Below are 72,089 nucleotides of genomic sequence, written 5' to 3' on the forward strand. Positions count from 1 at the left end.
TGTGTGCCCAGAATGTATGCTTGTAGGCATCTTATGCCTGATGTGTAGCTTATCCTATAAGCATACAACAATTTGACTGTATGATGCTCGCATCGAGAGGTAACACCAGTCACATCTTGACCATCTATTGTGTATGGGTCGTGACTGTATGGGAATGACTTGAATAGGGCCCCTTGCCAGTGAATCTAGTCAAAATTTTAGATTCGTTGTAGTGTTGGTGTGTGTTGATAGCAACCAACCATCATTTTAAACAATCCAACCTTAGTCTGTCCTTAGCAGAGTGTCTTGTGTGATAGCGGAAGCATAATCTCTGATTGCCCTATTTTTCCAATTTGTTTAAGTATAGTGTAAACAGGAACAAACAGGAAAACTTAAACCTGGCTAACCTGGTTGGTGTTTCTACAACCAGTTGTCATGAAAGTTGGGAGAAAACTCATTCCAAAATAGTTGATAGCCATATTTGCGCAAACGTCCTCGTATGTTCTATACACCCATCTGGTACATAAAGCCATAACCTGCAAAATTGAATCCACCTACAAACACTTTTTCTATTCCTTCCCCCTTGTGTATGCTCATAGCATATGCCAAACGTGGCCAACTTCAATGAAAGATGTAGAAATTGAAGCCTTGCTTCATAGAACTCTGTCTGGCCTCGTTGCCGACAAATGCTATTAACGACAGATGTCATAGCAAAGAGAGGCGACCTTGTCGTTCATGCACAAAAAATCGACCGTGTCAAATTGTAAATGTAAGTGAAAATTAGTAGAACACGCACAAGTTATGCATCTTAGACCTGCTTGGTTCTATGAATGATAGCCGTGATCATACATTCCATTGCATATGAGATTTTATCAAGCACATTCTCAATACCTACTCTAGTTCATGCTATCAAGGGCCTTGCCAAAAGACATGATATTGAGAATCGTAACGTTGCTTGATGTTGATCTACCGCTGAGCTATCAAATGTCAGCTATTATGAAATACTGCTTGATCAAAGCAACAAGTTAGCATACCTATTGGACGGATCATGCCCCCGATACATATAGAGATAGTGGCGGACAAGGCCGTGCTCGTTGGATAAAACATGATTGATGTATTCCTATTAGAATCGACCTTGTTGACATGGCTTAGTTTACTTGTAGTCTTAGGCAACCTTTCCTTGTTGGAGCCCATAACATTCCTGGTATGGGGTAGTGTTGTTAGAGACCTGCTCTGTAGTCCGAATTGTGGTAGCGACCAACTAAATCGGACGGAATGAACTTACCATGGTAGTCACTTAGGCACCATGGCCAAGATAATTAGAGGCTCCCGCAATACCATCATATACACAAAGCTATGAAAAGACAAGAAGGTAAAACTCGAACCTCGTAATCCATCTGTATGCGGATGCACCGTGAAGTATCTCCCAAATACAAACATCCTTCGACATGTACCGATTTCCGGCCAAAATTCCTTGAAGCCACGAACTTAATTCCCACGTCTTTTATCCGCCATGGAAACCCATGGATGAGCAGCAATTGTGCTCCCGCAACTTGGTTTCGAGCCCACCATGGAAAAACTTTGCACCTCGGATGGCTTGCAGAGCCTGTGACGGTGGCCATTTGTGACATGCAACAAGAGGTGCATGCATCCCTTAGCAAGAGTGGGTGCCCAAAATAGGGCAAATTAAAAAAAACAAAACATGAACTTTCTGGCTATGGAGGATTCGATTGCGCACAGGAGATAACGCCATGCCCGCGGCCTACGTTTCTCGACACAGCGCGCTCATGAAGCAAGCTTTGCTCCCCAGCCCGGCGCGCTCCCGTCAGGCCAAACAGAACGCGATTCCAAGCAGGTCGATGGCTTCCCAAATTTGATGCAAGGTCGGCTTCCCATGTGGACTCCTCGGCTCTGGAGGGACTGCATCCCATAGCCATGCTTGTTGTCAAGCCTTGACGGCTTTTCCGCCATGCAACTTGATGCACGACCTTACCCTCCTTTGCATGGCTTTTCATGAGACCTGAACTTCACCAGGGCTGCGAGAGAGAGAGAGAGAGAGAGAGAGAGAGAGAGAGAGAGAGAGAGAGAGAGAGAGAGAGAGAGAGAGAGAGAGAGAGAGAGAGAGAGAGAGAGAGAGAGAGAGAGAGAGAGAGAGAGAGAGAGAGAGAGAGAGAGAGAGAGAGAGAGAGAGAGAGAGAGAGAGAGAGAGAGAGAGAGAGAGAGAGAGAGAGAGAGAGAGAGAGAGAGAGAGAGATGAATCCGTGCAAGGCTTCCTCCTCCTCCATAGCTCCTCCCTTCCCCCTGAGCTCTGATACCAATATAAGACCTAGGGTAACTGAACATAGGATCCTCCTCCCTACCGCCCCTTATATAGGCCTAGCTCCTAGCACTTACCCTAAGTAGATCCCCAGTCCGCACTGGTCCACTCCAGGCCCTTGGCCTAGTTCCCTGACCCCCTAGGTTGGGCCTTGCCCCGTAGGACCCTTGTCCTGACAGAGGGGGGAGAGAGAGAGAGAGAGAGAGAGAGAGAGAGAGAGAGAGAGAGAGAGAGAGAGAGAGAGAGAGAGAGAGAGAGAGAGAGAGAGAGAGAGATAGAGAGAGAGAGAGAGAGAGAAGGAAAGAGAGAGTCATGAACATTGGCAATGAATAACTAATGTACAATACAATGGGGGCTAAGGGTTGTTTATATAGGAACCTTAGTAAAGTTCCCTACCCAGACTTTGACAAATAAGTAAAATAAATACCTAAAAGCCAAAATAAATAATGAGATCACATTAGGTAGTTCACTTGAGATGCCATAACTCTAACACCCTCTCTGCACCTCATAAGGGACATAAATAGTGAGACCAAGTTGATGAAGAGGTTAGCATGGACACCCCAATAGAGGATCATTTTCATTGGATCACCCCAATTATGCTACCCTTAACACTAGTCCTGCAAAAAATTAGCCACTTTTGTGGCTTTTTGAGACCTTTGTCAAAAAATCTCCAACACTATGTTAGTTATATAAATAGAAAATGGTTTCATGGAATTATGACCAACACTCAATATGAGTTGATAAAAAATAGTATAGAGCTAAATGAAGGTATAAAGGTGTCTTTCCACAGCCATCTTCTATGAGTAATTTGTGCAAATGGATAATTTTTTTCTATTTTCTTTTGAAAGTAAATCAAATCATTGTTAAGCATGCCCAAAATTCTTTGAAAAATCCCCCATCCCTCAATAGGTATGTGACAGATGTACCAAGCTTTTTTAACCCATTTACAAAAACTGCCAACATTTCTACTCCTCCAAGTTTAGTGAAGTGCGGTTTTATGTACAATTAGCTAAATTTTTTATTTTTTATCTTTTAGTGTAATTTCTGTATGTAGAAACTTTTTTCATATCTTGAACCCATAATTAAGAAGTTTCATGTAATTTTGATATCATATACAAAAGTCATATTTCATTTACTAGAATCCTAATGTGAGCCATTTTTGTGGATCATTACAAGTCTAGAGTTAACTTTGTGCCTTAGAATAATGCCATCTTGAGCATCGATTTCCTTTTAGAAAAAATGAACTATATACCACACTACATTAGAGAATCCTGATTTGTAAACCTCAACACATCACGTCAAAAACTAATACTCCAAGATAATGAATTGTGGAACACATCATGTCCATGGTCTGACCAACAACAATAGATTGATGCACTCATCCACAAAGCTTTAAATACATTTGATTGATTCCTTGTCAGATGCTTGTGCATTTAACTTTGACCCATGGTGAAGAGGGGGAATAGAGAACACACCAAGCACACACAGAAAACTCCTCTCTATAGATCAAGGCATTCACTATGCCCCTATCCTATTGGAAAACACCTCCAAGAGTCACAACACACATTGGTACAAGAAAAGTTTGTCCGAGCTAGAAGTGGTTCCAAGTTAGGCTATGGGTGCATGTAGATGTGGGACCAAGTGTTAAAACTGGTATGTAGGGCATGGGTAGAAAAAGGCTATTAGAAATGCATGAAAAATGTGTTTTTTTGGGCCAAGAAATCTCCAAGAAAGTCTGATTGAGAATGTAGGTCCAAGTGTCCAAATTGTTGTTCTAGTGCCCAAGAATGTAATGTTCAAAGTTCCTGAAAAGCTGGTGTAAAAGTCTCCTCAAACTGAGCCACGATGTGAAAGATATTAAAGTTCATAGTTGGAAGGCTTTGTAGATCCTTGAATTAGCAAGGCATATGTGGACATATGGACAAAGCTCATGACAAAAAATAGAATTAAAGAGCTTGAGTTGTGGAGCATGCTGGTCTTCTTGGATTATCAATCAGAGCTCTAATGAGCAAGTTATGGCTAGTTGAATGTTTGTTGGGGGCTAGTTATGGGCCAAATTAATCTCGCTTGAAAGTGTGCCAACTGGGAGATTTTGGGTCTTGACCAAGTTCTCAAATGCCATGTGCTCTATATGGGAGTAGCCATAACTAACGGTTTGTCAAAAGGAATCATGAGGGCCGAGATATTGCAATCGAAAGTTTGTGCCAAGAGATGATGGGGAGATACTAGGTGTTTTTTGCCAATTTTTGTGGCCTTGGTTGGGGGTCATGCGAATATCAAAATGTGGTGAGGATGGTGTGGATGGTAGTTAGGGAGTGAATCTACCAGTAATGCTTAGCAACTCAACGACTTGATCATTATGTAGCAAGTGGACTGGTTGGGAACAAGGACCAAAATAAAGAATTTTTGGATATTCTTGTGATGGTTCATAGTGGAGTTTTGAGGGCTAAGAGATAAGGCAGTGCCACAGGGAACACCCATAATCCCACATGTCTATGAAGCAAATGATGACATGGTAGTCAAGCAATGCAGGGTTCCTATGGGCCCAACGGGCACCCATTCTTCTATTGAGGAATGCTTGTACCCAAGAAGGCTTGTGACGGCACCTTGACAACCAAAATGGGCTCAAATAAGGAACTCTCAAATGAGTGTGAGAAAGAGAAGTACTGACGTGTCAACAACCCGTCAAATGTGCTAAAAGGGTGTATCCCCAAGTGGATCAGATGAGCCTCTATTATAAAAAAAGGACCCCTTGAGTTAATTAGGGAAGAACAACCCACCTTTTTTTTGTTTTTTGTAAATGAAGCCTCCCTATAAGAGGGTTTTTGAAAGCTTTTAAAGGGCCCTTTTTTGACAAGAGAGTTTGGGATCAAGTGAGAGGAGCTTTGCTTTGTGTAATCCATTGAACCTTTGTCAACTCTTGGAAGGAGAAGTGTGCCTTTTCCCCCTTTCTTGGTGTTGATTCCTTGCTCCACCTCCCTTCTTCTACTTGTATGCTTTGCTTGTGTTTTTGGTTGCAGAGTGGTTGAGTGTAAACCGGAACCGAGGTCTGTGTTTGAAGAGAGAGAGAGAGAGAGAGAGTGTGTGTGTGTGTGTGTGTGTGTGAGTGTGTGTGTGTGTGTGTGAGAGAGAGAGAGAGAGAGAGGTTTGTGTGAGTTTGTAGTGTGGAACAGAGGTTGTGTAGGTGTGGAAAAGTGTTTGTGTGAGTTTATACACCAAGACAAGTGTGTGCAGGTGAGCTTGTGTGGATTTTGAAGGTTAATCCTATTGGTTTAGGTTGTATTTACCCTGGGCTATAGAGATGTGCACATAGTGTGTTCTCGGTGAGTACTCCCTTCCCCCTTTCCATCTTCTGGTCCCCCCACTAAGGAGCATGCTAATTGCTCCTTATTTGGTGAAGAAAAATAGGTTTTCTTTCATTTGTAAAGATGGAATCTCAAATTTATGGTTCAATTTTCACAAGTGAAGAGAGTCTAGATGAATGGCTTGTGGATTTTGAGTTGTATATGTTGTCATTGTGTATATTAAATGAGCATAGCAAGATGCAAATGTCTCCATTGGTGAAGTATGGTAAAGAAAAACTGTGGTATGAAGCATTAGAAGGTGAGTCAAGTCTTGCTTGTCCATCTCTACGGGCACGTTTCCTACAGACTTTTGTAAAGAAGCATCATCAATCGAGATGGATGCCAAACTAAAGGCACTAAACAGGATGTAAGCGAATAATTTAGTTTCGTTTTTTATTGTTCAAATCTTGTTGGGAAGAATTAGCGACAACCATACAATTGGATAATGGAGACTACCTCAAGCTAGAAAAATTCATAGTGTTCCTACATCCTAAAGTGAGGGAAAAGGTAGACTTTGAAATCTTGGAGAACTATAATGGTGCAGTGACAATTGTGAAGTAAAAGAGCAGGAAAATCAAAATGAAAATTGAGGAAGGAGTGTTGGGCTATAAAGTGGTGGTTCCTAGTCAACCATAGGGTCCAAGGGATGCTATTCACGAGGAGAACCAGGGTCATCGAGGTGTGTTAGTTGTGTTGTAGTACTGGGTGAAAACTGTACAAGATTTTTTGATCAAATTCAAGAATTGCGGTTGGGTGTGATGGATAGAGGAAAACTAAGAGGAGCAAGGGGCAGGGCAAGGTCGTTGCCTGGAAGGTTCTATAAATGTGGATAAGAAGGGAACTATGCACTAGATTGCCCTCAACTGCCAAAGAAAGAGGTGGTATCTACCCGTTGTTTGGTAGAGGGAGAGGTCAAGTACAATTTAAAGGCTACTAGAAAGAGTAGATAGTCAAGAATCCAATTCATACACCTCCTCCAAATGGCAGTGAAGTCCCTAGGGTGAACATATTCGGAGTGGATAAGCAGAGTTTCAAAGTTTTGGTCAATAATAGGGCAAGAGCTGAAAGGGAAACAGAAATCAAGCGAGAGGCTAGATCCTGTAAAGGCAAAGAGAAAGTGTACAAGGGTAGAGAGTAGAAAAAAACTAGCAAGAAGATAAGTCACCATAAGATCAAGCAAGAAAAGTTTTAGATACGGTGTGGCTATCCCAAATATGATATGGTTAGTAATGTGCAAAGCCAAAAGGATAACATAACTTTTGGTCAGTTGTTGTCTTTGAGCACTAAATTTAGGAGACAATGGTCTAGAAGCATAAGTCTGAGGCTATCAAAAGCTAAGGGCAATGTGCATGTAGTGCAAAACATGGAGTTAAGGATGGGTACCCCAATTGTTGTTTTCTCCTTTGGTGGATGTTGTCATTGAGAAGAGGATGCAAGTTCAAGCCTATATAGATGGTGCAACCCAAGTTTATGTTATGATAGAAATGTGATGAGAAAATAGGTGTTAAAGTAGTGGCCAAGTCAAATGTGTGTATGAGGATGGCTAGCCATACTATAGTTAGGTGTTTGGGAATAGCTCAATATGTAAGAGTAAAGGTGATGGGCATTGAGTACCTAATCCATTTCTATCCTAATTTTCTCACTGTGGATGCATAATGTCATGACAATGTGAGTATGAGGATGTATAACCATGATAAATGTAGGTGTTTGGACATAGCTCAAGATGTAAGAGTAAAGATGATGGGCATTGAGTGCCTAACCAATTTCTTTGTGATAAAAGACAGCTCAGTTAATATCCACAAAAGCCATATCACATTGTTTTGGGTCAAGGGACAGACTTGTCAATCTTATAGGTTCTTGGGTGATCTCCAATGAGAGGTGCACCACATATCTCATTTGATAGTATTTTTTCTTTAATTGGCTAGAGTGGATGCCTAGTTTTTAATGGGCCAAACTCATATAGAAGGGCCATTGTAACCTAAATCCCTGATTCTGAAGGGTGCATGCTAAAGAAGACGTCTCTTGCCTTATCTCCTTCTCCTTCTACATTGTATCCTCACGAGTGTGTGTGTGTGTGTGTGTGTGTGCTTGAGAGAGAGAGAGAGAGAGAGAGAGAGAGAAATTAAGCATTACAGAGGCATCAACAATGGCAAGTCAGTTGATCATGGTGGCAACGGCTCCCTCTTCCTGGTTGCGAGGAATCCTTCACGAGGGGCGAGTGTAGAGCGGTGAGTGACACACCCTTGCTCTCTTTGAGCTTGCTAGGTTAGCTTGGTTGAGTGCTTGCAGCCATTTGTGACTTGTACATGGTTCTCAGCAAGTCCCTAGCTCTAACATATGTGCCAGACGCACACATTTTTGGCACCATTGATGGGGAATTTCCTTGCACCAAGCTCAAGAAGCATTGTGTGCTACCTCGTGAAGTCATTCAGTGTTTGTAGGAAAGGTAGAGAAAGGTTTGTGTGTGTATTTTTGGTGTAGGTTTATCGGGAATGGTAGGAAAGTTCTGTTTTCTCCTGTTCAATCAAGCTCTATTGTAGTTTTGCTAGTTTTTTGCAATGTGTTAGTTATGTCTTACACATTTTACTCTGGTTCTAAAAGGTCCATGCACCTTTCTCTGTGTGTCCGTCTATAGTCACACACAGCTCGCACCAGTGCGGCCCTTATCTTTAGATTTATAAAAAATTTATTAAGAAAAAAGGAAAAAAAGGCAAGCGCATAGCACATATTAAAAGAAGGACCAGGATTGGGATCATTCCCCAAGCCCAAGCCCAAGCCCAAGCCCAAGCCTCCATCCTCATACCTATCATATAGTATAGACCCAAGACTATATATATAGTCTACCCCCACAAGATGGAGTGAGGGCATGTGGGACAAGTCCTCCACCCTCACCTTCGCACTAGCACCCTTCCCCTTCACACGAGCACCCTCGGACTTTTGATTTCAAGCCTAGTTTCTAGCTAGGAATAGACCGTCTTGAGTATTTTGAGGGCGTAAAGTAACCAAATATGGGGTTGTAAAGAACACCGTGACCCTCTGATTGAGACGCTATTTTTGAGCTATCACACGCTATATTCCATAGCTTGGTCATAAGAAAAGACCAAAGAAATAAAAAATCTGAGAGTAAAACTAGGTGAGCGTTCATCACGGGCACTCACCAACACTTATAGGGTGTCAAGGTCACATGCACCTACACTCTGGTCGTGTGCTAGATCACAAGCATATAGAATTTCTACCTAGTGGTGTGGTACCTACCACTGAGCCTCAACTATATGTGCCTATAGCCACCTATACACACGTGGTTCCTACCCTTCCGATTTTACCAATAATGTATGCTCCACGAGTGCCACTCTTGAGCCCTTATTGGAGTGGGCCTATTCCTGGTCATATTACATAACCTACATTGGTTACATATATGCCAGGGCCAGTAACCACCCCTGTCCCACATATGATTCCAGCAAGAGTGCCTCCACCGACCATACCTCCTCATATAGGTGATTTGGAAGCATTTTCTAAAATGATAGGTCAATCTATTGGGGAGAATATGTTCCATGTGCTTGAAAGAGAACCTAGGAGTAAAGCGATATAGATTGTGAAGCTTATACAAAAATTGAATGGGGACGAAGATGCTCAAAGGCACGGCAAAATATTTGAACAAGTATGCAATTCCTTGGGAGAACACAATGACCTAGATAAGTGCAATGCTTTAAGCCTTACTTTGAGTGTGAAGGCGGGGGATTGGTATAGGACCTTAAGGATAGAGGAGAAAATAATTTACCCTACTCTTTGGAGATTGTTTCAAAATGAGTATATATGAGAAGGTATGATTTGGGGTGTAGCATCTTAGCTACAAAAGGCCAAACATGAGGAAGGCAAGTCAGTGAGAGACTTTATCAACATCCAAAGCACTTAAACTTTTGTTTTCCTATAAATGAGCATTTCAACAATGACCAACTGCTTGATAGATTCCTTTGAGGATTGCAACATGAAAATTTTGATAATGACCTAGTCATTAGAGGTATTACCACCTGGGAGACAGTCACTACCAATGCAATTCAATTGGAAGACAATTTAATGATTGCACGTGAAAGAGTGTCCTTTGTGCCAAAGTCTAGTAGCTTGCAAGTATTAGGGCATGAACCAATGACCATAAAACCTATTGCTAAAGAGAAAGATATTTGAGATGACTTTGGTAGATCTCACCAAGGCCATTCAATAAATTCTTAGAGACAATTATGCTTCCCAAAATAGTCATATGTATCCAAGAATGGAACAACAATGGTGCTAAATGTGCTTTGGTCCACATAGCACTAGTGAATGCCCTACAATTAGAGTAAAATTCAACGGGAATTGCAATGCATGTGGTAGGTACGATCACCAAGCTAAGGATTGTATAATGTTCAAGAGTGTGATGGTGGAAAATACAACACCTTTGGCCTGGGCGGATTCACCTCAAGTATCTACATTGATGCTTTCCCCACTTGGTAAACAGCTATCACAACACATGGTTCATAGAGTCCGGAATGTTGTTCAAGCTACACTGCTACCACCTCTAGTACTAGGAATGCAACTCCCACATCCAAGAGTCACCCCTGTGAATCATATGGGTTGCAAGACATCTAGTGCTTGTTTGGATGGCCGTGAGGACGAAATAGACACTAGTATCACCTATGGGGAGGATGCTCTTGAAGTGTGTCCTATACACTACATGTATGGAAAGATTGTTGGCAAACATGTTTATCAAGTAGTTCCTCTTATAGCAAGAGACCAGAATATCAATCTCACTACAAAGAGACCACCTCTTCAATGCTACCAGTGTGGGGGTCCACATCATGTATCTCAGTATCCTATTAGACTACAAAAAAATGCCACACTAGTGCATATTAATCAAGGGAGCACATCTACAATGCAAATACTCATATGTAGTCAACGTGGCATAGGTCATTTTATTGCCCAATGTTTGAATAGTTTGTATGCACCAAGGATCATGCCATTAAGCCTAATTGAGATTATTGAGGCACCATCACAAAGTACACCAATGATACCAGTACATGTATTCACATGATTAATGCTCCAAAACCAAAATTATATTCTTGAATAAAGAGATGTGGCATCAATTTCCCAATCCAAGATAAAGAAGAAAACACAATGGAAGAGATCACAAAAGGTAGAGAAGTCAGACCCTAGTTCAGAGGCTAACACAGGGACTGGTGACAAACCTGTGTATATGAAGGACACTGAAAATGGAAGCATATGAGGCTAGATTGAAACCTAGCCAAACCCTAGAGCAATGAGGGATGAAATATCCTCATGCTGAGGTAGAGACTGAGAGGTTGAAAATGTGTAAGGAATTGGTAAAAACTGCAGAGGCAATGATGGAGCCTGAAGCACCAATTCCACCTCCAGAAACAAAACCAAAGAGTGTTGGATTTGAAATTCCTAAGGCAAAGGTTGTTGAAACATTAACTCAAAGAAACATTGAGCTAGAATCACAAAAGGATGTGCAAGCAAAGACTGCAACACAAGAAACCAACAACCTAGAAATTCGACTAGATGATCAAGTAGTGGCCAACACCGCTAATGATGCAAGGTCAAGATCACAATTTATGGCACCTGTCCCAAAGATAGATGAGCCATGGCCAAATGAATTGTGGGAAGCAATTAGAAGTGCAAAAGATGGACGTGTGAATTTCCAATTTGCACCCATAATTGAGGTCAATATAGGGCATGAAGTCTATTAGGGAGACATTCAATCTCTAAATGGATATGCAGGGATGGAAGTTTCAATTGAATGAAAACCAAAGTCCTTGAAGACCTTACCCTCATACATAGGAGAACATGAGGCAGACTCAGAGACTAGAGTGGTGCCAGCTCAGAGGAAAGCCATATCCAAGATGATGGATACAAAGAGTATGCAAGAGTTGATGTCAGCTCCAATACAATGCACCATGTATGGATGAAGTAGGCAACAATTTGGGGAAGATGGGATTAAAGATACCTCTTCAAGATCTACCCTCAAATGAATAATCAAACAAAACTCAACAAGAAAGTGCAAACGCTGAACCTGTGCCAATAAACAAGGTGGGAGAATATTGCGAAGCTGGATAAGAATGAAACACCACCTTACCTGTGGAATACAAACGAGTTAAAACATTGGCTAAACTTGATAGTGGGGCTGCAGTAGCCATAGCCACAAAAGACATTTGGGAAAAATGGGGTAGACTAGCGCTTAGGAAAACTAGAATGAAGCTGCAACTTGCAGATGGATACACGGAAAAACCTCTGGGTATCCTAGAGAAAATTATTGTGACTTCTTGTGGAATTGAATATGAACATACATTTGCAATAGTAGATTTTGCAAAAGGGAACAATTTTGATATCATTTAAGGAAGACCTTTCATGCGTCAACTTAAGATGGTTCAAGATTGGGGCTATAGACTATATCTACTTGAGACATAAAAACATCACCACAAAAATAAGCATAAAAGACCATAGCTATAGAGATGTGAATAGAACTTCTTTAGAAGAAATTGACTCTACTATAGTCAATGGGAAAGAGATACCTGTGTGGCTACAAACCAAACAAGAACTTTGCATGTGTGGTGCTTCGAAGTGTGGAAGCTCAGTGAAGGAGGATTGCATCCTAGAAAGATCAATGGACAATGAAGCTTACATACCGGAACCATTTCTAGAGGAGTTATTTGAACCCTTTGGATGGGATCAAATACTGGAGACTCTTGATGTGTGTGTGAATGAGGCGACCCTGACTAAATTTTGTGATGAGGAAGGCTATGATATAACTCCCTTATTTACAATAAGGGTGTTGAAGGAAGCTAATGAAGTTTGTGAGTGTGAAAGTAGAAAAAGTGAAACAGATAGATACATCCTAGAGCATGAGGCAAAATTGAAAATGAAGGAAGCAGAGAAACCACAAGAATCTGTCATTATTGACACACCTAAAGAAACAACAATAGCTGTTTCAAAGAAGTCGACTCTAGAAAAAGTGCAAATGAAAGTAGATGAAGGAGAAAAGCTTCCAAGTTCAACAGAAAATCTTCAACAAATGCAAGATCAAAAGAAGAACAGGGACAAGGAAGAAGATGGACTATTTCCTACGATGATCAAATTTAGCATATGAGGAAAAACAGGACTCAAAATAACATGTTCAACTATGATAGATCCACAAGAAACAAAGAATCTAATGACTTATGGAACGTGGATCATGATGGGAAAGCCACCAATCAATGAGCTAGAAGAAATAGTTTACACAAGTTAAAAAATGCTGATTCCTAGCTTTGGAGTGGCAGACTCCTGTACTCAAATTGAGTACTGGGGGGTATAAAGATACTTTCCACATAATCAACTCCCATCATATCAAAGAGATTCTGGTCCTGACAGAAAGCTGGAGGAACATCTTCTTTCGACGACAACCAAAAGCTTCAACAACAACAACGGTAAGACTCCATGAAGCTTCTCAAATCCATGCTGAGAAGAAATTTCCAACCATCGCCGAAAAAGGTAAAGCAAAGGTAAACATTGAAGTATATCAACCTCGCCAGACGACTTTACCTTCAACGAGCTTCCATCAAATTTCCCACGAAGCCTCTACATCAAGAGCCACACCATCACAAAAAAGCATCCAAAAGAAGCCAAAGAATGTCAACCAAGTGTTGGTATCCAAAGAGCACATCCAAGTCAAAGACCTAATTTGGATACATGAAACACGGGTTCAACCACAACAACAAAAGGTGACAGGGTGGATAGCATCAAATGAGACAATCACTGCTCAAGGCTACTTCCAAGGAAACACTAATGTTTGAGCCAAAACGCCTAAAGTAACAGCCTGGACCTACCCACCTCAACCAACGAGTTCTACAAGGAACAAGACGTGCTATCAACGGAATACAAAATACTCAGGCAAGGGAAAGAACACCAACAAAAGGCAAACAAAAAGACCTTCCAAGCGGGAAACGTGAAAAGTTTGGGTACTGAAATCAAAGGAATCCAAATCTCGAGCGAGATTTTCCGAGCAATCCCTAAACCGAGCAAGACTGGCCATGGCACACTATACAAAGCAAAAACCAAACAAGATTTTTTAGGTAACTTCAAGCACAAAAAAATTAATTTAAAACAAGATTACACCTAATTTTAATGGTAAAACAATCACATATTTATGACAAAAAAAACCCTTTGAACAAGGGTTTGGTAGAATGTTTCCTTTGATGGGCTAGAGCAATTGGAACCCATACAATGGCATGTTGATATTCCTCTTCTTGGAACTAGTGGCCCTCACATATTGTAAGTTCATTTATACCACCATTGATCCTTGTTGGGAATAGTGTCACCATGATTCCAATGGATATAAATCTCCTATTCCTACCTCCCTACATGTAGGACCACGAGAGTTACACTAAAAAAGTAAGGTGAGGAAACAAACAACCTTGTGTACGTTCAGTCAACTGTGTCAGCTAGGAAAGGTAAATCTCAGGGTCCTTAATCATTGACAAATTTGGTTTTGAAGAAGTTGGGCAAGTAAACTCACAATAAATGAGGCAAGAAGGTCCTCAAGTTCAACCGTCATCATTTTCAATAGTTATATAGTATAAACAAAACCTTTCAAAAAATCCCTTTGATAGAGACGCGGACTCTTTCACGTACGGGCAGGGACCAGTGCTCGAAAAAAACTTTGTTCTGAAAACTTGGCAAACCTATCTAGGAGAATTTTAGTGGTACACTGACTAATTTGAAGGTTTTTTCACCAAATGATGCTAAATCTCTCTAGATTTTGTAGGTTTTCTCACTTTCAAATTTAAAATTTAGAGGTAAATCTCAAAATTTGTAGGTGTGATTACACCAAACGTAGGTTATTTTTTCAACCCTTCCCTGTCTCTTTCTCTCTCCTCACTCTCTCTCAATCTCTTCTAAAAAACAGTCTTTGAAAGAGCCCGCACTGGTGTGGAATTGTTTTCAGACAGATTGAGAGAGATGGAGGAGAAAGACAGAGGAAGAGGAGGGGATCGTATATGGGTGAGGGAAGTTAGAAGGGAAGCGGCTGAGGAGGCGTGAAGGAGTACGAGCGGAAGTGCGACGCGAGAGAGAGTGCGAGAAGAAGAGCACGACGATATGGTGAACTCGCTCTACTGTAATGTGTAGAGCATAGTGAGTTCTTATTAGGTTTTTACAAAAGAATATGTGTACATACCTGGCAGCCCGCCCACTTACCTGGGTGACCACATTGGGCTTTATACCCCAACAACCGCCCACTTAAAGTCAAATGTGCTACTTTAAGTGTGAGAGAAGCTACTATACAAGCTAATATACAAGAGATGTAGAGAAGTGATGTACTACCCTACACCTAACTGCTTGCAAAAATGCACAAAGCTCTCTGAGGGAAGTCCTTTTGTAAGTAGATCAGCAGGATTTTCGGTGGTGTGAACTTTGACAAGCTGAAGTTATCCTCGAGCATTTCCCTGATGAAATGATACTTCACATCCACATGCTTTGTCTTTGAGTGATAAACTGGATTGCGAGCCAATTGTATAGCACTTTGACTATCACAATATAACACAGGCATCTCTTCTTTGATTCCCAAATCTGTTACTAGTCGATTAAGCCAAATTGATTCTTTGCATGCCTCTGATGCTGCAACATATTCAGCCTCTGTAGTAGAGTGAGTAACACAATCTTAAAATCTAGAACGCCATGATACTGCTCCACCTGCCAATGTAAAGATATACCCTGATGTAGACCTTCGGTTGTCTAAGTCACCTGCACAATCTGAGTCTGTAAAACCCTTTACACTTAGCTCCTAACTCCCATAGCATATACGCATACTCTTTGTAGCTTTCAGGTATCTCAATATTCCTTTCACTGCCTCCCAATGTTTCTTGCCTGGGTTTGACATGTATCGACTTACTACTCCCACTGCAAATGCAATGTCTGGGCGAGTAGCAATCATTGCATACATCAAACTACCCACTGCAGACGCATATGGAATCTTATCCATTTCAGCCTATTCTTCCTCACACATAGGACAATCTTGTTTGCTAAGTTTCACATATGGTGGCAATGGAACACTCAGTGTGTTTCCCTTCTCCATATTGAAACGTTGCAAAACCTTGTCAATATACTCTGTTTGAGATAACCAAATCAAATTCTTTGATCTGTCTCTCTCAATGCGCATACCAAGTATATGACTTGCCTCACCCATGTCTTTCATGTCAAACGATTTTGCCATCTTTGACTTCAAAGCTGAAATTTCTTCCAAGTGCTTGCCAGCAATCAACATGTGATCCACATACAAAATAAGGATCAGCCAACTACCATCCTTAGCCTTCTTTTTATATAGACAGTGATCGAACTCACTACGTTTGTAGCCTTGAGAAAGCATAAACTTGTGGAATTTATGGTACCATGCCCTCGGTGATTGTTTTAAGCCATAAAGACTCTTCAACAACTGGCATACCCAATCTTCCTTGCCTTTCTCAACAAACCCTTCTGGCTGCTGCATGTAAATTTCCGCATCTAAATCACCATGCAAGAACGCTGTCTTGACATCCATTTTGTGCAACACCAAATCTAATATGGCAACCAATGCAAGAAAGCATCTCAATGTAGTCATCTTGACCACCGGAGAGAAGACATCATCAAAGTCAATGCCTTGTTCTTGCTTAAAGCCCTTGGCAACAAGCCTTGCTTTGTACTTTGGCTGACTATCATGAGCGGTGATCTTATACCTATAAACCCATTTACAAGGTAGAGCCTTTTTGCCCTGTGGTAATTTAACTAGCTTCCATGTCTTGTTTTTATGCAGAGCTGTCATCTTTGACTGCATGGACAATTGCCAATTCCCAGAGTCCTTCATTTGAACTGCTTCCTTGTAACATGAAGGCTCATTGCAATCAGTCAACATGACATAGTTCATATATGGATGAAACCTATCAGAAGGTCGCGTGACACGTCCAGATCTACGCACAATAGGTGGCTCAGGCTCAGCCACAACCTGTGGTTCCACTCTATCCCGTCCTTGCTCCTCTTGAGCCCTAACATTTTGTCTTGCACGTGCAGGTCCATCTTCTTGGAAGACAACTCTTCTAATCTCCTCAACCCTCTCTGGTTTAGAATGATATTTGGATTCATTAAAGTGAACATCATTGCTGCGGACAACCTTTCTGGATTCGGGATCCCAAAGTCTGTACCCCATCTCGCCAGAATTACCATAGCCTAGAAAGATGCACTTTCTACTCTTTGGCTCAAGTTTGTTCCTAAATTCCTTTGGAACGTGAGTATATGCCTCACAGCCAAAGACTCTGAGATGCTTGTATGAGGGCATTTTCCCTGACCATACCATCTCTGGCACTGAATCCTTCTGCAAAACCTTGCTAAGAGATCTTTTTACAAGATGAACAGCTGTTGATACAGCTTCAGTCCAAAACCCATTTGGCAGTTGTGCATTAGACAACATACTTCTGACCTTCTCTTGTATGGTCCTATTCATCCTCTCAGCAACACCATTTTGAGGAGGATTGTAAGGAGCAGTAAGTTCATGTTGTATACCTTTTGACTCACAAAATTCTTGAAAGGCCTTTGAAACATACTCTCTACCATTGTCAGTGCGTAAGCATTTAAGCTTCTTGCCACTCTGATTCTCCACAAGTGTCACAAACGTTTTGAAAACACCAAAAGCTTTATCCTTGTGCTTGAGAAAGTAAACCCATACTTTCCTCGAGTAATCATCTATAAATGTCATAAAGTAAGAAGCTCCCCCTAGAGATAGGTTAGGCATAGGTCCACACAAATCACTATGAACAAGTGCCAACTGTGTATCTCTTCTACTGCTTCTATGCTTATGTGGCTGATGTGTTTGCTTACCATACAGACAATGTTCATAGAATTCAAAATCATTAAATGAAAAGCCAGGCAAATAACCAGAACGAGACAAGATTTCCATTCCCTTCTTGGACATATGTCCTAACCGGCTATGCCACAAAAAAACGTTCGGCTGATCAGTTACATTGATTACATTTTTAGAGACATTTGATACATAAACCATGTAAAGACCTCTAGACTTTACTCCATGTGCTACTGTCATAGAACCCTTGGATATCTTCCACATGTTCTGTCCAAAAGTGGTGACGTAGCCAGCATCATCAAATAAACCTGTGATGATCAAGCTCTTTGTAATTGCGGGAACATGTCTCACATTCTTCAGCGTGAAAGAAGAGCCATTCTGAAACTTCAATTGAACATCTCCAACACCTAAGATCTCACATGTCTGCCCATTGCCTAGCCGAACATGATCTTTAGTGGTCATATAAGAGGTAAACCACTCCTTGTTTGGAGACACATGAAGTGATGCCCCTGAGTCTATAATCCAGTCACTTAGTGCATTTCCATCAGATGATGTAAGAAGAGATGAGTCCATTTTATTCTTCAAGAAGTAGATGTCTCCTTACACTAGACTGTCATCCTCTGCAATAGTGTTTGTCACATTTATTTCTTGAATCTTCACTGAGGACTTGTTCTTCTCACCATGGTCTTCAGCTTTCTCTTTTCCTTTTTCTGCTTCCCATTCTCTGCAGTCTCTTTTCATGTGACTCTTCTTGCCACAATGGTAGCATTCTATGTCACTCTTGCCTTTAGCACTGCGGGACTTGCTACGAGACTGATTCCTCTTTCCACCTTTGTACTTTTCTTTGGTCCTTCCCCTGACAACTAAGGCTGTTCCTTTGCCTTTGTCTATTGTCTATCTATTGGTTTCTTCAGTCAGCAGACTTCCTTCTACACCTGTTATGTTCAAACCATCTGGAGGTGCAGAATTACTCAAACCTGTGCGAAAAGTGTCCCAACTTTCCGGCAATGTGATCAACAGGAACATAGCTCTAACAGGTTCATCAAACTTGACACCTTGAGCTGACAACTGACTGTAGATTGTGTTGAATTCATTCAGATGATTGGACATAGGTGTCCCTTCTTTCATCTTCAAGTCAACAAGCTTCTTAAGCCAATATACCTGTGAAGTTGCACTCTTCTTCTCATAAAGATCACTCAGCTTTAACCATGCTTGATAAGCCGACATCTCGTCTGCTACATTGAAGTAAACGCTTTCTGTCAAAGTCAGCATAATGGTAGAAAGTGCCATCTCATCCATTTCGCTCCATTCATCTTTGTCCATATCTTCTGGTTTTATCCCCTTGAGCTTTATAGGTTTTATCTGCTTCTTTTGTACCAACACGTGCCAAATCTGCTTCTTCCACAATGGGAAATTGGTTCCATCCAGCTTCTTGATATTGTAAAGAGCAATGTCCTGTGATCCAGCCATAGCTACGCTTCACAGTGGTTTACTTTGCTAGGAAAAATTCGGCAGAGTTTCCCCTGTAAACTGACCTCTGAACCAATATCAACCTGTCAAATGAACCAAGAAAGCTTCAGATTCTGCATAAATTTCGGCAGAGTCTCCTTTGTAAAATGGCCCTGGTGTACTAAAAAAACAGACCAAAAAACAGCTCAAAAAACACTGTCTCTCTGACACTGTAAGCTGTGGGTAAACCTGTCCTGCACCTGTACTATCTCTGACTGTCCTGTCAGTGTCCTGTAAGCATAGACTACGACAATGCCTCAATGGCAGTAAAGCAAAGATGCAATCCCAACTGTCTAACTCACAGTCAATACATCCTAGCTGCCTATCTAAGGGTGCTCGAGGGATCGCTCCAAGACCCGTATCACCGAAAGGATCTCAACATTCGAGAATCCCCCAGCTCAATAAAACCTCACTCGACCCTCAACAAAGGCTGCTGTAAATCTGACAGTACATAGACTTCCCACAAAGTTATACATCCACAAATTTTCCACTGTATGCTGTAACCGCTGCGGCGGTTGTTTGGTGCGTGACTCACAGCTAGCAAACCCTCAACAGACATACATCATCTTTGACAATACATCCCATGTGGAAGTACCTGCAATGTCAGGATGAAATCTGGAATATCAAGCAGCAAACACAAGCTACCTGATGAACTAGTGGATGTCGCCTACAGTCTGTATGTAGATGCGCCCGTGTCGTATGTGACACGCCTCCAAGAACTCTGAGCCGTCCTTCGATGTGTAGACAGCCACAAATCAACACTCTAGGAGTGTCGATATCCTCAGCACTTGCAGTCGTAGGCTCTGAACCCCATCATAATCAATGTGCAAGGTTGAGAACCTGAACTATACTTGAAGCTTCAACTAGAGCAATAAATGCTTACTAATTGAATTGCTTGGTGCTAATATATGCACTTTGTATATCCTTTAGCACCAAATTACACTTTGTAATCTACCTAATCTGCCTATCCCCTTGGATACTGATAGTACTGAGGTGTGTTTCCCCACGGCTTACAGACAGTCTTACAAAATGATTGGGAAATAGGGACCATCGTTCCTTACAACATTGCTAAGAAATTAACAATGTTATGAAGAACCATCTTGGTTAACTTGAAAGATCCACAAGCATCCAAATCGAGCCATGACTTCTATTGGTGATTGGTAGATCAAAAAGTAATCTCATAGAGATATTTCATATAGAGTGAAAAATGCTTCATAAGCAACTAATGTGATGAATATGCATGCTGCTCCAAATCAGTCTTTGCCAAAACTAGGGCCCATAACACCTAGCATGCATGCACTTAGCAAAAATAGATCCAAACCTACATATCCATGATCATACTTTCCAAGACGTATTGGAGAATGTAATGCTCCTAGCACACATTATAGAGGAGTGTAAATAGTCTTGAAAAGAAACTAAATACTTGCTACTGTAATCATTTGCAAGCCTTGCTGAAATGTTTGAACCATAATAGAAGGTGAAACGTTAAGCACTTCTAGGTACAAACAATGAAACCTTTTCATTAACAACTCATAGCCTTTCTATATGCATAAACAACCATCCGTTAATTTTGCTTAGTCACAATTGTAACCTTAACAAGTCTTTCTACATATCCAAAATTTTTGGGCACTGAAATTGTTCCTAATACTACGTGCTAAAAAATGGTCTAGAAAATGGATTTGCCCAGCACCGAGGGACATCGTTGCGACACATAATTGAAGTAGCGGCACCAGTGTAAGCCCCAGAGACTCATATTCTCCACATGTGGAACATGTCTCAGGTAAGGATGTCTAAAAAGAACATCCTTCAAGTATGAGATGTACTTGGGTGTGGAGGTAACTATAAACACGCATGTGACATGTGTGAGAGAGACCCTCATTATCCATGTTCCACACTGGCTAAACCGATCTCCTTGAGTTCCTAGACCATGTTGGTTCCCATGTGACAACATGTACCAAATCAAACCCTACAAATGGGTCTATAACTACGTAATGCAGAAACTTATTCCGAACACTACAACCCAAATTTCTTGGCTCTTACATGATCTTGTCATTTCTCGTAAGAGGAAAAATGGATGACAACATAGTTTATGCATCCTACGTGGAAAAGCAAACAAAAAGAAACAAAACCAAATGAGATGTGTACCTAGAGGTTGAACATAGTGTTCACTTATCCGTAGTGCAAGGCACCTCCCCAAATTTCCCACCTGCAAAGGCCTGGGAGCACTAATTTGAAAATTAGTAAAATGCAAGTAATATTGCACATGTAACCTTGGGTTTTTCTGTTGCAATCCAAACCTTCGGATAAAATCCACATTGTCAAACCCCTTGGTAAGAATTTTGTATGGAAACTGCTCAACTAGCAGCCAACAATATATGAATTCAACTTTGGAAGTTGAAATTATCCACTAGCCCTTGGCAGCTTATGGACTTGTTTCCTTGAAAGTGCAAGTGTGAAGGTTCTAAGAATTGACCATCACACCTAATACGTGATTTAGTAATCATGAGCTGGGTCTTACCCCCAAACTGTAAGCATATAGACACTCTTAGTGCTATAGATGGAAGTAGGAGATCCATTAAAAGTGAAAACATATTCACCAACCACTAGGTCTTTTTCAAACCCTAAAAATTAGTAATCTTGGGTTTTTATGAACAGCCGTGCTGTTTGGAATGATGGCTATATCTATACACCTTGGTAGAGATAAGCCGTTACAAGTTTAAGACATTCAAAAACTCTACTTGATCCTCAAACCTTAGGCACGTGGTGCTATTGAGGCGCTCCGGGGCATGTAGCAAGAAGAGAAACCTCTAGACACCCTTCAAGGCTCCTGTGGTGCTCAATGGGGCTGGGGCACAACACAACACAAGAAAGACACCAAACCCACAAACAAAACCCAACTACACAAGGGACACCACCTAGTTTCAAAGCGAACTAGGATGCAAGAAAGGAGAATTATGGAGCAAACCCACAATCGAGCAAGAGATATACACTTGCCCTTACACCAATGCAACACACTCACACACTAAAAACACAAAAGAGATAGAGCAGGGGGGGGGGGGGGGAGTGAAGGAGTACGAGCGGAAGTGCGACGTGAGAGAGAGTACGAGAAGAAGAGCATGAGGATATGGTGAACTCGCTCTATTGTAATGTGTAGAGCATAGTGAGTTCTTATTAGGTTTTAACAAAAGAATATGTGTACATACCTGGCGGCCCGCCCACTTACCTGGGCGACCACATTGGGCTTTATACCCCAACAACCTCCCACTTAATGTCCAATGTGGTACTTTAAGTGTGAGAGAAGCTACTATAAAAGCTAATATACAAGAAATGTAGAGAAGTGATGTACTACCCTACACCTAACTGCTTGAGAAAATGCGCAAAGCTCTCTGAGGGAAGTCCTTTTGTAAGTAGATCAGCAGGATTTTCTGTGGTGTGAACTTTGACAAGCTGAAGTTGCTTATCCTCGAGCATTTCCCTGATGAAATGATACTTCACATCCACATGCTTTGTCTTTGAGTGATAAATTGGATTGCGAGCCAATTGTATAGCACTTTGACTATCACAATATAACACAGGCATCTCTTCTTTGATTCCCAAATCTGTTACTAGTCGATTAAGCCAAATTGATTCTTTGCATGCCTCTGATGCTGCAACATATTCAGCCTCTGTAGTAGACTGAGTAACACAATCTTGTAATCTAGAACGCCATGATACTGCTCCACCAGCCAATGTAAAGACATATATACCCCGACGTAGACCTTCGGTTGTCTAAGTCACCTGCATAATCTGAGTCTGTAAAACCCTTTACACTTAGCTCCTGACTCCCATAGCATATACGCATACTCTTTGTAGCTTTGAGGTATTTCAATATTCCTTTCACTGCCTCCCAATGTTTCTTGCCTGGGTTTGACATGTATCGACTTACTACTGCCACTACAAATGCAATGTCTGGGCGAGTAGCAATCATTGCATACATCAAACTACCCACTGCACATGCATATGGAATCTTATCCATTTCAGCCTGTTCTTCCTCAGACACAGGACAATCTTGTTTGCTAAGTTTCACATATGGTGGCAATGGAACACTCAGTGTGTTTCCCTTCTCCATATTGAAACGTTGCAAAACCTTGTCAATATACTCTTTTTGAGATAACCAAATCAACTTCTTTGATCTGTCTCTCTCAATGCGCATACCAAGTATATGACTTGCCTCACCCATGTCTTTCATGTCAAACGATTTTTCCATCTTTGACTTCAAAGCTGAAATTTCTTCCAAGTGCTTGCCAGCAATCAACATGTCATCCACATACAAAATAAGGATCAGCCAACTACCATCCTTAGCCTTCTTTGTATATAGACAGTGATCGAACTCACTACGTTTGTAGCCTTGAGAAAGCATAAACTTGTGGAATTTATGGTACCATGCCCTCGGTGATTGTTTTAAGCCATAAACACTCTTTAACAACTGGCATACCCAATCTTCCTTGCCTTTCTCAACAAACCCTTCTGGCTGCTGCATGTAAATTTCCACATCTAAATCACCATGCAAGAACGCTGTCTTGACATCCATTTGGTGCAACACCAAATCTAATATGGCAACCAATGCAAGAAAGCATCTCAATGTAGTTATCTTGACCACTGGAGAGAAGACTTCATGAAAGTCAATGCCTTGTTCTTGCTTAAAGCCCTTGGCAACAAGCCTTGCTTTGTACTTTGGCTGACTATCATGAGCGGTGATCTTATACCTGTAAACCCATTTACAAGGTAGAGCCTTTTTGCCCTGTGGTAATTTAACTAGCTTCCATGTCTTGTTTTTATGCAGAGCTGTCATCTTTGACTGCATGGCCAATTGCCAATTCCCGGAGTCCTTCATTTGCACTGCTTCCTTGTAACATGAAGGCTCATTGCAATCAGTCAACATGACATAGTTCATAGATGGATGAAACCTATCAGGAGGTCGCGTGACACGTCCAGATCTACGCACAATAGGTGGCTCAGGCCCAACCACAACCTGTGGTTCCACTCTATCCTGTCGTTGCTCCTCTTGAGCCCTGACATTTTGTCTTGCACAAGCAGGTCCATCTTCTTGGAAGACAACTCTTCTAATCTCCTCAACCCTCTCTGGTTTAGAATGATATTTGGATTTATTAAAGTGAACATCATTGCTGTGGACAACCTTTCTGGATTCGGGATCCCAAAGTCTGTACCCCATCTCGCCAGAATTACCATAGCCTAGAAAGATGCACTTTCTACTCTTTGGCTCAAGTTTGTTCCTAAATTCCTTTGGAACGTGAGTATATGCCTCACAGCCAAAGACTCTGAGATGCTTGTATGAGGGAATTTTGCCTGACCATACCATCTCTCGCACTGAATCCTTTTGCAAAACCTTGCTAGGAGATCTATTTACAAGATGAACAACTGTTGATACAGCTTCAGCCCACAGCTTCAGCCCAAAACCCATTTGGCAGTTGTGCATACTTCTGACCTTCTCTTGTATGGTCCTATTCATCCTTTCAGCAACACCATTTTGAGGAGGATTGTAAAAAGTAGTAAGTTCTTATTTTATACCTTTTGACTCACAAAAGTCCTGAAAGGCCTTTGAAACATACTCTCCACCATTGTCAGTGCGTAAGTATTTAAGCTTCTTGCCACTCTGATTCTCCACAAGTGTCACAAACGTTTTGAAAACACTAAACGCTTCATCCTTGTGCTTGAGAAAGTAAACCCATACTTTCCTCGAGTAATCATCTATAAATGTCATAAAGTAAGAAGCTCCCCCTAGAGATAGGTTAGGCATTGGTCCACACAAATCACTATGAACAAGTGCCAACTGTGTATCTCTTCTACTGCTTCTATGCTTATGTGGCTGCTGTGTTTGCTTACCATACAGACAATGTTCACAGAATTCAAAATCATTAAATGAAAAGCCAGGCAAATAACCAGAACGAGACAAGATTTCCATTCCCTTCTTGGACATATGTCCTAACCGGCTATGCCACAAAGAAATGTTCGGCTGCTCGGTTACATTGATTACATTTTTAGAAACATTTGATACATAAATCATGTAAAGTCCTCTAGCCTTTACTCCATGTGCTACTGTCATAGAACCCTTGGATATCTTCCACATGTTCTGTCCAAAAGTGGTGACGTAGCCAGCATCATCAAGTAAACCTGTGCTGATCAAGCTCTTTGTAATTGCGGGAACATGTCTCACATTCTTCAGCGTGAAAGAAGAGCCATTCTGAAACTTCAATTGAATATCTCCAACACCTAAGATCTCACATGTCTGCCCATTGCCTAGCCGAACATGATCTTTAGTGGTCACATAAGAAGTAAACCACTCCTTGTTTGGAGACACATGAAGTGATGCCCCTGAGTCTATAATCCAGTCACTCAGTGCATTTCCATCAGATGCTGTAAGAAGAGCTGAGTCCATTGTATTCTTCAAGAAGTAGATGTCTCCTTACACTAGACTGTCATCCTCTGCAACAGTGTTTGTCATATTTATTTCTTGAATCTTCACTGAGGACTTGTTCTTCGCACCATGGTCTTCAGCTTTCTCTTTGCCTTTTTCTGCTTTCCATTATCTGCCGTCTCTTTTCATGTGACCCTTCTTGCCACAATGGTAGCATTCTATGTCACTCTTGCCTTTAGCACTGCGGGACTTGCTACGAGACTGATTCCTCTTTCCACCTTTGTACTTTTCTTTGGTCCTTCCCCTGACAACTAAGGCTGTTCCTTTGCCTTTGTCCATTGTCTTTCTATTGGTTTCTTCAGTAAGAAGAGTTCCTTCTACACCTGCTATGTTCAAACCATCTAGAGGTGCAGAATTACTCAAAGCTGTGCGAAAAATGTCCCAACTTTCCGGCAATGTGATCAACAGGAACATAGCTCTAAAAGGTTCATCAAACTTGACACCTTGAGCTGACAACTGACTGTAGATTGTGTTGAATTCATTCAGATGATTGGACATAGGTGTCCCTTCTTTCATCTTCAAGTCAACAAGCTTCTTAAGCCAGTATACCTGTGAAGCTGCACTCTGCTTCTCATAAAGATCACTCAGCTTTAACCATGCTTGATAAGCCGACATCTCGTCTGCTACATTGAAGTAAACGCTTTCTGCCAAAGTCAGCATAATGGTAGAAAGTGCCAATTCATCCATTTCGCTCCATTCATCTTCGTCCATATCTTTTGGTTTTATCCCCTTGAGCTTTATAGGTTTTATCTGCTTCTTTTGTACCAACACGTGCCAAATCTGCTGCTTCCACAATGGGAAATTGGTTCCATCCAGCTTCTTGATATTGTAAAGAGTAGTGTCCTGTGATCCAGCCATAGCTACGCTTCGTAGTAGTTTACTTTCCTGGGAAAAATTCGCCAGAGTTTCCCCTGTAAACTGACCTCTGAACCAATATCAACCTGTCAAATGAACCAAGAAAGCTTCAGATTCTGCATAAATTTCGGCAGAGTCTCCTTTGTAAAATGGCCCTGGTGTACTAAAAAACAGACCAAAAAACAGCTCAAAAAACACCGTCTCTCTAACACTGTAAGCTGTGGGTAAACCTGTCCTGCACCTGTACTGTCTCTGACTGTCCTGTCACTGTCCTGTAAGCATAGACTGCGACAATGCCTCAATGGCACTAAAGAAAAGATGCAATCCCAACTGTCTAACTCACAGTCAATACATCCTAGCTGCCTATCTAAGGGTGCTCGAGGGATCGCTCCAAGACCTGTATCACCGAAAGGATCTCAACATTCGAGAATCCCCGAGCTCAATAAAATCTCACTCGACCCTCAACAAAGGCTGCAGTAAATTTGACAGTACATAGACTTCCCACAAAGTCATACATCCACAAATTTCCCACTGTATGTTGTAACCGCTACGGCGGTTGTTTGCTGCGTGACTCACAGCCAGCAAACCCTCAACAGACATACATCATCTCTGACAATACATCCCATGTGGAAGTACCTGCAATGTCAGGATGAAATCTGGAATATCAAGCAGCAAAAAAAAGCTACCTGATGAACTAGAGGATGTCGCCTACAGTATGTGTGTAGATGCGCCCGTGTCGTATATGACACGCCTCCAAGAACTGTGAGCCGTCCTTTGATGCGTAGACAACCACAAATCAATACTCTAGGAGTGTCGATATCCTCAGCACCTGCAGTCGTAGGCCGAAAACCCCAAATTTGCAGAGTCGGATCTGCACCTGTCAAGACCACGTAGTCGAAAATGGCCTGCGCAGACCTTTGTCGAAGCCGAACGGTGGTCGAGATGACCTCAGAATGAAATTCTGACAACACCAAGCCCTTCGGGCCATCCCATGAGATTTGGGGCCGTGTCTTCGCCTGTCGAATTTCACTCCAATTTGAGCTGGTGATTCTAGCCTCATGCAGTGCTGCCCTGAGTCTCGATCTGAGCTTTGATACGAGTTGAAGGAGTACGAGCGGAAGTGCAACGCGAGATAGAGTGCGAGAAGAAGAGCACGAAGATATGGTGAACTCGCTCTACTGTAATGTGTAGAGCATAGTGAGTTCTTATTAGGTTTTTACAAAAGAATATGTGTACATACCTGGCGGCCCGCCCACTTACCTGGGCGACCACATTGGGCTTTATACCCCAACAAGGCAGAGATGGTGCATGTAGTAGGATCAACATATCTGTACTGATGTGAATCACACGACCTTGTACTCTGTCACAAGGAGAGCTTATGCATGTTGATGCAGCCCAACCTAATCTCTTGTTGCACCATCCTTTTTGGTGTTGCGGCTTGCCATGTGAAGAATCGTGTTGGTTGTTGGACTGACCAAGGCAGGGGAGGGAGAGAGCTCCCCCAGACTTATCATTTAAACTTCCCTTCTTTAAAAAATTAGAGACTCTTACAAATCATTACTACGGCCGATGTGCTTTCAAATCGTTTGTCCATTTACAATCTCTTCTACATTATTGCTATTGCAGGCTGCAGATTCACTTAATGTGATATTTCGAATTTGACTCCAAGAAGGTCCTTCATCACCTCCTATGTCACAAATGCCAAAGCAATAGAAGGAACAACATTGATAGAATTGGGAATTGGGCCTTTGTACAAGGCTCCAAAGCCTTCATTTTGAATAGTCTTCAAAAAAGCATCAATCATCCCAGTGTACTGAACCGGTGCCTTCATCTGACCATCCGCAATGATGACAGAGGAGGCATCCTTCCATCCCACCATCTGCATCCTCCTCCGTACAACATCAAATGGATATGCTACCATCTGGCCCACTGTACCTGCTGCTGCTCCACATCCCAAGTTTTGTAAGGACGCTCAAATCAACATTCTCTTCTGGCTTGCTTGCTATGTTCCTCTTCACCAGCCAAACTTTGTGACTGATTCATATACCGCAAAATGAATATCGTTGACGCTGCATGGAACATTTCTCGATAGCACATTGGTGAAACCTTTGTCTACACTGTAAGCCTACCCCGAACCATGTCCATAGGATACATGGTAGATATTACAATAATTCCAGCACATGCAACAGCTCCAAGTCTTAGTAATGGTGTAAGCTTAGCATCCTCTCACCCAGTCTCCCTCCTGTACAATCACAAAATTTCACTTGAAGCTTGTTCATAACCGTAAAACTTCACAGCAGAGTTAGGAATTATTCAAGCACAGTTTGTTCCATTCCCTTTGAAAAATCCAGCTAAGCCTTCATTGACCAAATGTACTTCAAGCCTTGCACCATGCCATTATATTTAGGCTTCAATGGATTTTGAACTTGAAGAAGAATCTTTGAACGTTCAAGTGGAGCCACAGCACTACGTGAAACTCCACCAGCCAAATCTCCAGCAATGAGAGACTTGCAAATGGCCAGTGCTTTATCTCCTAGAGCCTTGACTTCAACAGTTGCAAGTGTGGAGGCAGCCAATTCTTCCCCAAAATCATAAAGAGGAGATCTCTGGCAAAAGGCAACGCTCCCATGAGAGGCAATCTCCTCTTTCGCGCTGCTATGACACCATCCATGGTCCTTCTATATCCTGGAATTTGTGGCCTCTCTCTGAGAAACCATGGAAAACTAGGGCAAAGCAATAGTCCAGAAAGCTAATGGAGGCAAGTCGAGTCATGAAAGGGAAGGAGAGGAAGAGCCACTTGGGTGGGGCGAGCGAGCTGAGAAAAAGGACAAAGGTGCCTTTAGCTAGAAGCCACTGCCACACCTGCTGCTGCAATGAGCGGCATGTAGGCAGCATGATGGATGGTGGTTGTTGGTGATTTAGGGCACAAAAAATCTATCTCCCTATCTCTCTCTCTCTCTCTCTCTCTCTCTCTCTCTCTTTTACCCTTAAAATAAGCTTCTCATTAATAAGTTTCTCTCAAGGCAAGTCCACACAATACAAGTACATTCATAAGTGTTCAAATGACACATGGATCTTACAAAATTTGAAAATAGTAAAAGCCACACTTCCACTCACAAGACCGCATCAAATTTGTTTTAGTAAATCAGCTAACTTTGCATGTGACCTAAGACTAAAGTATGTATTCCATCACACTACGCAGTTTGTGTTGCTTGCTATAACCCAGCTTAATCACCCATCAATCATGAAGATGATTTCCCCTCCAATGCGCTAAATATGTTCGTCCTAGTGACAATAACAACAACTTGTCTTGAATGATTGACAAATATAGGCATTTGATGTATCTTGTGCTTCAACATCAAGATTGCAGCATCTAACACCGTCTTGTCTGCAGGCAAGGTATGGGAGGGCTACTCATGACCTCTTGAACTTTTGAATTCAACCCATCGTTCGCTTTGGATTTGTCTTTCTAATTAGATAAGACTTCAATACACTCTAAATTCTCATTTATCATCGACAATCTTGAGATATGAATAAAATGGTGATCAATCTCCTCCAGGCGTTGACTTGGTCCAGTTGTGTAAATAGTGGTAGGCGTTGACCTGGTTTCCCTGTGTAAATAGTGTTTGACATAACATCTTAAAGAAATGTTGATGGCTCTACCTCTTCTTTGAATAGAACAGACTCATAGTGCTTAGATAGATCGTCGAAAGTAAGAATGGAAACATTCTCAAACCACTTGCCAGATGGGAGGACGGTGAGGGATCCGGTGCTTTCATTGCCATCCCCGGTTTCTCTCCTTAGAAGAAAGTTCCACGGGAAGCCCCGAAGCATGCAGAAATGGCCACTAACACTTGCTCGGGTTTGTCTTTGCTCGGAAAAACTCGCTCGGTGCGTGGTAAGACTCCCCAAATCAGACTTCAACAAAGATACCCAACACAAACAGGTGAATCAGCGGATGATTACAGTGAAGCTACTTGAAGAACAAGGAGTTTATGAAGGTAACACTCCAACATGGTTACCAGAAATTGTAGCTCAATCGGGAACAACGAAGAGAAATCAAGCAGCACAAGCTTCTACCCCAAAGCAAGCAATGACAACCAAAAGCCAATAGAATCCAATTACAACCAAGGCTGCTGGAATCGACAAATGGATACCTTGTCATCAATTACAAAAGCAAGGCTTTTACAACGAAAATCATTAGGTTTGGATACCAAAGCCTAGTGTCCATCAAATTATAGAAGAAGATAAAATGCCAAAGACGGTCACACAAGGACCAAAACAAGATGGCTTCAAAAATTGCCATACATCTCGACAATCACTTCTCATGGAAATTAATGCAAAGGCTACATCAAGCCCTATCAGATCTGAAGGACTTGTTCTACAAAAAAGTATCAACATACAACAAGAAAGTCAAGAGGAGCCAAAATATGCCAACCTAATCGACAAAATGGTGGCATCCAAAGACCAAAGCAATGATAGAGGCCTTAATCTCAAGAACTTATGGCATTGGGTTTGAGGCCATGAACATGTAAGTCCAAGTCGCCATTAAAAAAACATGGCCTAAAAGTCAAGAGTCGGGCAGCTGAGCCACTAAATGAGCAAGGCATTAGTCCCAAAGCTTCAAGTAATATTCTCTGTGGTCTAAGAGTCCTAGCTATTGTCGGTACTGCTCAAGGTGAAAGAGTTGAGCATATTTATGTTGTGTCACTCATGTTCGTATAGGTGAGCATAAGAGTCCAAGTCTATGTATTTTAAGTTTGGTAAAGTGAAGAAGAGAGTCCAAAAGACACTCACGCACAATGCATATTGAGTAATGAGTGGAGAAGCTTCAACATCAAAAACCCTTCTTGGAAATGTGGAAGCTATTGAGGTGTCCTTGGATATCACATGTGCTACATTTGTTCCTTGAAGCACCCAACAACTCATTTTTCACACCGCATGATTTTCTTGAAAGACCTCTTGTGTGCATATAGAGTGTCCCATAATTGGCACTTGCATTACGCACTCCTACTTTATTTCTCCCAAGCACTCACCTTGCATGAACAAGTACTCAACTTCCAAGTGTTCAACCCCAATAAGAGCGTATACCAAAGGCATTTTTTCCCACTAGGTTTTTCCCTTTGGTCATTCAGGTTGTAGACCCTAATTTAGAAACACCCATCACTATTCTATTGTATATATTCCTTCCATCAAATGAAACCAATAAAGAATTTTTTACACGATCTTCAAAGAGATAAAGTGGGGCCACATTGTTCTCAACTACCCTTTGACAAGAGCAGCTCTTATCTTCAAAGATACCAACAAAGCTCTATTGGCAAAGTGGCAAAGAAAATCAAATTGGAGGTGCTAGTGCACACATGTCAAAGTCTCAAACATTTTGAGATACGAGCTCCAATGAAAAGTCAACTGCACCAGGAGGCAAAGTACCCAAAGAAGTAGGTATCATCGACCAACTACACAAATGGAAAGGTAAAGCAGGATGTGCAACAACATGCACAAATGCGTCGCCCACAACATCCAAATCACAAAGAACACATGTTCATCAATCAAAGGCAAATGGGCACCCCATTTAAACAAGAAAAACATGCCAGATATAACTCAATCAAGGAAGGGGGGAGTCTCATCAACAAGAAGACCAGACTACAAATGGTCGTGTCAAGGGACGACACGAGCTAGGAAGGGGGGAGTGTTTGGAGGTGATAACAACATACAAGTGCCCACCTAGCCAAGGTGCCCGTTGGGTCAGCCGGCCAAAGTTTTGATGTGGTCACACTATTTTTCCAATGTTTAATACATCAAACCCTGTAAAAGCCTAATGACAATCGTCTTACTCTGCTCTTTCATTCAAGTGTAAGCATTGTGTTCCTCTTACTCTGCTCTTTCATTCAAGTGTAAGCATTCAAGATTCATTGAAGGTTTCAAACGCATCTGTTTAGGCCTTAAATCGCTGTTTTGAGTGTTTACATGTGTATTTTATGTTGTTTTGACCCTAGGAGAGCCTTTAGAGACCCAAAAACGACCCTTTAGGGTCATCCGTTTACTGTTTTTGCGTACTTTGGGACGAATGATCGTGATCCATGTACCTCCCTAGAATCCTGTGACAGTGATAGGATATGTTCTTGATAGTCCCCTGTAGCTTCCCTTCAAGTTTCGTGCAATTACGATATGATTTGCATGGTGAACGGGCGTGATGACTGTAGAGCTCTGTAGAAGGACATGGGAAGATTACTTGGATTTAGTGCGATTGATTTGCTTGTAGAGTTAGTAGTTGCATCTCTTCGAGTTCACTTCATTACGGTTGACATCCTAGTGATTTTCCATGCCTCATCCGAGTCGCTTCCCCTGTATCAATAATTTTATGTTGATGCTTGAGAGCTACGGTATAGACGTCCGTCATGGCGATCCGCAAACAAAGTTTAAGCCATTTATAGTAATTCGTAGCTTTTGGCTTTCATCATAACTAGGAATTTACAAATTCAAATGAAAACCTAAGCATAGGCGGGATATTGGGGCATCATTGCTAAGCATTTAGATGCATTATGAGTGAAAAATGACTAGGTCAAAAATCCATTGCTATTAATAATCGTGATTTTGGAACTTGACCTAAAGTGGGGTTTGAGGCCATAGACATGTGTGCGTAGGTCTTCTAAACTTGTCCTAGAAGTTTCATTACGTTTAGATGTTGTTGTAACGGATGTGAATTGTTTGCCGATGAGCGATTGGCTTCTAGTGATTTCAGTCACTTAAGTGTAGCTTGAGTTAGATGCGAGTTGTTAATTGTTTTCCAAGAGATTCACACCCACTTGTAACCTCTATGCACTAGTTGAATTAGCTTAGTCCCATGGTTTGACAAATTAATCGTGATTCTCACTAATACTGCAATAAGATAGGATGGTGAGGTTAGACATGTGCCCCACAAGCTTGTAGCTTGAGCGTACGTACAGCAGAGCTCCCTTCTTTTTCTAAAGATAAGCCTCCTTTCACATTAAGGTTATTGACCTTTATACCTAGGGAATTATAAATGATTAGTGGCCGACTCACACGGACCTTCACAATTATCATGACATCATTGCAACTCAAGGAATTGCCTGCTACTCTAGAATTAGGATTTACACAGAGTATCACTAAACTAGTTCTCGAACAATTAATAGAGTACAAATGTGGTGTCTGACTACGTGCCCAGCGAGTTGGCACGCATTTGATCTATCCTCGAACATTCCCCCCTTCCTAATTTGTGTTGTCCCTTGACACGATCTTGTGCAAGCCTGTCATAGGGTTGTCTTCCACTTTGTCTTCAAGGTTGGTCTTCAGGTTGGGAAGTGCTTTGTCGGTGATGACGCTCCCTCCTTTCTTGAGTGATTCATATGTGCCATGTTGTTGATATGTTATTTGATCTTTGATTTTTGAGGCAACTGCTCTTCTTGTTGTGAAGTCTTCTTTTTGTTGCCAGTCTTGGCCGTCGTGAAGAGGGATTTTTGTAGAACCGATCCTTTTTGTGGTGTGGACTTTATGTTTGGTTTTCTTTCCATGTCCACTGCAATTTGAGTTGTATATAATAGGTCACCAATGTTGAAGCACTATGTGAGCTACGTATGGTTGTTGTGGATAGCTCGTTGGCTGAATTTTTCATTGCTTGTCATTGTAGGCCATTCTTTGACTTGCCATTGTTTGATGGAGCTTTGTTGTCGACCTTGGAGGAGATAAAAGATTCTCTTGATAAGCATATGGAGACATACAGTTTTTGCTCCAAGTCGATATCGATTGATTTGGGTAGAAATTTCTTTATTGTTGATGTAGAGGGAATATATACAAGAAGTCGATGATGAGGATTACTAGATTAGGGGCTTCAAACTTGGATGACCAAAGGAAAAAAACCTGATGGGGAAAAATGTACCTTTGTTATAGGCTCTTATTGGAGTTGAGCATTTGGACTTGAAGTACTTGTCATGCAAGGTGAGTGCTTGGGAGAAACAAAGGAAGAGTGTCTAATGCAAGTGCCAATTATGGGACACTTTATATGCATATAAAAATTTGGCAAACAAAAGCATGTAGTGTAAGAGATGGAGTTTATGGGTGCTTCAAGGAACAAGTGTAGCACATGTGACATCAAAGGACGTCTCAATAGCTTCCATGTTTCCAAGATGGGTTTTTGATGTAGAAGCTTCTCGACTCATACCTCACTGTGATGAGTGGATGAGTGATTTTTGGACTTCCTCCTTCACTTACCGCTATACTACAATGACTTCAACTCTTATGCTCACCTATACTAGCATGAGAGACACAACGTAATTATGCTCAACTCTTCCAGCTTTAGTAGTACCTAGAATAGCTAAGACGCTTACACCACAAAGAGTATTACATGAAGCTTTGGGACTAGCACCTTGCTCATTTAGTGGCTTAGTTGCCCGACTCTAACTTTTATGCCATGTATTGTTAATGGGGACTTGGACTTACTTGTTCAAGGCTAGAAACCCAATTCCATAAGCTATTGGTCATTGGATGCCACCATTTTGGCGAGTAGGTTGGCATATTTTTGCTCCTCTTGACTTTCTTGTTGTTTGTTCACACTTGTTTATGAAACAAGTGATCCTTCATCTCTGGTAGGGTTTGATGTAGCCTTTGTGTTAATTTCCATGAGAAGCAATTTTCAATATGTGTGGGTTCTGTGAGATTGAGTTTCCATGACCGATTTTGGAACCCATCTTGTTTTTGGTCCTTCTTGTATAATTTGATGGACACTAGGCTTCGGTATCGAAATTGAAACCTAACCAAACCCTAGAGCAATGAGGGATGAAATATCCTCGTGCTGAGGTAGAGACTGAGAGGTTGAAAATGTGTAAGGAATTGGTAAAAACTGCAAAGGCAATGATGGATCCTGAAGCACCAATTCCACCTCCAGAAACAAAACCAAAAAGTGTTGGATTTGAAATGCCTAAGGCAAAGGTTGTTGAAACATGAACTCAAAGAAACATTGAGCTAGAATCACAAAAGGATTTGCAAGCAAAGACTGCAACACAAGAAACCAACAACCTAGAAATTCGACTAGATGACCAAGTAGTGGCCAACACCACTAATGATGCAAGGTCAAGATCACAATTCATGGCACCTATCCCAGAGATAGATGAGCCATGGCCAAATGAATTGTGGGAAGCAATTAGAAGTGCAAAAGATGGACGTGCAAATTTCCAATCTGCACCCATAACTGAGGTCAATATAGGGCATGAAGTCTATTAGGGAGACATTCAATCTCTGAATGGAGATGCAGGGATGGAAGTTTCAATTGAATGAAAACCATAGCCCTTGAAGACCTTACCCTCATACATAGGAGAACATGAGGCAGACTCAGAGACTAGAGTGGTGCCAGGTCAGAGGAAAGCCATATCCAAGATGATGGATACAAAGAGTATGCAAGAGTTGATGTCAGCTCCAATACAATGCACCATGTATGGATGAAGTAGGCAACAATTTGGGGAAGATGGGATTAAAGGTACCTCTTCAAGATCTACCCTCAAATGAATAATCAAACAAAACTCAACAAGAAAGTACAAACGCTAAACCTCTGCCAATAAACAAGGTGGGAGAATATTGCGAAGGATAAGAAGGAAACACCACCTTACCTGTGGAATACAAACGAGTTAAAATATTGGCTAAACTTGATAGTGGGGCTGCAGTAGCCATAGCCACAAAAGACATTTGGGAAAAATGGGGTAGACTAGCGCTTAGGATAACTAGAATGAAGCTGCAACTTGCAGATGGATACACGGAAAAACCTCTGGGTATCCTAGAGAAAATTGACTTCTTTAGAAGAAATTGACTCTACTATAGTCAATGGGAAAGAGATACCTGCGTGGCTACAAACCAAACAAGAACTTTGCATGTGTGGTGCTTTGAAGTGTGGAAGCTCAGTGAAGGAGGATTGCATCCTAGAAAGATCAATCGACGATGAAGCTTACATACCGGAACCATTTCTAGAGGAGTTATTTGAACCCTTTGGATGGGATCAAATACTGGCGACTCTTGATGTGTGTGTGAATGAGGCGACCCTGACTAAATTTTGTGATGAGGAAGGCTATGATATAACTCCCTTATTTACAATAAGGGTGTTGAAGGAAGCTAATGAAGTTTGTGAGTGTGAAAGCAGAAAAAGTGAGACAGATAGATACATCCTAGAGCATGAGGCAAAATTGAAAATGAAGGAAGCAGAGAAACCACAAGAATATGTCATTATTGACACACCTGAAGAAACAACAATAGATGTTTCAAAGAAGCCGACTCCAGAAAAAGTGCAAATGAAAGTAGATGAAGGAGAAAAGCTTCCAAGTTCAACAGAAAATCTTCAACAAATGCAAGATCAAAAGAAGAACAGGGACAAGGAAGAAGATGGACTATCTCCTACGATGATCAGATTCAGCATATGAGGAAAAACAGGACTCAAAATAACATGTTCAACTATGATAGATCCACAAGAAACAAAGAATCTAATGACTTATGGAACGTGGATCATGATGGGAAAGCCACCAATCAATGAGCTAGAAGAAATAGTTTACACAAGTTAAAAAATGCTGATTCCTAGCTTTGGAGTGGCAGACTCCTGTACTCAAATTGAGTACTAGGGAGTATAAAGATACTTTCCACATAATCAACTCCCATCATATCAAAGAGAGTCTGGTCCTGACAGAAAGCTGGAGGAACATCTTCTTTCGACAACAACCAAAATCTTCAACAACAACAACGGTAAGACTCCATGAAGCTTCTCAAATCCATGCTGAGAAGAAATTTCCAACCATCGCCGAAAAAGGTAAAGCAAAGGTAAACATTGAAAAGAAACTAAATACTTGCTACTGTAATCATTTGCAAGCCTTGCTGAAATGCTTGAACCATAATAGAAGGTGAAACGTTAAGCACTTCTAGGTACAAACAATGAAACCTTTTCATTAACAACTCATAGCCTTTCTATATGCATAAACAACCATCCGTTAATGTTGTTTAGTCACAATTGTAACCTTAACAAGTCTTTCTACATATCCAAAATTTTTGGGCACTGAAATTGTTCCTAATACTACGTGCTAAAAAATGGTCTAGAAAATGGATTTGCCCAGCACCGAGGGACATCGTTGTGACACATAATTGAAGTAGCGGCACCAGTGTAAGGCCCAGAGACTCATATTCTCCACATGTGGAATATGTCTCAGGTAAGGATGTCTAAAAAGAACATCCTTCAAGTATGAGATGTACTTGGGTGTGGAGGTAACTATAAACACGCATGTGACATGTGTGAGAGAGACCCTCATTATCCATGTTCCACACTGGCTAAACCGATCTCCTTGAGTTCCTAGACCATGTTGGTTCCCATGTGACAACATGTACCAAATCAAACCCTACAAATGGGTCTATAACTACGTAATGCAGAAACTTATTTCGAACACTACAACCCAAATTTCTTGGCTCTTACATGACCTTGTCATTTCTCGTAAGAGAAAAAATGGATGACAACATAGTTTATGCATCCTACGTGGAAAAGCAAACAAAAAGAAACAAAGCCAAATGAGATGTGTACCTAGAGGTTGAACATAGTGTTCACTTATCCATAGTCCAAGGCACCTCCCCAAATTTCCCACCTGCAAAGGCCTGGGAGCACTAATTTGAAAATTAGTAAAATGCAAGTAATATTGCACATGTAACCTTGGGTTTTGCCGTTGCAATCCAAACCTTCGGATAAAATCCACATTGTCAAACCCCTTGGTAAGAATTTTGTATGGAAACTGCTCAACTAGCAGCCAACAATATATGAATTCAACTTTGGAAGTTGAAATTATCCACTAGCCCTTGGCAGCTTATGGACTTGTTTCCTTGAAAGTGCAAGTGTGAAGGTTCTAAGAATTGACCATCACACCTAATAAGTGATTTAGTAATCATGAGCTGGGTCTTACCCCCAAACTGTAAGCATATAGACACTCTTAGTGCTACAGATGGAAGTAGGAGATCCATTAAAAGTGAAAACATATTCACCAACCACTAGGTCTTTTTCAAACCCTAAAAATTAGTAATCTTGGGTTTTTATGAATAGCCGTGCTGTTTGAAATGATGGCTATATCTATACACCTTGGTAAAGATAAGCCCTTACATGTTTAAGACACTCAAAAACTCTACTTGATCCTCAAACTTAAGGCATGTGGTGCTATTGAGGCGCTCCGGGGCATGTAGCAAGAAGAGAAACCTCTAGACACCCTTCAAGGCTCCTGTGGTGCTCAATGGGGCTGGGGCACAACACAACACAAGCAAGACACCAAACCCACAAACAAAACCCAACTACACAAGGGACACCACCTAGTTTCAAAGCGAACTAGGATGCAAGAAAGGAGAATTATGGAGCAAACCCACAATCGAGCAAGAGATATACACTTGCCCTTACACCAATGCAACACACTCACACACTAAAAACACAAAAGATATAGAGCAGGGGGGGGGGGGGGGGGGGGGGGGGGGGGGGGAGTGAAGGAGTACGAGCGGAAGTGCGACACGAGAGAGAGTGCAAGAAGAAGAGCATGAGGATATGGTGAACTCGCTCTACTGTAATGTGTAGAGCATAGTGACTTCTAACAAAAGAATATGTGTACATACCTGGCGGCCCGCCCACTTACCTGGGCGACCACATTGGGCTTTATACCCCAACAACCTCCCACTTAAAGTCCAATGTGGTACTTTTAGTGTGAGAGAAGCTACTATACAAGCTAATATACAAGAGATGTAGAGAAGTGATGTACTACCCTACACCTAACTGCTTGCGAAAATGCGCAAAGCTCTCTGAGGGAAGTCCTTTTGTAAGTAGATCAGCAGGATTTTCTGTGGTGTGAACTTTGACAAGCTGAAGTTGCTTATCCTCGAGCATTTCCCTGATGAAATGATACTTCACATCCACATGCTTTGTCTTTGAGTGATAAACTGGATTGCGAGCCAATGGTATAGCACTTTGACTATCACAATATAACACAGGCATCTCTTCTTTGATTCCCAAATCTGTTACTAGTCGATTAAGCCAAATTGATTCTTTGCATGCCTCTGATGCTGCAACATATTCAGCCTCTGTATTAGACTGAGTAACACAATCTTGTAATCTAGAACGCCATGATACTGCTCCACCAGCCAATGTAAAGACATATATACCCTGACGTAGACCTTCGGTTGTCTAAGTCACCTGCATAATCTGAGTCTGTAAAACCCTTTACACTTAGCTCCTGACTCCCATAGCATATACGCATACTCTTTGTAGCTTTGAGGTATTTCAATATTCCTTTCACTGCCTCCCAATGTTTCTTGCCTGGGTTTGACATGTATCGACTTACTACTGCCACTGCAAATGCAATGTCTGGGCGAGTAGCAATCGTTGCATACATCAAACTACCCACTGCAGATGCATATGGAATCTTATCCATTTCAGCCTGTTCTTCCTCATACACAGGACAATCTTGTTTGCTAAGTTTCACATATGGTGGCAATGGAACACTCAGTGTGTTTCCCTTCTCCATATTGAAACGTTGCAAAACCTTGTCAATATACTCTTTTTGAGATAACCAAATCAGCTTCTTTGATCTGTCTCTCTCAATGTGCATACCAAGTATATGACTTGCCTCACCCATGTCTTTCATGTCAAACGATTTTGCCATCTTTGACTTCAAAGCTGAAATTTCTTCCAAGTGCTTGCCAGCAATCAACATGTCATCCACATACAAAATAAGGATCAGCCAACTACCATCCTTAGCCTTCTTTGTATATAGACAGTGATCGAACTCACTACGTTTGTAGCCTTGAGAAAGCATAAACTTGTGGAATTTATGGTACCATGCCCTCGGTGATTGTTTTAAGCCATAAAGACTCTTTAACAACTGGCATACCCAATCTTCCTTGCCTTTCTCAACAAACCCTTCTGGCTGCTGCATGTAAATTTCCACATCTAAATCACCATGCAAGAACGCTGTCTTGACATCCATTTGGTGCAACACCAAATCTAATATGGCAACCAATGCAAGAAAGCATCTCAATGTAGTCATCTTGACCACCGGAGAGAAGACTTCATCAAAGTCAATGCCTTGTTCTTGATTAAAGCCCTTGGCAACAAGCCTTGCTTTGTACTTTGGCTGACTATCATGAGCGGTGATCTTATACCTGTAAACCCATTTACAAGGTAGAGCCTTTTTGCCCTGTGGTAATTTAACTAGCTTCCATGTCTTGTTTTTATGCAGAGCTGCCATCTCTGACTGCATGGCCAATTGCCAATTCCCGGAGGAGTCCTTCATTTGCACTGCTTCCTTGTAACATGAAGGCTCATTGCAATCAGTCAACATGACATAGTTCATAGATGTAACAAACCTATCAGGAGGTCGCATGACACGTCCAGATCTATGCACAATAGGTGGCTCAGGACCAACCACAACCTGTGGTTCCACTCTATCCTGTCGTTGCTCCTCTTGAGCCCTGACATTTTGTCTTGCACATGCAGGTCCATCTTCTTGGAAGACAACTCTTCTAATCTCCTCAACCCTCTCTGGTTTAGAATGATATTTGGATTCATTAAAGTGAACATCATTGCTGTGGACAACCTTTCTGGATTTGGGATCCCAAAGTCTGTACCCCATCTCGCCAGAATTACCATAGCCTAGAAAGATGCACTTTCTACTCTTTGGCTCAAGTTTGTTCCTAAATTCCTTTGGAACGTGAGTATATGCCTCACAGCCAAAGACTCTGAGATGCTTATATGAGGGCATTTTGCCTGACCATACCATCTCTGGCACTGAATCCTTCTACAAAACCTTGCTAGGAGATCCATTTACAAGATGAACAGCTGTTGATACAGCTTCAGCCCAAAACCCATTTGCCAGCTGTGCATACTTCTGACCTTCTCTTGTATGGTCCTATTCATCCTCTCAGCAACACCATTTTGAGGAGGATTGTAAGGAGCAGTAAGTTCACTTTTAATACCTTTTGACTCACAAAAGTCCTGAAAGGCCTTTGAAACATACTCTCCACCATTGTCAGTGCGTAAGTATTTAAGCTTCTTGCCACTCTGATTCTCCACAACTTGAGTGATTCATATGTGCCATTTTGTTGATATGTTATTTGATCTTTGATTTTTTAGGCAACTGCTCTTCTCGTTGTGAAGTCTTCTTTTTGCTGCCAGTCATGGCCGTCGTGAAGAGGGATTTTTGTAGAACCGCTCCTTTTTGTGGTGTGGACTTTATGTTTGGTTTGCTTTGCATGTCCACTGCAATTTGAGTTGTATATAATAGGTCACCAATCTTGAAGCACTATGTGAGCTACGCATGGTTGTTGTGGATAGCTCGCTGGCTCAATTTTTCATTGCTTGTCATTGTAGGCCATTCTTTGACTTGCCATTGTTTGATGGAGCTTTGTTGTCGACCTTGGAGGATATAAAAGATTCTCTTGATAAGCATATGGAGAGATGCAGTTTTTGCTCCAAGTCGATATCGATTGATTTGGGTAGAAATTTCTTTATTCTTGATGTAGAGGGAATATATACAAGAAGTCGATGATGAGGATTTCTAGTTTAGGGGCTTCAAACTTGAATGACCAAAGGAAAAAAACCTGATGGGGAAAAAAGTACCTTTGTTATACGCTTTTATTGGAGTTGAGCATTTGGACTTGAAGTACTTGTCATGCAAGGTGAGTGCTTGGGAGAAACAAAGGAAGAGTGTCTAATGCAAGTGCCAATTATGGGACACTTTATATGCATATAGAAATCTGGCAAACAAAAGCATGTAGTGTAAGAGATGGAGTTTATGGGTGCTTCAAGGAACAAGTGTAGCACATGTGACATCAAAGGACGTCTCAATAGCCTCCATGTTTCCAAGATGGGTTTTTGATGTAGAAGCTTCTCGACTCATACCTCATTGTGATGAGTGGATGAGTGATTTTTGGACTTCCTCCTTCACTTACCGCTATACTACAATGACTTCAACTCTTATGCTCACCTATACTAGCATGAGCGACACAACATAATTATGCTCAACTCTTCCAGCTTTAGTAGTACCTAGAATAGCTAAGACGCTTACACCACAAAGAGTATTACATGAAGCTTTGGGACTAGCACCTTGCTCATTTAGTGGCTTAGTTGCCCGACTCTAACTTTTATGCCATGTATTGTTAATGGCAACTTGGACTTACTTGTTCAAGGCCAGAAACCCAATTCCATAAGCTCTTGGTCATTGGATGCCACCATTTTGGCGAGTAGGTTGGCATATTTTTGGTCCTCTTGACTTGCTTGTTGTTTGTTCACACTTATTTATGAAACAAGTGATCCTTCAGCTCTTGTAGGGTTTGATGTATCCTTTGTGTTAATTTCCATGAGAAGCGATTGTCAATATGTATGGGTTCTGTGAGATTGAGTTTCCATGAGTGATTTTGGAACCCATCTTGTTTTTGGTCCTTGTGTGACGGGCATTTTACCTTCTTGTATAATTTGATGGACACTAGGATTCGGTATCCAAATTTGATGATTTCCTTTGTAGAGGCCTTGATTTTGGAGTTGATGATGAGGTATCCATCTAGAGATTGTAGCAGCCGTTGTTGCAATTGGCTTCTATTGGTTCTTCATTCTCATTGCATGCCTTTAATTAGAAGCTTGTGTTGCATGATTAATCTTGGTTGTTCCAGATTGAGCTATAATCTTTGGTAACCATATTGTGTGTTACCTTCATAAAATCCTTGTGCTTCAAGTAGCTTGAATGGAATCATCCACTGCTTTACCTGTCTTTCTTGGGAGTAATTTGACTAGCGATTGACTTTGGTACCCAAACTTGTCACATTGTTTGCTTCTTCGATCTTCTCTTTTGATGCCTTCTACCATTGTTCTTTGTCCTGTTTGAGTTTTTTTCCTTGTGTTCATTGTGCGTTTTGTTCTTTGTAGAACTTCTTCTTGAGATGAGTACATCCAGGTTGTTACTTTAGGCTTTTTGGCCCAAACATTAATGTTTCCTTGAAAATAGTCTTGAGCAGTGATTGACTCATTTGATGCTACCCACCCTGTCACCTTTTGTTGTTGTGGTTGAGCTTGTGCTTCAGGTATACAAACTGGGTCTTTGAATTGGATGTGCTCTTTGGATACTAGCACTTGGTTGATTTTCTTTGGCTTCTTCTTGATGCTTTTTTGTGATGGAAACTTTGGTTGGTAGACTTTTTGTTTTGGTTTCTATTGCATTGTTGATGGTTTGGCTCTTGATGTACAAGCTTCATTGAAAGTTTGATGTAAGCTCGTTGAAGGTAAAGTCGCCTCGCGAGGTTGTTATACTTCAGTGTTTACCTTTGTTTTAACTTTATCCATGATGATTGGTTGCTCCTTCTGTGCATTGACTTGAGGTGCTTTCGGGGTTTTTGATTTTGTTGTTGTTGAAGCTTTTGGTTGTTGTTGAAAGAAGATGTTCCTCCAGCTTTCTATCAGAATCAAACTCTCTTTGATGTGATGGGAGTCGATTATGTGGAAAGTATCCTTATACTCCCTGGTACTCAACTTGAGTACAACTTCTGGCACTCCGAAGCTAGGAATCGACATTTTTGAACTTATGTATACGTTCTCCTCTAGCTTCTTGATTGGCTGATTTCCCATCATGATCCAAGTTCCATATTTCATTAGATTCTTTGTTGCTTCTGGATCTATCACAGCTGAACATGTGATTTTGAGTCCTGTTTCTCCGCATATGCTGAATTTGATTGTCATAAGAGACAGTCGATCTTCTTCCTTATTCTTGTTCGTGTCTTGATCTTGCATTTGTTGAAGACTTGTCGTCAAACTTGGAAACTTTTCTCCTTCATCTGCTTTCATTTGCACTTTTTTTGGAGTGGTCTTTTTTGAAACATCTTTTGGTGATTCTTCAGGTATGTCAACGATGACATATTCTCACGGTTTCTCTACCTCCTTCATTTGCACTTTTGTCTCATGCTCCAAGTTGTAGCCATCTGTCTCATCATTTTTTCTTTCACACTCACAAACTTCTTTAGTTTCCTTCAACACCTTTATCATAAATAAGGGAGCTATATCATACCCATCTTCATCGCAAAATTTAATCGGGGTCACCTCATTTACAAAGACATTAATAGTCTCCACGGTTCAAACAACTCCTCTGGTATGCCTCGTTGTGTACTGACCTATCATGAATACAATCCTCTTTTTTCAAGATGCCATCCTCAGAAGCTTCACACCTCCAATTGTGAGCTTTGTTTTGTAGGCAAGCAGGTATCTCTCCTTCTTGGTCAGTTGTTGTTGAGTGTAATTCTTCCCCCGGGGTTCTCTCTACATCTCTATAACTATGATCCGTGACACTAATCTTTGTAGTGACATCCTTGTGTCTCAAGTAGATATAGACATAGCTGCAGTCTTGTACCATTTTGAGATGATGCATGAATGGTCTGCCCAATATGATATCAAAGTTACTGCTCTTGTCAAAATTCATTACGGCAAAGGTGAGATCATTCTCTATGCCACACGAGGATACAATGATTTGTTCTAATATTCCAATCGGTTTCTCCGTGTATCCATACACTAATTATAGTTTCATTCAAGTTTTTGTAAGAGCAGGCTTCCCCCATTTTTTCCATATTGCTTTGGTTGCAATGGAAATTCCTACCCCACTATCTAATATAACAACCATCTTTACGCCTTTGTACTCGAGTGGTAAGGTGGTGTTTCCTTCTTCTCCTTCACAGTAGTCATCCACATTATTAACCGGATACTGGCTTTGCCTGTCGCTTCTTTGACGATGTGTCATCTCTGTTTTTATATGCAAGTTGGTCAAGTGAAGGGATTTTCAACCCCATCCTTTGCAGGGTTTTGCCCATTTGGCCCCATAGATACGGTTTAGTTTTTAGTAGATCTAAAAGATAAAGTGTGCATTGTATAGGAGAAGACATCAATTCATGCAAGCTCTTGGTATCCATCATTTTTGGTGTGGCTTTCCACTGAGAAGGTGCCATTTTAACCTCCAATTTTGTTTCAAGTTCTCCTATGGAAGATGGAAAAGTCTATAGAGAGCATGGTTTGGCCTCTTCAGATGCGATATACCCAACATCCTCGTATAGAGATCGTACATCCCCTGGGAAGAATTTGTGATCCATGTTTATCTCAGGGATAAGTGCTGACTGCAAAGTAGCACTACCATCTTTTTGGTTTTTGATCGATTACCATAAAGATTGTGGCCACGGTTCTTCTACCTCCGAAATTGGCAATACTGCTTGTGAACCCACCCCATTTGTGCTATTTTCTACTTCCTTTGTATCTAGAGGTGTCTCAAATTCTGGCTCTTCCTCTTTGTTTACAATATCATGGCTTCCCAATTCTTGGATTTTTTTGCGGGCTAGGACCTCCGTTTTGGGAGCATCTGGAACTGGTTCCATAAGAGCTTGGGCCTTTTGGATGAGCTCCTTGCACATTTTCAACCTCTCTTTTTCATACCTTGGTTGAGGATACGTCAGCCATCTATCCTCTTGGGTTTGGTTGTTCTTTAACCTAGTATCATAAGCTTTCAAGATCGCATCCAAAGGTTTAAACACTTTTTCCACTAAGACTGAACCTCCTGAGTTAGTCTTTGACTCTTTAGGTCCCTTTGCGTTTTTGTTCCTCTATCGCTCTTGTCTGAGCTGCTCTATTGTTTGATTCAATTTAGTTCCAAAGAAGCGTTCTCCTTCAGTCTCTTCACTCTCATTTTGTCTCGTTTGGCTTTCCATGATCTTTTTTTTAAGGTTATCACCAATATGGTCTCAAATTCAGTTTGAACAGGAAATGTGGCTGGTTTTTTTGGATAGCTTCTTGAGCTTGAGCTTGAGTCATCACGTTTAAAGGAATGGTGGGCTCTACCTTGGATCCGTTTGAAGAAGGCATTATGCCTACAACGTTCATTGTTGCTTTTACTTTGTAGTCTATATCCTTAGCACAGTGTTGGCGTAGATGGTCTATCCCACAACGTTCACAAAATACAAATAATTCTATTTGTGGGCCTTTTTTAGGACTTCGTACCCAATGATCACCTCCTTACTCATAGCATGGACATTGTTTCATAGTTGGTAATCTAGCCAATGGTTGTTCTGTCCTGGTAAGAATATTCTTTGAACCATACTCTTGATAATTGGCTATGAACATGAGCATATTTGCATCCATGGAGTATTGGTTTCGCATGGGTTGTGGCACATGCATTGGTTGAGCATACTTCACTATCACTCTCCCATTGTTCAGAAGATGTGGTTTTTGCCCTAGCATTTGTTGTGGCTTTGATTGAGTGTTACACCATGAAGTGGTATGATCCCCTCCACAAGTATTACATATCCTCAATTGAGTTGGTTGTACTATTGGGTTCTGTATATAGCCTTCGTTTATTCTTCTAATCATCCCCTTGACCACTTGATCAATGATTGGTTCTCACAAAGTTTGAACATCTCGCTTTGTGGTTGATTCACTCTTCAAAGATGAGATGCTATTATTTGTGTTGTTTGTATCTTCAGTCACCTCTCCATAGGCTTTGAAATTTTCAACTAGATATAGAGCTCCTCTCGTGACTTGCTCAAATGCCATGCATCCTTTCAAATGTAGGTCCTTTTTGAGAGTTTCATTTCTCAAGCCTCTATGAAGAGAACTAATAGCCTCTCATCTTGCGGTAGCTCTCATGTAGGCCATCTCTCGATGTATTGATGAAGCGAAGCAGAGATTCCTTTACTCTTTTGTTCACTTTTTGTTTGAAAGTGTAGATTTGAGACACTGTGTTCTATTTGATTCCCTTTTTTGAGAACTCCTCCATGAATTCTTGCAAGAGTTGTGCTATGTTTGGGAAATCATCCCTATTTAATGGTTGGAACCAAGCCAAGGTTGTTCCTGCCAATGTTAACCCAAATCCCTCATATTGAGTATGGAAATTTGCAATCTGTTCAGCTCTCAACACTTTTTTGAAGAGTGAGACATGAGCATATGCATCCTTCAACCCATCGTATTTTGTCTTGACACATTGAGCCACTTGATATGGCCTGATACATTGTGGTTTAGTCACTAATCTAACCAATTTTTGGACTTGTGGAAATACATCTCTCGTTCTCTTCTCTCCTCTTGGAGAAAATCCCGGTGGAATCCTTTCTGATGTGTACTCTGGCATTGTTTCAGTATGAAAGTAAGAAGAGATCGGCGTACCCTTGTATGTGTATTGTTCTAAGTCAATTGGATTTACAAGTTTGTACTCTCTTCCATACTTATCTACCATTAGAACTTGCACTCCATTGGCATCTGTATATGTGAATGCATACAGGTTCTTATGGGTGGTCAACTCCCTGGCATTGGGTTCTACACACTTGTAGAAGATGTATGGCTCCCTGTTTCTGAAATTGTATAAGCCATCATCAGCATAATCCATTAGACTTTGCATGGCTTCACTGGTTCTAATGAATCTCACATTTGGTTTGTTGATCAAGGGATGCCCCTCCTCTATGTATTCTCTCAATCCCTTTGTTGAAGGCATTGCAGCATTTCTTGTGTTTTTTATGTCTTTGAGTGGAGTAGAGAACTGTGGTGGTGGACGATTTATCATGGTTAAGGCTCACTCAAAAATCTCAAGATAGTCCTTGACAAACTTACTTTGGCTTAGTGTAAATTATCCCTTTTTGCCCCTGGTCAGGTCTCTCAAAAGTCAAGAATTTGTGACTTTTTTGGTTTTTGGAAATTGGTCTTGGAATACCCTAAAACTTTGGATTTAGGAAACCTAGAAAATCTCAGCTCTAAAACCAAAACCCGCAAGCTTTCTTCCTAGCTATACCTGACTCAATTTGGAGTTGTGTATCAAAAGCTAGAGCACTTTTAGTAAACTGCACTAGAAACAGCACTCAAAACGGTCTTAGCACGAGAAAACAGGAACTTTGGCTTGTATCTTGGCCTCTCCAAGGTATTTTTAGCTCAAACGTGAGATTTGGGATGTACTTAAGTATTAACTACAAGATCACCAAGTTAGATACCCCCATTATGCTGAGAGGTACATGGATCACGATCCATGTTCCCTATCAGATTTTTTTCTCCAAATTTTTATTGTGTGTAGACAAGGTCATAAGCAGGCTATATACCAATTTTCAGCAAATTTGGAGGTTGAGGTACATAGATCGCAATCCATGTTCAACCACAGTTGGACTTGTCCTCGTAGGAGTTTGTTCCTCACAGGCTAAATCTCAAATCTTTTTGGATTTGGACTTGGTTTGATAGGTCAAATGGCCAATACAAGGTCTGCGCTACGGTTTTCAGTATGTCACCTATTTTGCTCCCTTTTGACCAAAATTGACTTCTCTTTGTACCATCAGACTCAACATGCTTAGGAGATCCTATGGTATCAATTGTTTTTGAAAATGGACCTCTGGATTGAAAGTTAGGTCAATTCTGACACTTTCTCAGAGTACTTGGTAGTTTTGGGCTTTTGGATAGGTTTTTGATATCCAAATTCACTTTTGAAAAGACCATTAGATTCCTTGTGATGTCCTCTAGCTATGGTGCAAATATGGTATCAATCTCTGACAAGGAACATGGATAGCGATCCGTGTACCTTTGTGTCAAATGATAATAAAACTTAGTCTCCTGATCCCTGCTATATGGTTTCTATGTGATTTGGACTTGTTTAGATCAGGCCAAAGTCAATCCCTAGGTCTATTTTAGGGTTTTCCTCTTTGCACTATTTTTGGCACTTTTGATCATTTTTTGGACTTTTTTGATAAATTTGGGGACTTCTGTTCACAATGGTCTCTACTACAGTCTTGAAAAGTTCATTTCCAAAACATTCTCATTGTTACATGGATTAGGATCCATGTTCCATCATTTTTGGATCTAAATTTTTCGTGTGCTGATAGCTTATGATGTTTGTAGACTGCTCACAATTTCTTTTGGAATTTGGATCAGTTTTGCCCTACCAAATCCGACTTCTATATCTGTTGTGACAGTTTTGACAATGAAGTGTTTCTGGCTCTTTTGACTGTTTTTGAAATTTTTTTGCATATGGTTCTTTTAGGAAGGTTTTTCCAAATGATACCAGCTACCTAATGCTCAAATCTCAGCCCAAAAAATAAATAAAATTTACAATTGTTTCATGAGGTACATAGATCGCGATCCATGTTTGGAAGCCAAATTGACTTTTCTTGGTACCATTAGAAAACATGTTTACTAGATGCTATGGTATCAAAAGTTTTGGATTTGGACCACTTTTTGTCATTCAAAAGCAAGCTTTTCTATTTGCCATGCGGTTTTTGACTAGTTTCTGTATTTGACTATTTTAACCAACTTTTTTAAATTTTTTGACATGGTGCCTTTTGGGAAAGTTGTTTGTCTATGTCTCAGCTATCTACTACTCAAATCTCAGCCAAAACAAATTCAAGATTTTTTCATGAGGTACATGGATCGCGATCCATGTTTGGAAGCCAAACTGACTTTTCTTGGTACCATAAGAATCAACATGTTTAGTAGATGCTATGGTATCAAAAGTTTTGGATTTGGACTACTTTTTGACATTCAAAAGCAAGTTTTTATGTGTGTCTTGCGGTTTTTGACTAGTTTCTGTATTTGGCTATTATGACCAAATTTTTTCAATTTTTTGACATTGTTCCTTTTGGCAAAGTTGTTCCAAATGATACCAAGGATGTACTTGTCAAATATCAACCCCAAATGTCAAAAAGGTACATGGATTGCAATCCATGTTTGACAGCATTTTTTCATGAACTTTGTTCTGTTGGTTCTTTATGCCTTGTAGAAGCCAAATCTCAACCCTTTTTTAATTTGGATCCCAAAAAGTTAAAAAAACCCAACTTTTGTGTTTGCAATCCCTGTTTTACTGTTTTTTCCCTAGCATTCAATTCTGATATGATTTTGAGTTTTTCTTTCAAGCAAACTTGATCAGAGCAATATCCGACTTATGCTCAATGTCACTTATCACTTTTTTCCAAAGATGGTCTTTGGGGTACATGGATCGCAATCCATGTTCCTCCACAGAATCTGGGCCAACTTCTCAGATTGCTTATAGAGAGTGTGTTGATGCCCTTCATCCACAAATTTTTGAATTTGGACCACTTTTGAGGTCTCTACCATCAAATTTTAAAAATTTCAGAGCTATAGTCATTTTTGCCAAAATATGGTTTTCACTCTTGTTTCTCTTAATCTTTTAGCCCAAATTTGATGGTGGTAGTTTCTAATTACCCTAGTCCTAAGTGTACTGAAATGAAACATCAAACAAAAAGAAACACAATGGTACAACACTCTAAAAGCATAGAGAAAATCAGAGAATGAAATGCTTTTGGCTATCTAACTCACAACCCTCTTTACTTCTCAAGGATAGATCTAGCAAGTCCTCGACTTATATACTCTATCAAGTACTAAACCCCATGTCTAGCTGCTTCACTGCTAAGGTGTAAATGGAATGGAAAGACAAATCTTTAAAAAAGAACATGCTAAATATGCACTAGGTCACTTGCCATCTAAGGATAATATCCTTGGCAACGGCGCCAATGTTAGCGGGTCACCGTGACGGACATCTGCAGCATAGCTTTCTGGCACTAACATCATGTCAATACTCAAGGAAAGTGACTCGGATGGGGCACAGAGACTCTATGAGATTGTCAATCTCATGAAGTGAACCTAAACAGGCAAACACAACAACTCTACAATCAAATCCACACTCAATGATCAAGGAAATCTACCTATGTCCTTTCTCACAACTCTAGGTCATCACGCCATTTCGGTACTCGAACGAACTCGAAATGCAACAAAACTTTAGGAGGAGGTCAAGGAAACCTAGGGGAACTATCCTGGAAAGTGTGGTCGCAATCTGAAAAGGTACCAAAATCACGATCCATCATGAAAAAGGTCCTAAAAACCACAACAAAACATGCCAAAAATGTCATCCTATGGTCTAAGATCACTCTTCTATGGTCAAAACGACTATAAACAATGATTTAAGCTTTGAAATCTGCATTTACGGCTTACAAAACATGTAGTCATGAACCTCAATAAAACTAAAAATGCTTACACTTGATTTAAAGAGAAAAGAGAGAGGAACACAATGCAAGTTTCAGAATTGAAAATTGATTACCCATTCATTAGTAGCATCGATTACACGGTGGAGGAGCTCCTAGCTTGAGCGTACATACAACAGAGGTCCCTTCTTCTTATAAAGATAAGCCTCCGTTCACATTAAGGTTATTGACATTTATACCTAGGGCATTCTAAATGGCCATTGGCCGACTCACACGAACCTTTACAATTATCATGACAGCATTACAACTTAGGGGATTGACTACTACTCTGGAATTAGGATTTACACAGAGTATCACTACACTAGTTCTTGGACAATTAATAGAGTACAAATCTGGTGTCCGACTACGTGTCCGGTAAGTTGGGTGCCCGTTTGGTCTGTTCTCAAACACAAATCTTTAATCTCTTGGTTTAAGGAGGCATATCTTGCAGTCACCATTGAGGAAGAGGGGGTCTCTTGTATGGCAAGGAGCTAAGTCAGAGTCCTACTAACCACAGCGTATGAGCCTTGCAGCTTCTCATTTTTTTCTCTTTCTTTAGCTAGCTCCTCCTCGCGGCGTTGGTGCTTGACTTGCAATGCGGAGTTTACCTCGTTAAACTGTTGCACCTCCTTGTAATAGTAGCCTGCATTTTCTTGTTCCCTTTGCAGCTCCAATTGGTCTTGGAGCTGTGCTATGTCTAATGCCTCTATTCTTTTCTTTAGCTACAGGGAATATTTTGTTGCCTTAGATGCATCTTTTTTTGTATCTTCCAACTCCAGCTGGTGCAGGTTGTAAAGAGCCCTTCGACATTGAAACTGGAGCTTGATCCGCTCTAAGTGAGCATCAATTTCAAATGATTTGACAATTTCTTCTCCTTTCTCCATTGCAGCTTGTGATCAAGGCAATCTTGGCCTCTACTGGCTTTTCTAACACTCATCTAATTTTTTAGCCTCATCAATTTTCTTTTCTTTTTGTTTCGGATCTTCTAGAGCTGTCAAAGTTGTGGTGGGCTTTGGTTGTGTTGCCTCCATTTCTTGATCTATGTTTAGTTCTGACTGCCTCCTCTCTGCTCCTTGCTCTAGCAAGTCTTCAACTTTTTCTTTCTCTTTTACTGTAGTCTCTGGAGGTGCCCCAATGTCCTTGGGAGAATCAAACTCCTCGTTGTGCTAGTCCTACGTGTCTTATTGTTCCTCTCCTTGTGAGTTATCTTTGTTTTTCTACTTCGAATAGATTCATTAGATGATTTGAGATCATCGATGCGTGGTTTCTTTGATTGTTCTTTCTCCCTTTGCTCCATGTTTTGCTTGAGCTCGTTATGGATTCGTTGCTGCATGGTGCTGGCAATCTCTTATTTTTCTTCGAATAGATTCATTAGATGATTTGAGATCATCGATGCGTGGTTTCTTTGATTCTTCTTTCTCCCGTTGCTCCATGTTTTGCTTGAGCTCGTTATGGATTCGTTGCCGGATGGTGCTGGCAATCTCTTATTTTTCCTCAGCTTCCTGTCTTTTTTGTTGCTTGATCCTTTCTAAAGCAGTTGTCTGCCTACGTAGTAGTGGAATGTTTTCTTCTTCTTCCTCCTCTTTTGCATCATCAGCCTTTGTTCCTTGGGTTATTATTTCTTTGTGCTTCTATTGGCACAACCTCTCCCTCAATGCTTGTGCTTCTTCCATTGTCCTCCTGGCATGAGTAATTGGAATAGCTTCTGCCACATGTGCTGTTTTTTTCCTCAATCGTGTTTATCCTAGAGGGTATTGGTTGTTGTGCTCCTCCTCTAAAGACTAGTATTCCAAAGGAGTGTCTCTTTGTTGGGACCCAGTTTCTTGGCTACTCTTTAGCATCTGACTTTGTCTTTTCACTGTCAAAATCTCTTAAGGTTGAGCTTTGCCTCATCTGCTTAACTTCTGGTTTCAGCCTGGTGGAAGGTTCGGCCACAAGTATTACTACTCTTTTAGACCTGTGAATCAGATCTATCTGTGCTTTGGCGGGTGGTAGATCATCAATCATCCCAGTGCTTGATAGGAAATCCGTGTCAGCATTGGTCCCATATTCATGTAGGCCTTGATTCTTTGGCTTCCCTTTAGGTTTTCTTCGACAATGTTGTCGAGGAGGTAATTTCCAAAATCACAGTTGACCACTCTTCTCTCTGCCAAGCCCATTGCCATTACTACTGTCATGTGCAATAATGGTTCTATATATCTGGGTGGATTCTGCACTTTGAAATGTTGCGATATAAGGGGCAATGGAAATTCAGTTTTTGAGTATATCAACTTCTGATATGTTAGCTTGTGGCCTCTTTGTTTTGAGAAAGCTTTATCATTATCTATTGCCTTTGTCTTTTTTAATAGATTATGCATCCCTTGTCAAAGGTGGAGGGCTTCATTGATTATGTTTGTTGTGATCTTTACCTCAACTACTGTCCCATCCTTGTCGGTTAGAGCTGCTTTCCCATTATACTGAATTGCACTTATGAGCTCATGAGCTCGTCTGAAGCTCGTTCCCCAAGGAGGTAATCGTAGGAAGCTGTCTAACTATAGGCATCTTCCCCTTGCTTGCACTTTTGGCTTTTGGTGCAATATCCACATTTCTCGTGGAAAGATAGTGGCCTTTACTATTTCTCGCCATCTGCGGCTTGAAACCTTTCGATGAAGATTTCAGCCGGTATTGCTTCGAGTACCTGTTCTGTAATATGAGCTTTCTTATTTAAGGAGATATCTGTTATCTCATAATGTGCAGCATTCCACTCCCTTTGTTAAACAACTCTTACACTTTTGTAAAGAAAAATAGAATATCAACCAGGTTAAGAAATCTTTACCTCAATTTCTTCATCCATATATTCAAGATTTTTCCTTGTAAGATCGATGCTAGAGCGATCATCTCCACCCATAGCAATCGATGGTTTGTGTGGATGGAAGCGCTTTCTGGGATGCTTTTGTTATTTAATGAGGCACATGATTTTATTTCCACAAGTGTACTTGCCACCATTTGCACCAAATTTTGTTCATTTTCATTGGGGAGGAAAGAGAGGCTTACCGAGATATCTTGGTCTTCAAATTCAATTTGAAAATTGACTTTATATTCCTTTGCACTGGGATCCTTCATGCCTGCATAGATAGAAGGCATTGAGAGCGACTCATCTTCTTTGAGTCCTAGTGTTTTGGCATTGTCCTTGGTAGCCATTTTTTGGCTATCCAAATTGCCATAGTGAGCTACCTCACCCTACCAAAATCACCCAAACACTGTGGCTATCCCTACCATTTCAGTGTACATAGGTGTGTGTGAGTTAGAGGACTTTCTCCATATTTTCTTAAAAACCTTCAATTAGCTAGTCACTGGGCTAGCTGAGCCAAAAAAAATAAAAAATAATTTAAAAAAATTTATATTATGGTCTCTTTGTGTGTAAATATTTTATTGTATATAGGGCCTAAATATAAGGATTTTTCATAATTATTTTGATATTTATTTAAATATTTATACCTAGGTGTGTGTTATTTATGCTATCTACATTGACTCCCCATTACCACAAATTTTCTTACCATTTTGCATACTCTTTATTCCATATAGAAATAATTTCATGCAAGCTTCTCTTCTTTTTGGTGTAACTCCACCCAACAAAAATCCAAAAAACTAGTTTTATTTATGTGTATATTTTTTAACTATTGTGATTTTTTCCTTCCTACATCTATTCTCTATTACTCTCATAAATTAGAACACCAAAAATATTCATCTTTTTATGGTAGACTTATAATGAGAGAGATTTATTTTGACCCCTTTATATTTTTTCCACCTATATTATTTATATTTGACATGTACATATTTTTTTAGACCCCTCAATAGTTGATTTCCTTAGTTGTACTATTCATTTATATCATGATCTCAACAATATCTTTAATTATAGACCTACCAAATAAGGTCAAGGGTATGTGGCATGCATGCATGCACTATGGAGGGCTCACTCTTGGAGGAATTCAAAAGAATCATCCAAAGAAGGACCCCACAAGGACTTAGTGCAGTGGGAAACGATAATTGGTTTTGCTGAATTTTTCAAGATCACTTGCTCTCCAAATTTGAAAAGGTTATACAAACAAAAGCTGTAGCTCGTGGGCTTCACTTTTGCCTCAAATTGTTTCCTATTTTTTTGAGCTACGGGCTGGGAGCTATGATTTTATTGGTGGACCCTAGTTTGCCCATGCTATGCAGCCACACTCCCTCTTCCACTTTATCATTTTTCTCTTTCACACACACTTCTCCACTCATCATCCCCACCTCTTCCACCAATCCTCTCTGCACCCTACTCACCTTCTTCTCAACCTTGAAGAATAAGAGAAACCATGGTGAACTCATGTCTCCTACACACACTTCCATTCCAAAATTGACCACCTAGTCTCATTTTTCCTCCTCCATATTACCCATATCTATAAAAAAAACCACAAAATTTAGTCTCTTCTCTTGAAAGACAGCATCATGGTGATTGATTAGTCGTATTCAATTACCTTGGCTCCCAAGGAATGTCAAGAGTGGAGAAAAAACGTACCGTCAAAGCTAGTGGACCGTCAACAAGCGTCAAAATTGACCATACTCAAGACACTTGGAGCATTAACATTGTAAGAAATCCATATTTTCTTACCTATTAAGAGTTTTTTCTTCCTTATTTGTATCCTACATGGATACTCCCATTGTAAATATCCAATTCCATTCGTAAATCAATAAAAATAATAACTCTACAAATTTACTAACACTAACCTACTATGAAAAGTCCTATCACCTCCACTTCTCTCCTCTCTCTTTTCTTCATCTATCCCCACCAACTTATTGATAATTCCAAGCAAAATAAATTAGATAAGTGCTGAAAATCTAACCCAACCATGGTTAGAGGAGTAACCCTAGCCCTCAAAATTGCTATAAAAGGTGGGTTGCTAGCACAAAAGGAAAAATCCATAAGCAAGAGCACTATGCTATAGCTTCAAAAGCCAAGCTACCTCTTGAGAAGGAGCTCTTGAGTGTAATATCATTGGCTTATGCATATATATGTGTTGTATTAGGGGAGATTAGCAAGGGAGCTCTATGTCATTGTAAGAGAGAGTGATAATTCAATTGAGAGTATGAAATCTATCATTTGTCCTACTAGTGTAAGCTCAACATTTGTTGAATCAAGGAGGGTGGATTCGGACTAATCATGGATACTTTGTCTCTCTTCCAACGTGAAGTCATGGACAACAATGATGTGTAAGTGTCTTGGTGTTTTATTTAAATTCTTGATAGCTTGTCTCTGGGCGTTGTTATCAATTTAGCCATAAATCCCACATACTATAAGAGGGTGACAGGGTGGAGAGGACTCCCCTGGCCTTAAGACAGTGATTGGGGTGGCTTTTCTTTTGATGTGTTACGATGTAATTTACTCAAGCTATGTTAAACAAACACTAATCTCACTTTCATTGGTCATGACAGATTTGTAAGAAGGTATTAGTGCAACGAGCACCCCTTCCCCCTTCTCTTTCTTTCTTACATATATATTTTTGTTTTCTTGATCACTGCCGATACATTTCAAAGCATCCCTCTCTCTCTCTCTCTCTCTCTCTCTCTCTCTCTCTCTCTCTCTCTCTCTTTACGCGTCCTAGTTCGCATCCAAAACTAGGTGGTGCCCCAAATTTGTGTAGGGTTAGGTTGTGGGTTTGTGTGTGTGTTTTTTGTTTTTTCCAACCCCAACCCAATTGAGCAACACGGGAGCCTAGAAGGGTTCTTACAGGCCACTCTTCTTGTTGCCCACCCCGGACTGCCTCATCGTCAAGGAACAAAAAGTGATAATCATCCACCAACACTACATGAAATGTGAGAATTTGGGTATGGGACTTCCTCCAACACTTCATCTCTCTCTATCATCAGATATTCCTCCTCAATGGAGATGGGCTCTTGCAAGAGGACGAGTGCCATAGATGCTTTGGTGTGCTAATCAACCTCTTTGATAACATCGTTTAATTAATTCACAATGGTCACATGAGTTCTTTGGATGGACTTTCCCTTATCCATGCCCTCAAGCACAAGTAAGGACAGAATCATGTCCAAGAAATGAATTGGGTGCCTATGCACCCCATGCCCAAGTCTATGAGATCATCACCATCATGTGTTTTGTAGTCCCGTTCCATGATCCCTTTATTAAACCTTGACAATTGAAAGCAAAAGTTTTTGTCGGCTGCGTAGAGATGTTTGAGGAAATCCACTAGCAGCAATGCTGTGTCAAATCCCTCAAAGATATTCTTCAATGTCCTGCACCGTGTAGTCAAGAAAGTTTTCAAATTCCTCTGCATGAAGGTTGGTAGTGGCGTGCATGTCAATTTTCCCCTCAAACACACTGACTAGTTTATGTGCTTGATCCGCAAGTCCTACCTTTTCTAATTGTGTGAGAAGTGCATCAGAAGACGTTGCCATGGGTTTTTTTGTGAAGAAGATGCAAAGAGAGCTTAGAGTTAGAGTTTTGTGAATGTGACAAATGAAGTTTAAAACCTCGAAATTCACTTATATAGCCAAAGTCACTTTTTAAATTGCACTTAAAATCAACAACAAAATAACTTAAAACTATAATTTTAAACAAAATCATGCAACAAAGCATTGAAAGACACCAACATTGAAAACATTTGCACTCCAAATCAAAGAAATTGCACATGTCAATCAAAAACATGAACAAGTTGAGAATAAATAAGTATGCACATAGACAAAATTCAAAACACCGTATGTATTAATGGGAGTGAGATATGTATCAGCTACAAAATTTTACAGAAATACATCACGGAAATGGAATGTTCTCACACAGAAATCTCTTCACTTTTCTAGAGCAAACAACCTTTTCATTGATTACAAAGAGATATTATTGCTTGGGCAAGGTATATTTGAGACTAAGATACTCGTGAAGGTGACTTAGGTGCCAGTATTTATTCATTGCAATGTCATGGATTGCATCATCATGTGGGCATATTTTCAAGTCAATTGATTCTCTAGTAGACCATTGACAATCTTTGCTTTGTAATATGGTATCCGCAAACCACATTCTCAGCAACTACAAAGCACTTGATTCTATCTCCCTGGTGGTTGACCAACTTAGTCTCCGATCCAGGTGCAAGAAATTTGTTCATCGTGCTTTTCCCTTTGCAAGTCCACATTGTTGGTGTACTATGAATACTCTAAAGTCATAAGATAAACACAAACACATGAAGATACATAAATGATGTTATCGTGGATTTGTGGGAACCATAGGTGTATTTGCAAGGTTGGCAAGTGAACCGAAGAAAGATTAACATGCCCATTTTGTCTAGGCGTGATATAAGTATGGTTTAAAAAAAAATGTCCCATGAGCAAATTTCAGAGGATGGACAGTGAGCATGGAGCAACTTGCCAAGGTTAATGTGGATGGCCTCAACGGTTCATATGAAGGACTCTATTGGCTCCCAGTCTACAAAAATGTATGGAAAAACATCTACAAGCATGAACAAGCAATGAAATCTACAGTCATCCAAAGCAGCATACATGGTAGAAATACAAAATAGACAATTTAGAAACTTGATAGAGGAGGAAAATTACAGTTTGTAGGAAACCTTGATGGAGCCACTACCGTCTCTAGCTTTAGTTGTGAAGCAACATCCACACGTTGCACCTTCGCAAGACTCTTGCCATCTTGTGTTTGCTTGAACTCCATGATTCTTCGCTTCCAATGGTGTGATCAAGAAGCCATGTGTCTCGTTGAGACCTTGTGTGCACCTCTTGAGCTAGGCTACATTGTAACGCACATCATTCATTTGAACTCCATTGTCACCCAACATCCATTGTCTACTTATACATTGCTAAATGAAATGTAATCAATGAAACTCCCAAGTCATCAAGATGCCACTTACTTCTATACTGCTCCACCTCCTTCTTGGTTTAATAGGGAAGATAATGTTGCAAAACTTGAAAGGGAAGAAGATCTTGTCTATAGAGCTTCATGGAGAAGGAGCAGGAAACCTATTGAGGAAAGAAAGAGGGATGATCTGGCAAAAGGATATGCTACAAATCTTTAGCTTTAGGTAGAGGTGTTTAGTGAGACTCATGGAGAAATGAAGAACTTCATCTTGAGGAGAATGCAGTAAGATCTAGGAGGGAAAGGAGATTCAAACCTATAATGTAGAGCTTTTGGGAGGGAAAAGTGAAAGGAAGAAAACAAAATCAACTTGCAAGACCAAGTGAAGAGAAGTGAGAGATGGTACCAGAGAGACACACGGATGGAATGATCAACACAATTTTGGAGGGAACCCCTTTTAGGAGAGAGCGGGGAGAAACTGGCAGCCACTAGAGAGAGAAAGGAATGGTTTTCACCCAGCAATTTAGAAAAAAAGTTAGTTTTTTGAATTTATAAGAGATTTTTGCTGTATATTTTATAAAGGAGTACAAGTTTGACCACTTATGTTTAGGCTCTGTCATACCCACCATTTCAGTCCACATGGAATCCACGCTTTTGTCCCTTCCATAATCTCCTTTTTAATCCTACGGCACATAAAGAGGCCCCGTTAGACCCCATTCCCTTCCTAATGCCATAACGAGCTTTATCCAACAAACAACATGTTCCAATATATGATGTTTTAAACTAAAACCTCATCAAGAACCTTGTGTGCTTTTGGAAGGGCACCGCATTTAACATCCATATCGACCAAAAAAATTCTTAAGTACAATATTTTTCCCCTATAGTTCCGCTTTCCCTTGCCCTATTTGGCATAATCTCACACTCGATAGCTTCTAAAGTAGTTGATGCACTCTTAAGTGCACATTATTTGGCATGCAAATCAAGTAACGCATTTCCCAATGCACCATATTGTGTCCAAACATCGACCAAACTAGTGTCGAGCTCAATTATTGCCAACCATGGATCACCAAATTACCTGATTAGGAATATATCTTGACTATAGTAGTGTTGAGTACAAGTTTTCCATTATACCCCGCTTTGAATGCACTGCATGAGATATTCCACACAAGATTGTCCTCAACCACTCATTTCCCTCTATAGTACACCATATTTGGCATGAATACTTTGCATATGAAATACATATCAACCATGGTAGTCCATTAATGACTGCCAACAATCTATCTAAAAGTTGATAACACCTAGGAGGGAGTATCTTCTATGAGTTTCCCCCTTTGGATGCACAAAATTGCAACAACGTCAACTTAAAATGGTGAAATATTGGGGCTATGGCCACCTCTACTTGCTGAATAAGGATGCTACAAATGAACATCAACATCAAGCACTATAGTTATAGGGATGTATGTCAAACTCTTGTTGAGGAATTTGACTCAACTATGATCCATGGGGAGAAAACACGTGCATGGTTGTACAAAAATCTTATATTTGGATGTGTGGAGTGTCTAAACGTGGGATCTTGATTCAAGCAGATTGAATTCTAGAGAGATCAGTGGAACATAAGAACTAGCTTTGAGAGCCATATCCAAAAGATTTGTTCGACAATTTTGGACGGAATCAAATATTGACTACTCTAGATGAACGAGACAACCCCAACAAAACTATGTGACAAAGAGGGTTTTGACATAATACCCTCGAAATGGTGATTGTTATCTTAGAGTCAAGGTTGGAAACCAAGGACACAAGAATTCTAAAAATGGATGAGTGCAAATAAATAAGTGATGAGATTTCTATTCAGGATGTGAGCGATGAGAGTGATAAAGCACTCTAAGATTCACAAGACATTGAAGCTGAGGGTGAGCTATCAAGTAGCTTTGAATACAAAATGAAAACGAATCAAAATGACGTATCCTTCTATGAGTTACTCAACTAGAAATATGGAAGACAAAAGAGGTATTGAGAAAAATAAGTGAGGAAATAGAAAAACATGCAAGGAAAATCTATGTCTCTTTTGAAGAAAAAAACACAATATCTGATGCTCATAGGAGAAAATGGTTGTGTCAAGGAGAAAATCACACAAAAATAGGTGAAACAAACTTTGACAAAGACTATTTTGAAAAAAAAAGGGAAAATCCAAAGGCATAGCCAAAACAACATTAAAAATGACCAAAATAGAGCAGAAACGTGAATAGCAAAAGCTAAAAGCAAATTTTGAAAGAGATTCGGAAAACAGGAATGGAAAGTGAAGAGGGATTGGACAACAAAAAATTTGATGTGTCTTCTCACTACAAGAAATAGACGATAGAAGATTGAAAGTTCATAGTTCAACAACCAATGAGAAAACTTAAGGAACTAGGGAAGTCCTATGATAGAACTAAAAATGCCAAGTGCGTTGACCTAGCTAAACCAGGAGGAAGAACCAAATCCGGCATATATTTCCACATACCTTAGTAAGGAGGAAGAGAATCTATTGATAGCTACTCTCAAAGAGTATAGAGATGTGTTTGCATGGTTATACAAGGACATTAAGTGAGTGGATCCAAGCATTTTCTAGCACACCATACCCCTTAAGAGTGATGCCAAACAAATCTGACAATGTTCCGAAACATACATTGAAACATTTGCCAAAAAAGATTAAAGAGGAGATAGACAAGCTTAAGGACGTAGAGTTTATGTGTGAAATTGAACACATAGACTGTGTGTCACCCATTGTGATAGTTTCCACAAAGAACGGCAATTTGTGAGTTTGTGTAAATCTCAAATAGATAAAATATTTCACCATCAAAGATAACTATCCCCTCTTGATTACTAAACATGTAATTGAGAGAGTTGTGGGCAAGGAAGCGTACAAATTTCTTGATGGCTTTTTGAGTTACAACCAGATTTTTGTAAGATGGACTTTGTAATAGGTGGGGCATATTTTCTTATAGAGTGATGACATTTGGTTTTACCAATGTGCCTATCAAATTACAATGGTTGATAATCCTATGTTTAAAGAGTATCAATGAAAATTCTTTAAAATCTAATGAGACGGTCCGGGGCGGGCGACAAGAGAGGCGACCTCTAAACACCCCTCAGGGTTCCCGTGCTGCTCAATTGGGGTTGGGGAAACCACAAGCACAACACAACAACAAACCCACAACCAAATCCAAACAAGATAGGGGCACCACCTAGTTATGAGATGCAAACTAGGATGTAATAGATATTTTGTCACAACCAAGGAAATGCACCACAAAACACACAAGCAACCTCACAACAAAACACACACAAAATGGACCAGCGAGAGCTAGAGCAAAGGGAAAAGAGAGAGTGGAATGGATCTTGCATAATACCTTATTTGTGACTTGCAAATGGGATTGTTTGTTATGATGCTACCGTAGAGCTTGTACAAAACTAGCTCAATGCTTAGTGAATACTAAACATTCCCAATACACACACACAATGTCTTAGGGTGTGGGAGACCTCTCACCACAATACCCTCTTACAATGAACACAAAATAGGCAATGGAAACACACTCAAACACATTCTAAGACAAGGATCAAATGATAGAAACTCAAAATACACAAGTCACCTTGAATTCACTAGACAGTATTGCACAAGTGGAAGGACGAAGATTTGAACGTCGAATCACATCTTTGATGCACCAAACCTCAATTCATTGATAATGGAGGAACATATATAATAGTGGTTTTGAGATTTTTGAACTCACACTCTCTCACTTGCAATATGTAGCTTGAAAGCTTCTCTTACACCAAAAGTGAAGCTCACAAAGTGGTTGGTATGCTTAAGTCTCTCCTCATGCATAGAGTGTTGGGGTTCTATGTGAGATATTGGAGGGTGTTTTACAAAAAGGAGAGGGGACTATTTATAGGTTCGAGACTCCTCATTAAGATTATTGAAAATCCTAATTTACAAGCTAATAAATCAAGATTATGATTTTGTTGAATATCAAAAGATTGCGGGCCTTCTTTGTCTGCTTGAGTCATGGATGTGGGCTCAAAATAGAGCATTATTGATGGTAGATAAGGTGAAAGTAAAGTTTTAAGTAAGGGGGGGGAGAGAGAGAGAGAGAGAGAGTTACTATGCACATGTCTTGAGGTGAGGTGTCTTTTATGGTCAGGTCAATGGCTATTTTGTGTTAGGGGTTGGCTTAAGGTGAGTCATCCCAGCCGGGTTAGTGTCTTAGGGGTTTGAAAATATGCATTGTTGTGGATTATGCATAAATCCAATACATGGATATGATGGGAAAAAACAGGCTAGTATATATAAACAATTTATGGAATCTAAAATAGTGTCAGCTATATATAAATATAAAATAGAAAAAAGAGATATATGAAAATATAAGGAATCAAATGAGGGGACCCTCATTTGTTTTTATTGAAGTATATTTATTTACAAGAGATAAGAGAAAATACCTCTAGGAAATAGGAATTTAGTGAAAGGCAATGACTGATGGTGAAAGGTGTTTTTGAGGTTTTTTCTTGGAGTGGATTCTCTCCCAAGAATAAGAGAATCTTGCATGAAATGATTGTTTATAGAATACATAGGTAAGAAAGATTATGGTAATGGTGAGTCAATGTACATAGCATACATAGGAAAATAACGCACACCTAGGTAGATATATTTAAATAAATACCAAAATAATTATAGAAAGTTCCTATATTTAGGCCCTATGTACAATGAAATATATACACACAAATGGGTCATAATATATTTTATTTTTTTGATTTTTTTGATTTTTTTGGTTCAACTAGCCCAGTGACTAGCTAGTTGAGGGTTTTAAGAAGATATGGGAAAAGTCTCCTAACTCACACATGCCTATGTATAATGAAAAAGTAAGAATAGCCAAAGTGTTTAGGTGATTTTGGTAGGGTGAGGTAACTCACTATGGTAATTACAGAGAGCCAAAAAATGGCTATCATTAGCCCTCCCCCAGGATGATGGTATATTCATGTACCATCATAAAGCATCTTTTCCAAAGAGAGTGCTTCTGAGTCCTTGACAAGATTTTCATTGCTGGCCCCTTGTCATTTTGGCTCGAGTTACAATCACGCTTCATGCAAAAAAAGCTACATGAGAAAGTTTCTCTTTGACAGTTCTTTGGTAGATCCTTTGGTAGAAGGTGACTTAAATAGGGCTTCAGGCGATACCCGTTTACCTTCCTTGAGTGTTATTTATCGTTCAAGTCCATAAGCTGATAGTAACTTGAATTGAAAACCTTATTGACTATGTATGGCCCTTGCCATCTAGTTTAAAACTTGGCATCAAAATGATTGTCATGCCTTAGCACAAGCTCTCCCTCCTTGATGCCTTTGTCCTTGAGTTTCTTGTCAAGCTTCTCCTTTTCTTGTGTAGCTTTTCTTTTGTAGCACTCATAAGCTGCTTCTCTTCTCCACTCAAGCTCCACTAGTGTAAGAAGTCGATCCATCCATACCTCTTGATCATCTTGTGCACCTCTATCATGAAGCCGTATTGTTTGGATGTTGAGCTCGATAGGCTGCAAAGCCTCTTGACCATACACCAAGTGAAATGGCATGAACTCTGTTGCGTCCCTATATGTGGTTCGATATGCCCACAAGGCACCATCCAAGAAGTCATCCCATAACTTTGTTCTGTTTTGCACCATCTTTCTAATGATGCCTGCAATGACACCATTAGCCTTCTCCACCAAACCATTTGACTGTGGGTAGTAGGGTATGCTATGACGATGTAGCACTGTGTGAAGCTCTTCACAAACTTCTATGAGTAAATCCTTATTGAACCCCAGGCCATTAAAAAAAAAAATCTCTAGAGGTGTGCCAAATCTACAGACAAACCTACTCACTAATTTCCCATTTACCCTTGCCACGCTTTGAGCCTCTACCCACCTAGTCATGTAGTCCACAGCCACTAGAATGGAGAGTTTACCTTTCTTTGTTCTAGGTAGAGGACCCATAGCATCAATGCCCCACTTTTAAAAGGATCCATTTTAAGCACTATTTGCCTCGCACCATGCACTAGCCTTTTATTTTCATTTACCTGACAATTGTGAAAACTTCTACACCAATGTTGGACATCCACATGCAAGCTTGGCTAAACATATCCCGCAAGCAAAATCTTCTTCACGGTTAATTCTTGGGCAAAATGACCACCACTTGCCTCTTCATGCAAACCTTTTAGAATGGCTGAAATTTCCTTGATAGTTGGTATTATTTTGTACACTTGATCCTTCCCTCTTTGAAAGAGGGAGCCTTCTAGGAAGAGATAGAAACTTGCCTTCTTCATGAGTCTCCTCTTTTGAGCTTTTGTGAAGTATTTGGAAACTTGCCCTCTAAAATGTAGCTCACAATGGAAGCCAGTGACTCCATCCCCTGGTACCTTGGTTGCTTAATCACTGTTGCTGCCATGATGACCTACACTTCACCCTCAACACATGCAATTGCTTTTTGGGCAAGCAAATCAGCATCTTCATTTTGTTTCCTAGGAATATGATACAATTGTACTTCTTCAAATTGATTAAAGATTTTACGGATGGCATGAACCTTTTGCCTTCTCGTTTCATTCTTACAAGCCCAAATACCTAGAATTTGCTTCACAATGAGAAGTGCATCCCCTTTCACTACGAGACGACGTATCTTTTGAGCAACACACATCTGCAAACCATGTATTAGTATGTCGTACTCTGCTTCATTTTTGCTCGTGGAACTAGGAAAATTCACATGATCTATCATAACAACCTCACCATTTGAATCAAGCAACACAAGCCCTCCCCCTGCTTTTCCTGTAGTCTTCTTAAATGCTCCATCAAAGAACAAGGTGAATGCATTAGGTAAATGCCTTGGTGGTGGTTAGGGTAGGGTTTTTACTTCAGACACCTTGATGTACCTCTCATGCACTCTATAGGTGAGAATCCCTGCTAATTGTGCACGTACACTATCTTCTACTCTGAAAGAGTATTGAAACTTTTGCAATTCCATGATCCATTTTGAAATCCTGGACCTAGTGTCATTTAGATGACACCCAAGGAAACAAGTTTTCAGTAGTGATTATGATAAAGGATTTTGGTAGTAGGTAGGATCTAAACTTTCTCACTGCAAAGACAAGAGAAAGCATCATAGATTCTGCTTCTGTGTAATCCTTTTCAAGTGCATTCATGACCCAGCTAGCAAAGTATACAGGCCACATCTTAGTGTTATAAGGATGTTACTGCAACAATACTGCACCCAATGTCTCCTTACCCACGCTAGAGCTAAGGAAGAATGTAAACTCCCAACCTGGAGGCATGAGCATCGGTAGTTCTGCCAAACCATTTTTATACAAGAAAAGTACTCTTCAAGCTCATCAGACCATGCAAACTCTACATGTTGTGTCAACTTTTGGAGGGGGTGAAGTAACTTTGAGGCTAAGTGAATGAAGCGTGGCATATACTTCACCTTTTAAATGAGTGAGATGACCTCCTTAAGACTCTTTGGTGACGGTAACTCAATAAAAGCCTTTGACTTTGAAGGATCCACCTTGATGCCTTTGTAAGAAACTTTGTGACCAAGCAAGATCACTTCATCCTCACCTATGTGGCACTTGTCGAGGTTGAGTTGATGTCCCATGTCATAGAGCTTCTTCAAACCTTCTTCTATCCTTTGTAGATGTAATGATTTTGAACTATAAATGCAAAAGTCATCAATGAACACCCTAATTGACTTTCTAAAGAATGCTTGAAACACCATGTTCATGAAACGTTGAAAAGTTGCCGGAGCATTCGTTAGGTCCAAATGGCATGACTTTGAAAGCATAACAACCCCAAGGAGTGATGAAGGTTGTTTTAAATTGATCCTCCAATGCAATCCCTATTTGAAAGTAACCTGAGTAGCCATCTCACACGATGTACTTCTCATGACCAGCTACTTCATTTAGTATCTCATCTTGAAATGGGAGGGGAAAGTGATCTCTTTTTGTTGCCTCATTTAGCGGATGGTAATCCACACACACCCTCCCCTTTCCATTTTTCTAGGAGTGATAACAACGGGAGAGACCCACTCCAAATTTTTCACTGGATAAATAAAACCTACTGCTAGAAGCTTTCTTACCTCCTTAAGTAAAGCCTGCTCCTTGATGACTCCTAGCCTTCATAGCTTTTGAGATTTAGGTTTGGCCTCTGGCTTTAGCTTGATCTTGTGTTGAATATCATCTACTCCATGCACGTCAGTGTAGTCTTTAGCAAAAATCTTAGGAAATTTTCTTAACACACCTTTGAACTCCTCTCTTTCATCCTTTGTAAGTGTTGTAGACAACATACCTTCTAACATTCCTTCATCTTTCACATTTTGGTTCTCTTGGGAACCTACCTCCTCCAAACCTTAACAAGAGGTCTCTTGGCTTGTTGGCTTAAACCTTACCCCCATGAATTTGATAGAAGACTTCTCTTCAGTAATGCTGCCACTACTTTCCTCTTCTAAAGTGTTATCGGTCCAATATTCTTTCCTCTCACTTTGAGATGATTCTTCATGGAGCTCCTCTTGGCGTTGCTCCTTCATGTCAAAGACAAACTTCTTATGATTTTCATTCCTACAAAATAACTTCCCACTCTCCCAATCCTGCAAAGCTCGCATTTTCATTAGCATGGTCTTCCAAGGATAAATGGATAGCCACTTCCCTTGGTCGACATAACATAAAAGTCCACCGCCTTATTAATGCCGAAGGCCTCTACAAAAACATTTTTACAAATGTATACACACCTAGCCTTGCTATTGTTTTCCATCTTGACTTTGATTTTCGGTTTCTCATGGATGTGGATGCCTAGTCTTTGCATGAGTCCCTCTGTCATGATGCAAATTTGTGCACCCCCATCCACTAGACCTTTCCTAACAAATATCCCTTTGATATACAATCTAGCACAAGTGTAATATTCTCATTTATTTTAGCTTGTACAATTTTTACAATAGGCACACTCTCTTTTACCTTTCTCCTAGTGCTAGCCGCCCTTGTTAAATCCCTCCTAACTTGTGGACATAATGGAAGAAATTGAGGCCATGAGATATTAGGACCCTTACCTCTCATATTTTCCAACAAGTTGTATGGAGCCATACCATGTCCAAGAGGGAAGTCTCTAAGGTTGATATGACATCATGTCCTCTTGGTTTCCTTGGTCTCCTTTGCCTTCTTTTCTTCTCCATGATCACTTTGTGATGTGACTCCTTCTTTCTCCTTACCTTTTCCACGGCCACGCTTAATGCCATTTGCTTCCATGTCCACCTCACTGGAATTTGTCACCTCTACCACATGCACATTTGGTTCCGGCAAAGGTGGAACTCCTTCCACTCCTTGTGGAGGTGGTCTTGCTCCATTTGGCATTTGTAGAAGCCGTGGTTGTTGACTAGTTCCTCCACCTGCATGCACCACTGGGTAATTCAAGTTAGGTCTCCCTGGCTCCCCACGGGGCCAAGGACAATTATACATCCCATGTCCAGACTCTCCCCAATTCCAACATTGCAAGGCTCTCCTAAGTCGTGGATCTCGCTCTTCAGACAACTTTGCTTGTCCCTTTGGACCTACAGCTTGTGCAAGGTGGATTGACAAGTTTCTCAAGGATCCATTTAACTTTTCAATTACCTTCATTGTTACCTAAGGAATCCCTCTAGATTTTGATGTTTGCAATTTTCCCTTAGGTCTAGGACCCTCTATTGGAACCTCTCCCCTTAGGCACTTGAGTTTTCTATACTTCTCATCAGCCCTAGTTTCAGCTGCATCAAAGGTAGCAGGTGCACCCGCCTCGACTTTTATCTTGAGTGTGGGAAAGAGACCGGTGGAGAGGGGGAATAGGGAACACACCCAGCACACAAAATACTTGCCTCTCTATAGCCCAAGGATTTCACAGCACCCCTAACCTCTCAAAAAACACCTTCAAATTGGCTTATTTGCACTAACAACTCCACTTTAGCATACAAAGAAACTACCTCACACCTTGCAAAAAACACCCTCAACACAAATGCACCCACACTGCTCAACTCACCCTTTCCGACACACAAAAAACTCCTAATCTGCCCTCTTGGTAGAACCTTTTGAGCTACAGGCAAACCCTCTGCAAGCAATGGCCAATACACGAAGAGCAAGAGAAGAGGAGGGGGGTGGGGAGAAGCAACACACGAGATTGGGGCAAGTGAATGGTATTATTGCATAGAGAGTAGTACAGCCAATGTATGCAGCTTCAATGGCAAGCTTAGAAACACCAAAGCATCAAGCTTTCACTTACTCACATAGGCAAAAAAGCCCTCAAATTTTCACATTTACAACCTTTTATAGGGGTACCTCTAGGAGGCCCAAAAAAGAAAAATGGGGTGATCTTCCTTGTCATGCACTTCATTTGGAGCTTCTTTTAGAATTTGATTGCATTACCAACACTTGGCATATGTTATTTTTTGACATACTTGCATGGTGTACACCTTGGCCCTTTCCTTTTGGCCCGCTGGACTTCCTCCTGTCTTGGCCTTGGAGTGCCCTTAGCCTTCCACTTGTCGGAACCTCTTTCGGCAGTGGGACCCCTCCCCCGTTAAGGCAATAACGATGTCGTTATTGGAGAGGGGGGGGGGGTACAACCCCTTATCCTCAAAAAACTTTGGCCACTTACGGGCGCAGGTAACGGCCGTTATCTCCTTCCATGTCGTCACAAAATTCCACCACCATGCGGCCGCCCGCGGGCGTGCCACCTCGCCTGCTCTGCCCAAAATCGCCGTCGGACACCATAGCAGCGCCAACTGCTCGCGCGCCATAGCTAAGGGAGGGGAGCTCCCCTCACACCCCTTGGATACCATTGGAGAGGCCACGGCTCTGCCTATATACCATGGCCCTCAACGTTTTCATTGCGCATGTGGGATGAACCAAGCACCACGTGGCGGCTCCATATGCACCAAGCCTTTTGAACTTCAAAAAAGTCCCTTCATTGTTTTTAAGCATGATGGCGGGAAAAAGAACAGTGCAATCGGGTGGCCTCTGTACTCATGCACACTCCACAAACCACGCCTCATGCAAACAAGCAAAGAGAAAAACAAAGGGGGCACCACCCTAAATTAAGAGGTTTAGGGACCCCACACATAGTGCACATAGGCAAGTGAGACTTCTGGAATTATGATGGCATCAAAACATATGGCAAAACACATAGAAACGAATCTTAGGGACCTTATGTAGCATATATATACACAAGACATCAGCTTAACAATACAACGGCATCTGATCATACATAACAAGGATATAGAGAAGCAAGCCAAGGATGGCATAATCCCTTGTCAAAAACAATCAACCCAGCAAGTAGGTATGATCCTACTAGCAACACATCAATACCTTAGAGAGTGATGGCGAGGATGGTGGCCATGGAGCATGAGAGAAGGCTCCTTATTTAGGTTTTAGGGCTAGTAATGTAGCATACTAGAGGGAGAGAGAGAGAGAGAGAGAGAGAGAGAGAGCTTCATCCATAGCTCCTCGTTGTGAGCAATGTCGTCATAGCTTCGTTGCTTGGTGAAGTGGGTGAAGTGTTGGTTTTGAGTGAGAGAAGGCCTCCTTATATAGGTTTCTGAGAGGGTTTAGGATTAGGGATAAACATGCTTAAATCCGCTGATTGGGGTTACTTTTTGCTTAGGGTGGTCAACAGATTGAGGTCACCTGATATGTCACCATCAAGATATTCTCTAGAGTGATGTGAGAGGGGAGGGTAAATGCTGATTTTTCTGATTGTGACACATGGGGATAAGGCCTTGACCAGCATTTAAGATCAGGTAGGTGGCTGTTGAAACTAGAGGTTCTGCACATGTCAGGGGGGGGACCTGCGGGGGGAGGTGGCAGCTGGGTCCTCCTGAATATCAAATTCTCAAAAAATCCTCAACCATGGCTTCTTTTGACATGTGTTCTTTGAAAAAATCAGCATGTCTCTTTTCAACTCAAAAGTCTTTATCCCTGTTGACTCACCTTTACCATAAGATTTTTCCCTTTTCTCCTCCTGTAACTGCATTGTTGATGCCCAATCACTGCTTCTAGTAACAGTGAATTGTTACCTACCAAATACTTATGGTGCAGTAAAAAATATTTACCATGGGTAAAAAAAGTTACTGTAGGTAAAAAGTGATTTGTATTTACCATGTAGGTGAAAAATATTTACTATAGGTAAAAAATATTTACTGTGGTAAAAAATATTTAATGTCGATAAAAAAGTAAAACGGAGTATGCTGTGCTGTGAGTCCATGCGAACATCCTCGTGTAAATTTCACTAGAAATTCACACCTAGAATGGGCTATTCTGTAAGATATAGGTTGTAGGCATGCATAAGGGCTCGTTCCCACGTATCTTCTGTCCATGGCACTTTTTACTCTTTGGTGCTTGTGAAGTACATTTTTCTTCTCTTTCGAGATCCCTTGGACTAGAGTATCCGCATCTCCCCAACAACTGACTGTGCCTTTATTGCATCTTCAGAAGGGGTCCTAAAAACCATGCATCATATAGCCCTCCCCCTTAAGCTAGAGGTATTTGATGCCTCTAGCTGTAGGTTGTGCTACAATAGGGTTCTCTTGAATACTTACCCACCTGGTACCAATTGAATTTGCCATGTTACTGCTTTCTTGGCTGATGCACCCTATTTAGTCCTTTCTGATGAATAATTGTATCCATCCATGACTAACAACTAGTCTCCTAGACCCTTGAAAGCCATACCCCATCCATTGTCAATATCCGCTTTCACTGGTGGCATTCTCTTTTTTTCTTTTTTTCTTCTCTTTTTTTCCTTCTTTTTTCTTTTTTTTTTCTTTTGTCTTCTCTTTTTTTCCTTCTTTTTTTTTCTTTTTTTTTTGTCTTCTCTTTTTTTTTTTTTTTTTTCTGAAACGACTATGTACATGAT

General features: G+C 40.7%; 2 pseudogenes; both read right to left on the bottom strand.

Annotated features, from left to right (window-relative positions):
- Positions 1–27,969: 27,969 nt before the first annotated feature.
- On the bottom strand, positions 27,970–29,225 carry LOC147448786 (mitochondrial adenine nucleotide transporter ADNT1-like; annotated as a pseudogene).
- A 347-nt stretch (positions 29,226–29,572) lies between these two features.
- On the bottom strand, positions 29,573–30,164 carry LOC147448787 (uncharacterized; annotated as a pseudogene).
- Positions 30,165–72,089: the final 41,925 nt, after the last annotated feature.

The sequence above is a fragment of the Adiantum capillus-veneris genome, chromosome 10 (assembly GCF_014529385.1).
Source record: "Adiantum capillus-veneris isolate H3 chromosome 10, ASM1452938v2, whole genome shotgun sequence".
Lineage (NCBI taxonomy): Eukaryota > Viridiplantae > Streptophyta > Polypodiopsida > Polypodiales > Pteridaceae > Adiantum > Adiantum capillus-veneris.